The following is a 71,726-nucleotide window of genomic DNA, read 5'->3' as shown; positions in this document are numbered from 1 at the left end:
ATTCCTGAAACTGTAAACAGAAACCTTTTCACATGTGAGTCCTAAAACTGTAAACCAGAACCCTTTCACATGTGATTCCTGAAACTGTAAACAGAAACCTTTTCACATGTGAGCCCTAAAAAAACTATGAACCTAAGATTCTTCCACGTGTAACATCTAAAGTATAAGCCTATATAAAGGCTGAACCTCCCTTTGTTAGGGGAGCTTGGCTGTTGGGCACATATGCCACCAAGCTACCAGCTGCAAATAAATTCCTTCCTCCTGGATTCGGTGTCTGAGAGATCCTTTCCCACGGCTGCTCCTGCTACATAATCACATCCTCAAAGACAGTTTTTCTAATAAGATAACATTGACAAGTTTCAGGAATTAGCACCTGATATCTTTGGGAATCACCACTCAGCTTTCCACAGTCTGCCCTCTGTTTCCCAAAGACTCATATCCAATCACATGTAAAATATATTCGTCTCTTCCCAACAACCCAAAAGCCTCACTTCTTTATAGCATCAACTCCAAAATGTCATCTAAATATCCAAGCTCAAAAGTATTATCGTATTTCCTAAGTAATCTAACTTAGGTACCTGTGAGGCACTGGGCATAAGCCATCCTTTGATAAAATTTCTCTAAGATTCTGGAGCTGTGACAAGTAATATCCAATATAGGTAAAAGGATTGCTTTCTTCCAGTTTCAAATAACATGTTTCCTCATTTCCTTATGAGTCCTCACCAGAAGAACCTTTAATGTTACTTTTCCTACTAACATTCTGTTATGATAATGTAAGTATTCTCCAAACCAATAGAAGTCTTTTCATCCATGCTTCTCAGTTTCCTTGCAGCCCTCATGAGAAGGATTTTAATGTCCATATATCTGCCAATAGTGAATTTAAGGTAGTCTGTGCTTTTCTTATCAATGCACTTCAAAAATCTTCCAATCTCTACCTATTATTCAATTCCAAACCCAATTCTATATTTGTGGGTACTTATTACAGCACACCTCACCTCTACTACCATAACTCTTGGTCTCCTGTAACAAATTACCACAAACGTGGTGATTTAAAATGAGAGCCAGGCACAGTGGTGCGAGTCTGTAGTCCCAGCTACTCTGACAGCTGAAGCGGGAGAACTGTTTGAGTCCAGGAACTTGAGACCAGCTCAGCAACTTAAAGAAGACCCTGTCTATAACACAGAGAAAGAGAGAGAGAGAGAGAGAGAGAGATTAAGAGAGAGAGAGAAAATAAAAATAGAAATTCATTATCTCACTGTTCTGGAGAGCTGAAGTCCAAAATCAACATCCTGGCTGAAACCAAAGTGTCAGCAGGGCTGTGCTCCCTCCACAGCTCTAGGGGAGAATCTATTGCCTGCCTTCCCCAGCCACTGCTGGCTGCCAACATTCCTAGGCTTATGGCTAGGTCTCTCCCATCTTCAAGGCCAGCATCTTCAAATCTTTTTCTGTCTCATCTTTGCATGGCCTTCCCTGTGTGTGTCATATCTCCTACATTTAGAGCTCACCTTGATAATTCAGGATAATCTCCCCATCTTAGTCCTTATTTTCATCACATCACTTCCCAAATAAGATATCCTTTAGAGGTTCTAGACATTTAAACTTGATATCTTTGGAGGTCATCATCTAGCATACTATAATCTTCCTACCGACCCTCAAAGATGGCCACTCCCCATCAAAATGCATTTACCTCATCCCAACATTCCAAAAGCCTCAATTCATTACAGTATCAGCTCAAGTGCAAAATCTCATCTATATATCATAAGCTTAAAACTCTTTTTCATGTTCGTAATGGAATAGTTGATGACATAATGGAGACTGACACATGTCACACGTTACACACATAGGGGTAAGGTTAGTGGTAACAATTTCATTCACAAGAAATGTATGAGTTGGCCATAATGAAATGGTGTGTATTATGCCCACACTCATAGAAATAAAACTTTTAGCAGTAAAGCCCTAATAATAAAAATAAATTGTGTGATTTCTGGAATATAAAGATTATTAAATGACCCTGAAAATAAAGTTGTTTTAGAAGTATTCTTCTTATTCGGATAAGAATAGGCAAACGGTTCTGCTGCATATTTAACATTAAAGCCTGACGCAAATTATGTTTCTCCCTAAGTTAAGTCTACTAGAGCACTCAAGTAGTTTCTTCTAAGCTGAAATAAATCTCCTCATGATAAATGGAGATGATGTAAAAATAATCATGATTGGGTAATTGTAAGCATAGATAGTGTAAAGGACATACTTATTAATATAATGATAGTAAAGTGATTGCTAAACTTACTTCATATGAAATTGTGCTGTTGCTCCTCATGCCCTAATTGAAGAAAATATATTTTGAATTTGAAGCTCATTCACCTCTTAGCATGAAACATATGGCTAGACTTGATACTGATAAAATAAATACTGTCCCTCGGTTTATATTAATTAATGGATATGCCATAGGGAAAAGAATTATATTATTAATGTCAAGGTAAGAGATTGATTGATGCAATGATAAGTAATAATATAGAGGAAGCTGATGGTTATAATAAGGAGTCTTGATTAAACCATTTGAAAGCTTTGGCAATTGGCTGTAGCAGTCTATAGAGAGCAATAACACTAGGTCCTTTTCAAAACTGTGTATGTCTTAAAACCTTTTGGGTAATTCATGTTAAGTTCGACACAAATCCAGACCTTAACAAGTCCTGTTGGGGTTAACTTAATGCTTATTATTTAGTTTAAGACAATGTCGTCTATTTAACATATGGCGACAAGGAAAAGTTTGGCCCTTTTTCTGTTGTCCTTTCTTAGAATAGAGGCTGGTCAGGAATGGTATCTGTGTTACTGAAAGTCTTTCTATATTTAGTTAGAATATCATAAAAGAAAGAGGTTTAAATAGTTCTATTTTCAAAGATATTGCTCATCACCTAAAGTGTGAATAATGAATCCAGAGGACAACAATAATAAAGCTTTAAAGAATGCTCATATAGCCCAAATAGCCAAAGCCACCCTAAACAAAGAAAACAAAATGGAGGTATCGTATTGCCCAGCTTGAAACTATACTTAACAGTTACCAAAACAGCATGCTACTGCTACAAAAGCAGATACATAGACCAAGGGAACAGAATAGAGAACTCAAAAATAAAGCCATGCACCTACAGCCATCTGATCCTCAATAAAGTCAACAAAAATAAGCAATGGGGAAAGGGGTTTTACAATCTTAGCAAGGCTGGTCTTGAACTCTTGACCCCCTGATCCACCCTCCTCGGCCTCCCAAAGTTTTGGGATTACAGGCGTGAGCCACCTCACCCAGCCAGCAATCATTTTTAAATATTAATTTTTGTTCAGTACAGAGTGTACTAAACAAGGTCGTCAGGGCTCCTAAACAGAGTACAAAGTTCTGATTGTATAATAATTTTCTTCATAGGATGAAAGAGAATTCGTAAACATGCTTCTGCTGTGGCTACAGTACTAGACTGAAGTAGGACTAAAATTGCTGTAGGGCCTTCTCTGGTAGAGAAGGTAGACCTATCAAAGGGGAAAAAAAATCAAAACTAACATTATGTATAAATTTTTTTAATTGTCATGTATATGAATTGAGAAAAAAAAAATCATGCCATGGATATAAGACCAGTCTCCCCAATGGAATAAAATAAAGTACTTGAAGTACTACCATGTTAGCATCTGTTTGTCCATATCATCATTCAGTTAGTAGAAAGACATAATTCCCACTCCTCACCCAATATACAAATGAAAGAGGTTTTTATGGTAAATAAAATTAGATTTGCAATAAGACAAGAGTAATTATTCAGGACTTGGTTACGTTAAGTTTAAATGTATATATCATGTTGAGAATTTCCTTTGAACATGCAACAAAAAAATGCTACTGAATGAGCATTATTGCAATGTAGTAAAGCAGAATGCAAATTCCTTGAGGTCAACATTCAAGTCTGTTTTCCTTGCAGTGGTGCCCACACACCTAGCATACTGCCTGGCACACAGTAGATGCTTGTTAAATATTTGTGAGGTACGTGGACAGGGGAATGTGGTAGTGGCAGGGCCACTGCCACTGACAGCTGCTGAAGCTTTTCTCCCACTCTTCCCCTAGGTGGATCATTCAATGTCAACTGACTCTGAACTCTAAAGTTCAAGCTCTGCCCTCCCCCTTCACACTCCCCACAAGTGGGCGGGACAATCCTCCCAGATTTGAGCACTGGTAGACAGGGGTGGTCAGGGACAGGTAGGGCTCCTCAGAGATCCAGAAGGTGCTGCACCATGAGTTTCTCTGTGCTGAGCCCTAGCAGACTCCTGGGTGATGTCTCCAGGATCCTCCAATTGGCCTCCCTGCTCATCCTGCTTCTGCTGCTGATCAAGGTAGCCCAGTTCTACCTGCACAGGCAGTGGCTGCTCAAAGTCCTCCAGGAGTTCCCATGCCCTCCCTCCCACTGGCTCTTCGGACACAACCAGGAGGTAGGGAGGAACTCAGTGGGAGAGTGGGAGGGCAACGAGGGATGGGGCTCTGAGACCCTGATCACAAAGCCCATATAGAAGAGCCTTGTTTTGTAACAAACATGTGCCCTCGAAGGAACACCCAGCCTACCTCTCTGGTCTCAGCTTGTTCCAGTCACGAGGAGCTCACTCCTCCCATAAAGCCCATCTTGCTGGTCCTCAGCTCTATCACCCATTCCCTCCTTCTGCAGATACCAAGTATGTCTTGGCAGCCCTACATGTGGAGGGCAATGCCTGATTGTCTCCAGGCTGATTACCCCATAAATCTTGGCTTTTCTCAAAGAACAAAGCTTCTAGAGGCTGGCTGCCTGCCCAGTCACTCAATGCCATCCTCTCTGGCCCTGAGCTTGCCTGGGAGCACAGATACCCATATCTGAGGAATCCAGGTGGTGAGGAGTTCACAGTCTGTGACAAATGCAGGCAGGAATTTGAGAAGATGTCAGATTGCAGAAAAAGAGCTCACTCTGCTGGGGTGGATGGCTGGGGCTGAGGTCTGCTGGTATAGGGGACCAATTAAGCTAAGTTTCCCCAAGACTCAGGGAATTTCCACAACAGGTGATTTAGGACCAGGAAACCTGACAATTGTGGGTATACACAAGGCAGGTAGCCTGTACACTGTCCTCTAGGTGAGGGGACTGGTGTCTAAGTTGCACATTGAAAAGTATGTGTTGACCTCCTGGCTCTCCTCCCACACACCTGGACTGTGAGCTCCTTGGAGGTGAGCATAGAATCCCCTCCCTGTGTCCCAGAACCCAGCAAAATCCTGGCACACCTTGATGGTCAGCCCAGGTGTGTAGAGTAAGCTTATCCACCCCATGGCTCGTGGGGCTACATGTAGCTCAGGATAGCTTTGAATTGACCCAATACAAATTCATAAACTTTTTATAACATTATGAGATTATTTTGCAATTTTTTAAGCTCATCAACTATCATTAGTGTTAGTGTCCCAAGACAATTCTTTTTCTTCCAATGTGGCCTAGAAAAGCCAAAAGATTGAACACCGCAGGTGTAGAGGGACAGAGGAAGAAGAGAAAGGAACAGCAAGAGGGCTGAGGAGGGTCACAGACCATCCCCTCGCACTGCTATCCCTGCATAGGAATGGGACAAGTAGGAACAGTGCAAGGTAAGGGACTGCATGGAGAGGGGCTCACCAAGGTGCTATGAATTGAACACACTTAAGTGGAGATAGGGGTTTTAGGGAGCTGAGGCCTGTTGTTTCTCGGCAAAGGAGGCAACATAGTTCTCAGCAGAGCAGAACCAATGTGGGGACCTGAAAATGTTCAAGTCCTAGATGGACTGGTCCTGATATCACTCTGCCTTCTTTCCCACTCTCCTCCTTTACCATATGTTACTCACTACCTCACTACCTGCCTATGCATTCCAACCTCTAGGCGTCTGATCACACTGTGCTTGCTACCTGAAATTACCTTCTTACTCATATCTATCTGTGAAGGTCCGGCACCAAGCTGCCTACTCCAAGAAGCCCTCCTGGGTCTCCCAGTGGTAAAGGGCCAACTCTTTGTTCTACGGGCTATCCATCTCAAGAGGACAGAGTAGTTTTAACTTGATTCAGTTATTTTTCTGCAGTGTCATAAATGTGGACTTCTTCTGGGAGAGACTATCTCTGATTTATCTATGTAACCCGATAGTCCCTCAGTAAATGATGACTCAATCAATCAGAGAGAAACGGCTTTCTAATGTTCGGTTCTGAGTTAGGCCCCTCTTCAAAGCTTCCCCAGATGCTTGTCCTTCCTTCCATCTCAATATTGATTATTCCCTACTGCATAACCTCTAATCCTCTTTACCCCACAACTAGACTAAAATTCCACAAAGTGAAGGAACACAGCTGTGTCCTAACACAGTGCCTGAACCACACTTGGCACATGGTGTGTGTGCAGTAAGTGCTGAATGAAGGAACCTGCCCCACAGTACGGCAAGCTGCCTCAGAGCTGGAGAATATGGATGTCAGAAGGAGGTGGGCAGAGATTAGATACTTATGTGGTAGACAGTTGCTTTGAGTTACTAGAAGCAGTTGAAATGAAGAGTTGGCTACATGGACCATCACTAGGAACCAATGTCTGTGAGGATTCCAAATGAGATTAAAGGAAAGCTGAGTCCTGAAAGCTGAGGAGAGGTGGCTGCGCTGTGGCAGAGTGGAAGGGCATTCTGGGTAGAGAACAGAGCACGTGCCAGGCCCAGACAAGTGAGCAGGTGTAGCGGGTGTGCGGATCATCAGCAGTGGTGGCAGCAGCGTTGGAGCTGAAACAAATGGGTGATGGTGGAATTGCCAGCAAGGCTGGAGGCAAGAAAACAGAAGTTGAAGCCAGAAGGCCAAGGGCTTTGTGATCCACACCGAAGCATTTACAAAGATGACTGCAGGAAACAGGGAGCTCAAAATTCATTGATAAGTGAAAATGAGAATAAAAAACCCAACTCTCAAAATTATAGCTCAGCACCAGTGCCATATGCATATACCTAGACTCTGCCCATAAATCTCTATGTATTCAACGTGTAGAATACTAGTATGGACACAAGTTTCTAGTTAATTTTTTTCATTTAGCCATATACATCCCAAATGCTATTTTATTTTTTTATTATTATACTTTAAGTTTGGGGTACATATGTAGAATGTGCAAGTTTGTTACATAGGTATCCACATGCCTTGGTGGTTTGCTGCATCCATCCCCCCATTATCTACATTAGGTATTTCTCCTAATGTTATCCCCCCACAATCTCCCCACCCCCTGCTATCCCTCCCCTAGACCCCCAACCCTCTGACAAGACCCAGTGTGTGATGTTCCCCTTCCTGTCTCCATGTGTTCTCATGGTTCAGCATCCACTTAAGAGTGAGAAAGTGTGGTGTTTGGTTTTCTGTTCTTGTATCACTTTGCTGAGAATGGTGGTTTCCAGATTCATCCATGTTCCTGCAAAGGACATGAACTCATCATTTTTTGTGGCTGCATCGTATTCCATAGTGTATATGTGCCACATTTTCCTTATCCAGTCTATCTTTGATGCGCAATTGGGTTCGTTCCAAGTTTTTGCTATTGTAAACAGTGCCACAATAAACATATGTGTGCATGTGTCTTTATAACAGAATATTTTAAAATTCCTTGCGTATATATCCAGTAATGGGATTGCTGGGTCAAATGGTATTTCTATTTCTAGATCCCTGAGGAATCGCCACACTGTCTTTCACATGGTTGAACTAATTTACACTCCCACCAACAGTGTAAAAGCATTCCTTTTTCTCCACATCCTCTCCAGCATCTGTGGTCTCCTGATTTTTTAACGATTGCCATTCTAACAGGCATGAGATGGTATCTCAGTGTGGTTTTGATTTGCATTTCTCTAATGACCAGTGATGATGAGCTTTTTTTCATATGTGTGTTGGCTGCATAAATGTCCTCTTTGGAAAAGTGTCTGTTCATATCCTTTGCCCACTTTTTGATAAGGTTGGTTGTTTTTTTCTTCTAAATTTGTTTAAGTTCTTTGTAGGTTCTTGTTATTAGCCCTTTGCCAGATGGGTAGATTGCAAAAATTTTTGCCCATTCTGTTGGTTGCCAGTTCACTCTGCTGATTGTTTCTTTTGCTGTGCAGAAGCTCTTAAGTTTATAATTAGATCCCATTTGTCTATTTTGGCTTTTGTTACCATTGATTTTGATATTTTAGTCATGAAGTCCTTGCCTATGCCTATGTCCTGAATGGTATTGCCTAGGTTTTTCTAGGATTTGTATGGTGGTAGCTTCTATGTTTAAATCTTTAATCCATCTGGAGTTAATTTTTGTGTAAGGTGTAAGAAAGGGATTCAGTTTCAGCTTTCTGGATATGGCCAGCCAGTTTTCCCAACACCATTTATTAAATAGGGAATCCTTTCCCCATTGCTTGTTTTTGGCAGGTTTGTCATAGATCAGATGGTGGTAGATGTGTGTCACTATTTCTGAAGCCTCTATTCAGTTCCATTGGTCTAATCTCTGTTTCGGTGCCAGCACCATGCTGTTTTGATTACTTTAGCCTTGTAGTATAGTTTAAAGTCAGGTAGCCTGTTGCCTCCAGCTTTGTTTTGTTTTTTCATTTATTTTTTTGTTTTGTTTTGTTTTTTGGTTTTTTGGTTTTCGGTTTTTGTTTGGTTTGGTTTTTTTGCTTAGGATTGTCTTGGCTATGCAAGCTCTCTTTTGGTTCCATATGAAGTTTAAAGTGGGTTTTTTTTCCAATTCTGTGAAGAAAGTCAGTGGTAGTTTACTGGGGATAGTATTGAATCTATAAATTACCTTGGGCAGTCTGGCAATTTTCACAATATTAATTCTTCCTAATCATGAGCATGGAATGATTTTCCATCTGTTTGTGTCCTCTCTTATTTGCTTGAGCAGTGGTTTCTAGTTCTCCTTGAAGAGGTCCTTCACATCCCTTGTTAGTTGTATTCCTAGGTATTTTATTCTCTTTGTGGCAATTGTGAATGGGAGTTCACTCATGATTTGGCTCTCTGTTTGTCTATTATTGGTGTATAAGAATGCTTGTGATTTTTGCATATTGATTTTGTATCCTGAGACTTTGCTGAAGTTGCTTATCATCTTAAGGAGATTTGGGGCTGAGACGATGGGGTCTTCTAAGTATACAATCCTGTCATCTGCAAATGGAGACAATTTGACTTCTTCCTTTCCTATTTGAATACCCTTTATTTCTTTTTCTTGCCTAATTTCCCTAGCCAGAACTTCCAATACTATGTTGAATTGGAGTGGTGAGAGAGGGCATCCTTGTTTGTGCCAGTTTTCAAGGGTAATGTTTCCAGTTTTTGCCCTTTCAGTATGATATTGGCTGTGGCTTTGTTGTAAATAGCTTTTATTATTTTGAGATACATTCCATTGATACCTAGTTTATTGAGAGCTTTTTTTTATTTGTACTTTTTTATTCCACACATGTATGTGATATACAGTATTGTTTGGCATGTGTTAAAATCTTATATAGCATTTTACTGTATGCATTATTTTCTTTCTTTTTTTTTTAGCATAAAGTGCTGTTGAATTTTGTCAGAGGCCTTCTCTGCATCTATTGAGATAATCATGTGGTTTTTGTCTTTGGTTTATGTGATGGATTATGTTTATAGATTTGCGTATGTTGAAGCAGCCTTGCATCCCTGGAATGAAGCCAACTTGATCGTGATGGATACGATTTTTGATGTGCTATTGCATTTGGTTTGCCAGTATTTTGTTGAAGATTTTCACATCAATGTTCATCATGGATATTAGCCTGAAATTTTCTTTTTTAGCTGTGTCTCTACCAGGTTTTGGTATCTGGATGATGTTGTTCTCATACAATGAGTTAGGGAGGATTTCCTCTTTTTGTATTGTTTGGAATAGTTTCAGAAGGAATGGTACCAGCTCCCCTTTGTAGCTCTGGTAGAATTCAGCTGTGAACCCATCTGGTCCTGGACTTTTTTTGGTTAGTAATCACCCGCAGGGGCTGCAGAGTAGCAAAGATTGCTGCCTGTTCCTTCCTCTGGTAGCTTCGTCCCAGAAGGGTACCCTCTCCAGATGTCAGCCAGAGCTCTCCTGTATGAGGTGTCTCTTAGGATACATGGGGGTCAGGGAGCCACTTGAGCAGGCAGTCTGTCCCTTATCAGAGCTCAAGTGCTGTGCTGGGAGATCCATTGCTCCCTTCAGAGCTGCTGGGCAGGGACGTTTAAGTCTGCTTAAGCAGAACCCACAACCACCTCTTTTCTCAGGTGCTCTGTCCCAGGAAGGTGGGGCTTTATTTATAAGTTTCTGACCAGATGCTGTCCTTTTTCAGAGATGCCCTGCCCAGTAAGATGGGAGTCTAATCACAGTCTGCCTGCAGAGGCCTTGCTGAGCTGCCATGGGCTATGCCAATTGCTGTGTAAACTTCCACGTGACTTTGTTTACACAAGCAAGTTTAGAAGCACCTACCCGAGTCTCAGTAATGGTGGACATCTCTCTTCACTCAGAGCTCAAACATCCCATGTGGAGCTCAGACTGCTGTGCTGGCTGTGAGAATTTCAAGCCAGTGGACTTAGCTTGCTGGTCTTCGTGGGGGTGGGATCTACCGAGCCAGATCGCTTGGCTCCCTGGCTTCAGCCCCCTTTTTCTCAGGGGAATGGTGGTTCTGTCTTGCTGGCATTCCAGGTGCCACTGGGGTATGAGAAAAACAAAAACAAAGACTGCTGTAGCTAAAACAGCTGTCAGTTTTGTGCTGGAAACCTGGGACACTGGTGTTGTCGGCACTGGAGGGAATCTCCTGGTCTGCAGGTTGTGAAGGCAATGGTAAAAGTGCAGTATCTGAGCTGGAGTGCTGGAGTGTCCAGAGAAGTCCCTAATGGCTTCCCTTGACTAGGAGATGGAGTTCTCTGGCTCCTTGAACTTCCTGGGGGAGGTGACAACCCACCCTGCTTTGGTTTTCCCTCCTTAGGCTATACCCACTGACTTATCAGTTCCAGTGAGATGAACCTGGTACCTTGGTTGAAAACTTGGAGGTCACTCACCTTCTGCATTGCTCTCGCTGGAAACTGTGAACCAGAGCTGTTCCTATTCCACCACCTTGCCCAAATGCTATTTTCTCTTAACAAAAATATCTTACCATATATACTGAGATAATATTGAAAATATAACAAGCATGATTTATAAAATTATGTAATTTAAAATGTTTACATTAATTCATTTTATTCTCTAAATATACTAAATTATTATATAAATTTGCTTATCAAGTGATATGAGTTATACCTACTGCCCATGGAAATTATTGTATTTATTACTTCCAGAGGCTTTACACAACATGAAGACAATGGCTGACTTAAATTTCTGCTGGAAGTATTGAGTGAGGGCTCATAGCTCTTGGCCTAAAGTCAAGTTCTGGGGAGAGAGAAAGAATCTGGATCACAGCCCAGGTCATCAGAAGCAGACCTAAATCCCTAACCTCTGCTACCTGGCTCCTGTGATTGCCCTGCCCTTCACTCCTGCTGCAGAGACTAGAACTAAATGAAAGCGTTCATCTGTCTACCTTTATTGACAGTATTCACAGGACCAGGAGCTACAACGGATTCGGAAATGGGTGGAGACATTCCCAAGTGCCTGTCCTCATTGGCTATGGGGAAGCAAAGTTCGTGTGCAGCTCTATGACCCTGATTATATAAAGGTGATTCTGGGGAGATCAGGTAAGATCCAAACCCTCATCCCAACTGCAATGTCTCTTCCCTCTTGACACGTGTCTCTTGGTCTGTAAAATTCCAGAAGAGAGTGGCTGTTCAAACATCGATATCTGAAACCTCTCCCAACCATCCACCAAGCCCACCAAGCCAAGCCCAGGCTGTAGTCAAAAATATGTACTGAGTAATGAATGTTTAAAACAATATGTGGGGCTTAATTTTCAATTCTTTTATCCATTTCTCTATTAAGAAAATTGAGGTTTTCTGAAATGTAAATTGACCCAGATCTGCAAAACAAATTTCATACCCACATTGACTTGGGTTTGGAAGCTCTAATTGTTGCCTGTCCTGGTCAGAAGGTGACTAGGAAATCATCAATGTAGAAAAACTCATGGCTCCGTATTATTCATCATCACTGAAGACCCAGGCCATGTTTCTCTCCAACTCACCTTTCTAGCCCTCTGTGTGTTTTCATGCTGGAACAGAACACTGAGTGTGTCTTCCTAAGCCCATACCGACCTTCAGGACAGAAATGGAAGGGGATGGGAGTCAAGTGGGAGGTGACATGGGTCAAACTGCCACCTGACAGACACTAAGAACTGATAGCTGCCTCTGGGACTGTCTTGCCTAGTATCTCATAGTTTCTCATAAAGTCCTTTCTTACCTTTCAGACCCGAAATCTTATAGTGCTACCAGATTCCTGCCTCCCTTGATTGGTATGTATAGCAAACAAGGACTGCATCCCACTTCCTAGTTAAGTTTATCTCTTTGGCTCACCAAGAACAACAGATTAGGGGCCACCACTATCATGACCCCATCCCCCATTCAAGCCTCATTTCCTTCTTAAAACAAGACTCTCATCCTTTCCTAATGTTGGTGCAAACCTTCCTCAGACTCAGCTTCTTCCATTTCACTTCTCCCTTCTCTCCAGACATCCTTGGCCTCACATTTATTTTATATCTGCCCACAACACTTTTCAACCTTTATCTCACAGCTGTCATAATCACATGGATATAGCAGCTCAATTAGAAAATTCATATGCCTGAAATATACCTCCTTTTCCTGCATTTGCCCATGATGTGGCTTCTTCTGGCTATTTCTTCCCCTAAGAAGCCACCTTTCTCGCTCCCAAATGGTCACCAGTCATCCCTAGGTTTGTGCGGCCTCTGACACACACACAGACACACACTCATGTCTACCTTAGGGTACGGCTTGGTCCTGTTGAATGGCCAGACATGGTTCCAGCATCGACGGATGCTGACTCCAGCCTTCCACTATGATGTCCTGAAGCCCTATGTGGAGTTCATGGCAGACTCTGTGAGAGTGATGCTGGTGAGTCCATGTCTCTCTCCTCTCCCCACACCCACTCACAGCACACACTGTCACCAGTTCCACTCACAACTCTGTGTTCCACAGACAGCCATAGACATAGACACATGTAAAAATACTCTTAGGTCATCGCTGTGAGAGTAAAGTTCCCCAGAGTTGTATAAGGTAGGAGAACACACAGGCATCAGATCGGATCCACACTTTGTTTACCATCATAGGAAAAGAGATTCATGGTGAATACAAGGCTCTTCTCCTCTCACTTTGGAACCTACAGCACAAGGGAATGGAAAAGTATGCAGTCTTGTTGGACAGCAAAACTTCCTATGCTGGTTGGCCTGAGCAATGGCAGCTTCAGTGGCGGCATGGACAGGACAAGATGTCACCCACGCAGGCTCTGGCCTGGGGCCCCAGGTTTCTGCATGGATTTGATCCACCCTTGTGTGGAAACGAACACCTGGTCTGTTCTCAGAGCAATACCTGCCATGGCATCATCTCTGATCTGGACTCTGACTTCTCACCTAACTGTGTCCAGCAAATTTTGATGAACGGAAAAGAACTGAAGTCCCTCTTTTCTCTACAAAGGGTGCCCATATTAGCCTCTTAAGCTATCTTTGGCATCCGAACTTTCTGCCCTAAGGTTGGTGTCCTACTAGTCCCTCAGAACTAGCTCAGCTCTCAGAACACTGAAGGGCCCCCCTGTTATTTATACCAGAACAACAGCAACAACATTTTCACAACTGTGTGTCCTAACTGAATTTCAAAATTCGATATTTAATTCATGCTATGTGAGAGGATCTGTTTAATGTTGTATTAAAGGTGTATGAGAATTAGGCATCAGTTTACCAACAGTAGCTCTACAGTCCCAGTTTCTATGATACATCTGCTCTGTAAAGTGAGGAATCCCAACCAAGATATCTGCAAGCTACAGGAAAAAAAAAAAAGATATCTGCAGATACAGGAAAAAGCCAGGCATTATTAGCAAAGCACTTGTTGGAGATTAAGAAGATCCATGCCCCCTCCCACCACAGGACAAATGGGAAGAGCTCATTGGCCAGGACTCCCCTCTGGAGGTCTTTCAGCATGTCTCCTTGATGACCCTGGACACCATCATGAAGTGTGCCTTCAGCCACCAGGGCAGCATTCAGTTGGACAGGTCAGTGATAACCTTCCAGCTGCAGGGTCCTTGTTCTTATCAAGCGGACGTACATGAGGGACAGGTGGGGCAGCATGAAGGCTCACCTCCACATAAAGGTAGATTCAGTCCCTGACCAAGATCTAATTCCAATCCAGACCAAAGTCTCAGGAACAGATGCTTAATTCTTAGCACAAGTGGACCCTGGTTGTTCATGCCATCTGATAAAGGCCAGAGGACAATAGGGCTGTAAGACAGAAGAAACATTGTCTCAAGGCTCCTTGTCCCAATTACTTGAGGCTGTCTACTATCAAACCCCAATCTACCTCCAAGTAATGGGCCCGTTACTCAGTCTCTTCTTCATACTCTCCCTCAGGGATTCTCAGTCCTACATCCAGGCCATTATGGACATGAACAACCTGTTTTTTTCCCGTGTGAGGAATGCCTTTCACCAGAATGACACCATCTACAGCCTGACCACTGCTGGCCGCTGGTCACACCGCGCCTGCCAGCTCGCCCATCAGCACACAGGTTCTGTCTCCTCCTCTTGTCTCCCAGCCTTTATCAGGCACAGCGAAAAAAACTGCCCTGACTCCTCAGACAGAGAAGTCCCCCTAGTAGCCCTCCAGAAGCAAGAATACACTCAGCCTGGGGAATTCCCTCATCAGGGGCTGGGAACTGAGATATGAGGGGCCAGATTCTGTCCCTTGGTTTGCCTATGTCCCCACATGGAGATAACAGAATGAGACCCTGTCCAAACAGCATTCAAGTGGATGCTCCGTGAGCTGTGCCACTTGGGGGAGACCTGCCCTGCCTCACACAGTACTAGAGTTTCCACCCCTGACCTCTCACCCACACCCACATTCCCGCTGAGATCTACCAGGCACCCACATGGGGGCAGTTGAGCAGCTAGGCCTCCTGGGGGCTGCTGGCGGTCTCAGCTGGGCCTGGTAACCATTGCTCTGGGACAGACCGAGTGATCCAAGAGAGGAAGGCTCGCCTGCAGGAGCAGGGGGAGCTGGAGAAGGTCGAGAACAAGAGGCACTTGGATTTGCTGGATATCCTCCTCTTGGCCAAAGTGAGTATGTTTAGGAGAGGCCTCAGTTTTGCCCAGAAGTAAAGAGCAAGGCACCAGCCCTGTACTTTCACCATGGCCTCCCCAGATGGAGAATGGGAACAGCTTGTCAGACAAGGATCTCCGTGCTGAGGTGAACACGTTCATGTTCGCGGGCCACGACACCACAGCCAGTGGTATCTCCTGGATCCTCTATGCTCTGGCCACACACCCCAAGCATCAGCGGAGGTGCCGGGAGGAGATCCAGGGCCTCTTGGGGGATGGAGCCTCCATCACCTGGTGAGTGAGGAATCAAGAGATGGGGTTCCCTGCCTTCTCTGCAGGGGAAGTCCCTGGTCTGCCCTGGCCTTGCTCATGTTCAGGATGGGCTTGTTTCAGGCACCACCTGGACCAGATGCCCTATACCACCATGTGCATCAAGGAGGCACTTAGACTCTACCCACCAGTGCCAGGCATTAGCAGAGACCTCAGCACTCCCATCACCTTCCCTGATGGGCGCTCCTTGCCCAAAGGTATGAATTCTGCCACCCACTCACATAAGCTCTCCACAGGGACATGTGGAGGGTCAGAAATCCATGTGAGCTTCAGAGTCCTGCACATCTCTGGGTCTCCCTTTTCTTTTAAAAATTTGAAAAGATATTTTGGATTTAGAATAAAGGATTTGAAATGTCTGGCAGAGAGCTTGAACCTACCAAAAGTTTAAGAAATAAAAGTTAATCTGTGAATATAGCCTTCACAGTAAACCTAAAATTCTATTCATTGAGATGTGGAGGGCTGAAAAGAGAATCGGACAAGGGCAAAGAGGGATATGTTTCTTTTCTCATGGGGTCAGCACAAAGGAGGCTGATCAGGAATCTCATTTTATGGGTCAGCTGTTGTTCAGTCTCTGAGGAACCCTCAGGTTGATGGCAGAGAGCAGCTGATGACCAGATCTGGGGCCACGAAGGCTCAACTGCCCAGGTCTGGTCCCAGTCCTATCATAGCCTAGTTGTGTGAACACAGACAAGATAATCAGCCTTTCTGAGACTCAAGTACCTCCCCTGAAAACAGAATAAAAGAATGTCTTTCTTGGAGTGTTGTTGTGAGTATTGAGTGAGTTCATGTATGCTTTCCAATGACCCTTGGATGATATTTGATGAATGTTAAATGCCACTTGACTTACTCCAAAGAGTAATGCTCCCATTCTTTCTTTCTTGTCATTCCTGGATAAATGGTTCTCTATTCATCATCTGAACTCACATGCTTAGTCAAGCCTAACCCACCTGCATAATGGCAGAATCATCCCAGTCAAAGTGACAATTCATGGAAAGTAGGCCTTCTGTGCCTTCTTTTGCCCCTGCTGGCTGAAGGACCAGGCCACCCCATGCGAGTGATCGGTCTTCTCTCTATTTCCAACCTGCACCACAGGTATCAGCGTCATACTTTCCATTTATGGCCTTCACCACAATCCCAAAGTGTGGCCCAACCCAGAGGTATGTGGTCCCTGAGAGGAGGAAATGGGGTGATTCATCAAGACCAACACCTTCTCCTGCTTCCACCTGGAGAGGAGTCCCCATCTGGGAGTCCTGTTCCCTCATGGGTGGCAAGCAGGGGCCGGATCCTGAACTGTCCTGGCTCTGGTGCTCTCTCTGCAGGTGTTTGACCCTTCCCGTTTTACACCGGGTTCTGCTCAACACAGCCATGCTTTCCTACCCTTCTCAGCAGGAGCAAGGTGAGACATCCTGTGTGGTCATTGGAATAGAGAAATCAGGGAAGTCTCTGGTCAAACCTCTGATCTTTGTGAGCCCAATGTTTATATGTGGCATCTTCAGATGTGCCCTTAATTGTTGGTATTTGTGGGAAAGTCAAGCACCTGGTGTGGGTGTCTCCGTGTACAAAAGGAAGATGCATTTCAGAGCACCCTGTGGAGACTTTGCTCCCTCTGCTTCTTCAAATGAGCAGCCTAAATTCAGTGTCAGTGCATGTTCCAAACTTCAGTATATTCACGTATTTTCCTCACTTTAGGGATGTGAATTATCAAAATTAGATATTCTCCAGTAAATTCAACTTCACGTGTTTGCTTTTCTCATTTATCAGGAATAGTAAACAGTAGATTTCTCTCTCCCCACACACCCCAATGCAGCACACTACCTTCCCTATTTAATTCACCGGTCTGCCATAGAGTTGAATCATTGAAACCTTTGCATCTGTTTATAATACAGACGACCTTCAAGTCCTACCTTTCAAGCCATATAAGGTAAAGGTTAATGTAGCCCTTTGAAAAAGTTTTACAACAACATGTGTCATATCATACATTTTTCTGTCTTGCCCAGTGAAATTTTTACTGCATTATATAGTGTTCACATATTTACAACTATTTCCCCATTTGGCAAATTCTACACATGCATTGGGATCTCTATATCATAGTCCAGTAATCCACTTAGCACAATATTGGCAAAAAGCATAAAAATGTGGATGGTACACTGTTTGGGAAAGAAAAGCCCAATAACTATTATGTAATGCACAACATTTGAAGCCTCCTGGTATGTGAAATATAAAACACACCTGAAACAGCTGTTGAGCTGGAGAGGAAAATTCCAGAATGGCTGCTGTGAAAATTATCATTGCTTCAGGAATCACCCTTTGACATACAAACAGTCAAAAATAATATAAATTCTTAGTAGAAATAAGGTTTGTTCAAAGAAATAATCATGTGACTTCTTCAAATAATTATATGACTTCTTCAAATGATGAGACCACTTACACAGAAGAAGTTTTAAGAAAAAGCTTCCTCCTGAAACTCCTTCTCCAGCACTGGTCTATTTCAGCATAAGAAAGTCCTAAACATTGCCTGCAGCTCATGTTGCTGCCACTAGAGAATCAGAGAGCATTCCTAAGCTCCATTTCTAGCTGGGAACTAATATCTACTGTCAGTGTATTCCATTCTATTTTATTCATTTTAAAACTTAAATAACATTATTCAAATATGAAAGTATTTATTAAACCTACCTCTGTGAGGCAAGTCCTGTGCAACGTGATGAGAAAACAGAGACAAAATATACAAAACTGTGTTGTATGGAAATACATCCTGTGCTCTAGTCACGTATCACTCCATCATCCATCCTTTCACCCCTTCACTCACTGAGTGGCTTATTGAGTGCCCCTGTCCCTGGTGCTGTCTGAGGCACTGGACTGTGAGTGTCCGTGGATACATCACAAATACTGCCTGGGGACCTGAGAGGGAAAGGCACAACTGGCAGGGGGTGAGAGGCAGCTGGGCTGTGACCTTAGCCTTGAGAATGTGGCAGGCAGAGGTGAAGGGAGGAAATTCTCAGCCATCTCTACATGATCACGGCTAGGACGTGGGCTGGACAGGTAAAATGTGGGTGAGGCACCAGCCCATGGAGGGCTTGGCTGCCAGCTGGGGTATTGGAACACTGTCCCCACTGTGATGAAGATCATGGGAGGGTCTGAGCTGGGCTGTGGCTTCAGTGTGCACGAAGGGGAAGCAGAAATCCAGAAAGTCCAGCTAAGTAGACTGAGGAAGGGCAAGGAAAAAGGTTTCCGGAGTAGAATTAGAAGGCTACAGGGGCTGGTAGATGGAGGAGTGAGGTTAGACACTGAACCCTGAACCCTGAAGTGGGAGGCAGGCGGGACAACAGCTAGGGCCACCCACCCAGTGCCCCTCCAGGAAGCCACCCACTGCCCTTCTGACTCCTTTCCTCCACGCATTGGGGCCCCCTATGAGGATTCAGGTCCCTGTATGTCCCACTACATGGGAAGCACCTGAGAGTGTGGCCCACCCTCACCCTATAGGACTTGAAGTGGCCTTCACACTGGAGAACAAGAAATGTTTGTGGAGGAGTGAACAAACCATTGATTAACACTTTATCTATTCCTGTGATTAGACTCTGTGCCTTAGAGACCAGGCTCTCTCTTGCTAGAGGGTTTCAGGCCTGCTGAGAGCAGAGATGGGAGGTAGGAGTTAGGAGCTAGCCCAGGAAGATGGCTCTGTCCAAGGCTGGGGAGAGTGTGAAGCTGGGATGAGGTAGAAGTGTGCATGGGCTGTAAGTGTGCAAGGGCTGGACACATAAAGTTGGACACTGAATGCCCAGCTCATGGCTGGGGTCAGGGGCCAAAACCTACTCAGATCAGAATGGGGCCTGAGGTCACTTCTCAATTATTGTCTCTGCCTGGCCCAGGAACTGCATCGGGAAACAATTTGCCATGAACGAGCTGAAGGTGGCCACAGCCCTGACCCTACTCCGCTTTGAGCTGCTGCCTGATCCCACCAGGATCCCCATCCCCACACCAAGAATTGTGTTGAAATCCAGCAGTGGGATCCACCTGCATCTCAAGAGGCTCCCTAAACCCTGTGGAGACAAGGACCAGCTCTGAGAACCTTTACCTGCCATCCTGTCTCCCTGACCCCTGCTTCTGTCCCCTGCGTGTCTGCCTGTATCTTGGTCTCTATCTGTCAACCTGCCATAAAGTTAGCCTGCCTTCCTCTCTCTCACCTTTCTCCAGGCTCCCTACCTGCTTGTCTACCTGTCTTCTATCCACCTGCATCCCTGAATCTCCGCCCAGCTCCCAAGCTCCTGCCTGCCCTCCAGCCTGTCTGCCCATACACTTGTCTTCTTCCTCCTGTCTGCTTGTCTGTTCCTATGTTAGTTTCCTATTGCCGCTGTAATAAACTACCACAACCTCAGTGGTTTTCAATAACAACTTTTTATTCTCTTATAGTTCTGGAGATCAAAGTCAGAAATGGGTTTCACTGGGTATAAAACAAGTTCTTGACAGGGCCAAACCCCTCCAGAAGCTCTCAGGGAGAGAGCCCTGCCCCTTTGCCTTCCAGCTCCAGAGCTTTATTTGTTGCATTCCTTGGTACTGGCCTCCCCTCTCTCTTGAAAGCCAACAGCATCTTTAAATCTCTATTACTGTCTTCACATCTCTTTCCCTCTTATAAAGTTCCTTGTGGTTAGATCAAACTTATTCAAATAATCCAGGAGAATATCACCACCTCAAGATCCATCACTTACATCTTCAAGGTCCATTTTAACACATATGGTCCCATAATCATGGAGCCATGGATTAGGATGTAGACATCGTGGAGACCCATGGTTCAGCCTATCACAGGCCCTACCTGATTGTCACCACATCTGTCCATCTAAATCTCTCCTATTTGGTACCTACCTGTGTGATGTCATTCAGACATTCCCTCTGTCTTCCCTCCTCCCCAGAATAAGGTTCACAAATTTGCATGCTGTGTGTGGCTTTCCATGGAAGCCAATAAAAGAAAGAGAGGAGACGCCAAGGGGGAGCAAACAGAGAGGTGACAAGTCCCTTCTGATTAGGGACAAGAGGCCTGCTCTTTGGTACCAGATCCCAGCAGGGCCAGACCTGACCCACCCCTTACACACAGCCTCACTTCATGTGAACTCTGATGCCCACACTCTCACCAGCTCCTGAGGCTAGCACGGTAGCTGAATTTCAACAAAGGCCTTTTATCTAGGGGATCAGATGAAGAAGCCCACACCTCCTTTAGGGGAAAAATACTAGGCCTCCATTCCAGTAACATTTAGCTTTTCTTATACTAGATGAATCAGAGTAGAACTGAGCTAACAATCTGTCTTGGTGTGTTTTGTGTTTTTTTGCTGTAACAATACCTGAGGTTGGGTAATATATAACAAAAAGAGGTTTCTTTGCCACAAAATTCTGTTGCCTGGAATGCCCACGTTTTGGCAGACTGGTGAAGTTGGCAGTTTGGTAAAGGCCTCAGGCTGCTTCCACTCTTGGCAGAAAGCGAAACGGGAGTGACCACAGGCAGAGATCACATGGAAAAGGAGAAAGCAAGAGAGAGACTGAGGAAGCCCTTCTCTTTGAGAACCTCCCCTCTTGGGAACCTCCTCATTCCACTGATGAGAAGAACTTGTTCATGCTTGCAGGGTAGGATGGGGGCACTAATGTATTCAGGAAAGATCCATCCACACAATCTAAACACCTCCCAGAAACACCCAGCTCCAAACACTGCCACATTGGGAATGAAGTTTCCATCAGGAGTTTGGTCAAAGACACACCACATCTCAGCCGTACCAGGGCTGCAGTGAGCTGATCACGAAAGCCTCACAAACCTGGTCTTGCATGAGGACTTTAGGGATCCGGCTCTTCTCAGCCCAAATGAGATACGAAAAGGAGGTCTGCCTAGCTATGTCACTGGGCACCTGTCGGTCTTCCTCTCACATAGGGCCTGCAGGCTCCTCAGGAAACTCATGGAGTAGGCAATTGTCCAGCAAGGTCTGGGAGGAACCAAGGTAGACAAATGGGTCTAGCTGGTAGGAGAGGATGTCAGACTCCAAGCAGCTCCTCCCCCATGGCACAGCTTCATGGTGGTCACCTGCCTCTCTGGCTGGCCACCTTGATGGAGCAGGAGCATGCTCAACCCTGTCCACACTTGCTGACGGCTTGGATGCTAGTGTTCCTGACCCTGAGCCCTGTTCCAACACCTGGTCCCCATGCACTCCTCCCAATTTCACTGGGCTGGTATCCCTGATTATACCAACCTCTCTCAGCTCAGACCTTGCTTCTTTTCCTGGATCTGATCCCAGGTATTCCTCCCACTTATTGTCCATTCCTAGCCCATAGACAGACTTTCTCTGCCTAAGGTCTAATACCTCATTCTGCTACAATGAAGGGGCTTCTCTTCCATTTGGTGCTTGCAGCCAGCACCTCTCTCAGAGTCCCCTGGACTCTCACATTACTAGAATAATTCAGCCCTCCTCTGAGAAGGGACAGGAAAATCGCAGGCCAGACAGTGAGTGAAAGGGCAGGAGTGGAGGGAAAAGGGAGGATTGGGGCAGGAAAGTGGGCCAAGAATATCCTGGACCTAATGGTCAGCAGAGGTTCCCTGGCATTAGGTGGTACACAAGGGCTCAGGCTGCCCATGCTCAGAGAGCACAGGACAGTGGGCACTCATTCCCATTATGCCTCCTAGTACTTGAGTGAAAAGAGGAAGGTGAATCGTATAAGGGAAAGTCTTATTGCAAAAGGAGAAGTGGAGACCTCAGAGTGACCAAAGAAATAAGGAAGGTGGGTAAGGAGGGGGAACTACATCATATACAAAGTTTAAAAAGTAGATAGAAGGATTGAAAGACAGCCCACAGAGTGGGAGAATATATTCACAAATCAAATGAGAATATATAATGAACTCCAACACTCAATATCAAAATACAAAACCTCATTCAAAAATCACCAAAGGAATTCAATGGACACTTCTGCAAAGAAGATATGCAAAATGTCAGCAAGAACCTGGAAAGATGCTCAACTTCATTAGTCATTAAGAAATGCAAATCAAAACCGCAATGAAATACCACTTCACACCCTTTAGGAAATCTACAATTGTTTTTTAACAGAAAATAACAAAATGCTGGACAGAATATGGGGAAATTAGAAGTCTTATGAATTGCTGGTGAATGTAAATTGGGATAGCCAATTTGAAAAACAGATTAGTGGTTCCTCTAAAAGACAAAAACACAATTACCATAGGATCCAGCAATTCCATTCCTGAGCATATAACCAAAGGACTTGAAAGCCATGACTTGAATAGATACTTGCAAGCTGTGGCAGCGTTATTGGCTATAGTTATAAGGCAGAAAGATAGCAAGGGTCCACCAGCAGATGAATGGGTACACAAAATGTGGTATATACATACAAGGGAATATCATTCCATCATAAAAAGGAATGAATTTCTGATACATGCTACAGCAGGAATGATCACTGTAACAGTATGCTAAGTGAAATTAGCCAGACATAAAAGGAAAAATATTGTATTATTCCACTTACAGGTAGTAGAATATGCAAACATAAAGACAGAAAATAGATTAGAGATTACTTGGTACTGAGGGAAGGCAGGGTAATTTCTTAAAGGTTACAGTGTTCCTCTTAGAATGATGAAAACGTTTTGAAAATAGGTAGTGACGATGGTTGTAAAACATTGTGAATGTAATTAATACCATGGAACTGTACAATTAAAATGTGTTAAAGTGGCCAATTTTATGTTCTGTATGTTTCACTAATTTTTAAAAGTTAATATACACCAGCTGGGGAAAAAAATGGCAAATAGGAGGCAGGAGTAACTTGCAGCTCCTACTCGGACAGATAGAGTAGGACGTGGAGACTCACATCATGAACTTTTGCTCCAAGAACTAGTGCAGGAAAACACCTGGAAAGCTGACAGAATCCCCAGACCCTCTGAAGGCAGCAGATTGCTGCTGCTGGCCCCAGGAAACACTCAAAAAACTGTTTAAGTATCTAAAATGTGAAAGGGGAATCATCTGCCCATGAACACACGCCCTCACTGGGAAAACTGAAAGTCCAGATCATAGGAGTAGGATGTGACCTTACCTGAAGCTCAGATGAATTTAGAGGGCTGAATGAAATACAGGGGTAGAAGAAGCAGTGTGAAGAGCCCCGTGGGCACTGTCAGTTCCCATGGAAGCGATTTCTGACTTTGTCTCACAGGTGTCCCTAGAAAAGGCTGACAGAGGAACTGGGAAAAGACCACAGAAAGAAGGCAATTTCCAGCTGAACTTTGTAATGATTTTGACTGAACGTGAAGTTTCCTGGACAGACCCTGGGAGAGGAGGGAGATCAGGAGTACAGACACAGCACAGAAGCTACAACAGGTGAGGAAGTGTGAAACCTAAAAGCCCTGCTTGCTTTCTCAGCCAGGAGGCTGGTAACCTGGGGCAAGTTCTCAGTCCTGCTCACCTCCTGCCTGGAAATAAACTCAGTGCCGTTGGTGAAGCATAATAGGAATGAGATGGGCCTTTTGGGCTGCATGGGAGCTGAGTGAGGCCTGTAATAGCTTTCCGCCACTTCCTTGGTAAACTATATGACACAGCAGAGGTAGCCATATACCCCTGAGAACATAATTCCATTGGCCTGAGAACCACACTCCCATCCCCCACAGCTGCTGCAGCAAGCCTCACCCAAGGAGAGTCTAAGGTCAGACCTAACGCTGCCCCCACCTGACAGTTTTTCTCTACTCACCTTGGTACCCAAGACAAAGGGCATAATCTCTTGGGAGCTCTACGGCTCCTCCCATCAACTGATCCTCCCTATACTACCACAGATGATGCTCTCTTGAAAGCGCCACCTCCTGGCTGAAGGTCAATCAACACAAAACTATCACAATAAACAAGACTAAAACCCAGGGCCCTCACAGAGTCCACTTCACTCCCTGCCACCTCTACCAGAGCAGATGCTCGTACCCATGGCTGAGAGACCTAAAGACAGTTCACATCACAGCACTCTGTGCAGACACTCTCCAGTACCAGCCCAGAGCCCAATAACTCTGCTGGGTGGCTAGCTCCAGGAGAAAAATAACAATCACTGCAGTTCGGCTCTCAGAAAGCCACATCACTAAGGGAAAGGGGAAAGTATCACATCAAAGAAGCACCCCATGGGACAAAAGAATCTGAACAGCAGTCCTTGAGCCTCAGATCTTCCCTCTGACATAGTCTACCCAAATAAGAAGGAAGCAGAAGAGCGGTTCTTAGAAGATGACAAAACAAGATTCTTTCACATCCCCAGAAGACCACACTAGCTCACTAGCAATGAATCCAAACCAAGAAGAAATCTCTGAATTGCCAGAAAAAGAATTCAGAAGGTTGACTATTAAACTAATCAACGATGCACAATGGTACAGGATATGAATGGAAAAATCAACAGTGAAATAAATAGCATAAATAAAAACCAATCACAACTTCTGGAAATGAAGGACACACTTAGACAAATGCAAAATACACTGGAAAGTCTCAGCAATAGAATTGAATAAGTAGAAGAAAGAAGTTCAGAGCTCAAAGACAAGGCTTTCTAGTTAACTCAATCCAAGACAAAGAAAAAAGGTTTTTTAAATATGAACAAAGCCTCCAAGAAATTTGGAATTATGTTAAACGAACAAACCTAAGAATAATTGGTGTTCCTGAGTAAGAAGAGAAATCTAAATGTTTCAAAAACATATTTCAGGGAATCATCAAGGAAAACTTCCCTGGCCTTGCTAGATATGTAGATTCCACAGCTCTTTCCACTGCTACCTCTCACCATTTAGGTGAAAACTGGATGCTAAGCTCAGCAGGGACAGAGTCTGGGTCCAAAAGTCCCTTCTGGGAGGGAGGCAGGAGCTAGGGAAGGAAAAGAATCATAGAACTAGAGGAAAAGTGGGTGAACTGAGGTGTAAATAGTTGCATGCCCTTTGTTTTAAACAGCACCCAGGATTTAGGTAAGAGAGAACAGAACTCTGGCCCAGTGAGTTGTGTAATGAATTACTTGTCATGAGGCAGGAAAAAGGGAGAATGCTGAGAGTCAGACCTTAAGTGAGTGAAGGAGCAGGTCAGCAAGAAACTTGTGGTTCCTGGTAGAGCTGGCTTCCAAGGAATTCTTCCAGATATATCTGTTGTGTTTTATTTTCTGAATCTGGAATATAGACTGTGAACTTAGAAGAGATAAATCATTTAAAAGTGAGGATGAGGAACATAAACATGTCCCATCCCCTATTCTTTTATGTATGACCTCAATGATGTTCTTGATGCCCATCCCTCTACCTAGAACTCTACCTAGTGAACTATTCTTCTTTCAAGACTTCACTCTCCTTTTTTAGTTTTCTCCTTTCCTTCATGGATATTTCCACTCTCCAGTAAAGCCTTACGATTTTTTTTTATTGTTTATTTTCTGCCTTTGGTTACTGAAGTATGAGCTCAAAAAACATTTCCTTAATGTAATAATGACTTAAATAATAAGTCCTAAGAGTTATTAAAGATAATAGTTATGATCCCACCTTACAACACAAGAAACCGAGGCTCAAAGACTGTAAGTTGCTGGTTACCTATGTGGGAAACCTGAGGCTTGAGCATCCTGAGTCCAAGTCCAGTGCTCCATCCACCTACACCATGACCCTGGACCATGGCTGAAGAGTGGAAGGGCACAAGCTCCAGGGAACGTCAGAGGCAGCTGGGGTAGGTAGTTCTGGAGACTGACAGAGGAGTCTATTTCCACCTTCAACTCTGAATAGCTGTTTTACTCATAACACAAGGTTCTACCTCTCTGTAATCAGTTTCTCATCACTGAAATTAGGGTAATAATAAAACCAGCCACACCTACTGAACATTTGGCAAACTAGACTGTGAATTCCTTGAGGTCACGGTTCATGTCTGTTTTTTCTGAAGCTATGCCCACCTACCTAAAATCCTGCTTGACACACAAAAGGTGCTCATTAGGTATTTGTGAGTTACAAGGACAGGGGAACATGGGTGTGTACGTGGCCATTACCACTGGCATTGAGATCAGACATAAAAGAAGCTTTCATCTCAGTGTTTCCCCAGGTGGATCCTCCACAGTCCATCAATTCTGGGCACGGAGGTCCAAGCTCTGTCCACCCCTTTAACCCTGTCCACAGGTGGGCGGGACAAGCATCCCAGGATGTGGGCAGCAGTGGACAGGAGTAGTCATGAATAGGCAGGAGCTCTTAGAGATCCAGCAGGTGCTGCACCATGAGTGCCTCTGTGCTGAGCCCCAGCAGATCCTGGGTAGCATCTCTGGGATCCTCCAAGCAGCCTCCCTGCTCATCCTGCTTCTGCTGCTGCTCAAGGCAGCCCAGCTCTACCTACACAGGCAGTGGTTGCTCAAAGCTCTCCAGCAGTTCCTGTATCCTCCCTCCCACTGGCTCTATGGGAACAACCAGGAGGTAGGAAGGAGCTGACAGGGGAGTGGGAGGGCAGGGAGGGCCGACACTCTGAGGCCTGTTCAGAAAGTCCATGGGGAAAGGCTTCACAGTGTGCTGAGCATGTGGCCTCCAAGGAACACCCAGCTCGCCTCTCCAATCATGGCTTTTGCCAGTCACTGGGAGCTCACTTCTACCCAAGAAGCCCATCCCACTGGTCCTCAGCTCTGTCACCCACGCCCTCCTTCTGCAGATCTGAAGTGTGTCCTGGCAGCCCTACATGTGGATGGCAACGCCTGGTCGTTCCTGGGTCTCCTCCTCTCCAGGCTGCACAACCCCAGCAGCCTGAGCTGTTCTCAGAGAACAAGGTTCTAAATGCTCCCTGCCCAGTAACTAATTGCTGGCCTAACTCTCTGCCTGGCCTCGAGCTTGTCTGGAAGCACAGGCACCCATCTGAGGAATAACTGCCCTGTGGGGGGTTCCTGGTCTGTAGCGATCATAGGCAGGAATCTCAAGAGGTGTCAGGCTGCAGGAAAAGAGCTCACTCTGCTGGGATGAGTGGCTGAGGTCAGGTGGCTGGGTCTGCTCAATTTGTCCAAGACTGAAGGGAATTTCCAGAAAGGTGACTTCAGGGCTTAAAATCTGACTGTTCTGGGCACACAGGAAGAGGGCTGCCTACACGATGTCCTCCAGATGAGGGGATTGGTGTTTGTGTTTCATCATTGAACAGTGTCTATTGACCTCCCATCCCCTCTCCCACGTACCTAGACTATAAGCCCATTGGAGCCAAACATGTCACCCTCTCCTGGTGCCCCAGCACCCAACAAGAGGTTGGCACAGTGGGATGGTTGGCCCAGGTGTGAGGAGAAACAGAGGAAGGAGGGGAAGCTGAAGCTGAGACCTGAGATGGGGGCACAGGGACAGAATCCACCCTCCCAGCACTGCCATCACTAGGGGCTGTGGGCTGAGCAAGGTAAGGGGCCTCTGGAGAGGGGCTCACTAAGGGGTTGTGAATTGAACACACTTAAGAGGAGATGGCGGTTGCATGGAACTGAGGTTTCTGACATTCATAATTCCTCTAAGGCACTCACACAGCTCTCCCCACAGGGGCACGGAATCCGGCTCAGGTCAAGTCCTCAGGAGACAGCAAGAGCCTGGATCACTGCCTAGATCATCAGAAATACTTCCAAATTCCTAACTTTTGGAAATCACATAAGATTCCCAAATCTTATGTGATCCAGAATGATCTCCCTGCAGTCAACCTCACCTACACTCCACTCCAATGATGAGAACTAAATGAAGGTTTTCATGGATCTGTCTTTCCTTTGGTGACAGTTCCAGAAGGACCAAGAGCTAAAACAAATTCTGAAATCACAGAAAGATTCGCGAGAGCCTGTCTGCAATGGCTATGGGGAGCAGAGTCTGACTCCTCCTTTATTATCCTAACTACATGAAGGTGATTCTGAGGAGATCAGGTGAGAGCAAAACCTCCTGCCAGCTGTAGCAGCTCTTCTGTCTTGGGTACATATGCCTGGATATATAGAATTCCAGAAGAAAATGGCAGTTCAGCCATCAACCCTACACATTCTACCAACCATTGCCACAGGTACAACCCAGCTTATGGTCAACAATATTCACTTAGTATTGGGTGTTTCAAACAGCTGTGCGGGACCAAATATCTTGCCTTTCTTTTTTTACCAAGTTGAGGTGATCTGAGATGAAAATTGTCCCAGATTTGTAATACAAACGTCATGTCCACACTGACTTGGATTTGGAGCATCTATGTATTCCCTGTCCTGGGTCATGGGGTGACTAAGACAACACCAGTGTAGAAAATCCAGAGGCTCTTTTTCATTGACATTGAAGAAATAACCTATGTTTCTCACCAGTTCCCCTTCCTAGCCCTCTGGATGTTTTTCTGCAGGAATACTGAGTCTGAATTCCTAAGCCCACACTGACTTTCAGGATAGAGATGGAAGGGACAGGAGGCAAGTGGGAGGTGACACAGGACAAACTGCCAATTGACAGACACCAAGAATGGCCCCCAGAAGCACAGAACAAGAGACCAACCCTGCACTCTCACCACAGCCTCCCCAAATGGAGAAGGCAAGGACTTCCATGCTGAGGTGGACATGTTCATGTTCGAGGGCCACAGCACCACAGCCAGCAGTATCTCCTGAATTCTCTATTCTCTGGCCACACACCCCAAGCATAAGCAGAGGTGCCCAGAGGAGATCCAAGGCCTCCTGGGGCATGGAACCTCCATCACCTGGTGAGTGAGGGCCCACAAGATTGGGGACCCCTGCCCTCTCTGTAAAGGGATTCACCTGGTCTGCCCAGGCCCTTCTGATGTTCAGGATGGGTTTCTTTCAGGGACCACCTGGACCAGATGCCCCACACCACCATGTGTGTCAAGGAGGCTCTGAGATGCTACCCACCAGTGCCAAGCATTGGCAAAGAGTTTGGCACTCCCATCACCTTCCCTGATGCGCACTCCTTGCCCAAAGGTATAAATTCCCCCACCCACTCAACTAAGTTCTCCACAGGGACGCGTAGAGGGTCAGAAATCTATGTGTGCTTCAGCAGTTCTGAACATATCTGGGTCTCCTTTTTTCACTTTGACCAAGAGGAGGATGTATAGGAAATCCAAGTGCCTCTTCCTCCTGACCTTCTCCAGCTCCCCCTCCTCCTTACTTTGTAGATAGGATGATGTATGTGAAATTCCTAGCACAGAACTGGGCCACAACAAAATTTCAATAAATATTCATTTCTTTTTTGACTCATAAAGTGCATTTTCTAATGTGGAACACTGGCCTAAATGACCTGTTTAAGTTCCTTTCGATTCTGATATTCCAGCAGACTTGTATTCTAAACTTCTATCATTCCAGCTAACAATCGATCACCTCCAGAATCCAAGGTTTATGATGCTATGGTTAATTCAAATGGTAGCAATGACATTCTTTGATTCTAATACTGCGAACTCCAACACTACAGGATCTGGGGCCAATTGTGTCATTCATGTGTCTTCACTGTCACATCTTTTTAACATCCTCCATATTTGATATGTGTGTAACTCCTTTTTGAAAATTGCAAAGCACTACATATACATGTCAGTTAATCAGACGATGACTCAATCTTTGGAATCTTCTCCAATTTATATCATATTTACAGCCTCTGAATGTGACCTCTGGATTTTAGGGCCTGGAGCCCTAAAATTCTATTCCCTGAGATGTGGAGGGCCAAAGAGAGAATCAGACAGGAACAGAGGGGGATACAGCTGTTTCCTGAGGGGTCAAGTCAAATGAGGGAGATCAGGAATCCCATGTCAAAGGTAGGTCAGCTATTGCACCATCTGTGAGGAACCCTGAGGTTGATGGCAGGTAACAGCTGACTGATGACCAGATCTGAGCCCTCTGTCATGACCATTGGTCACCCAATTACTCACTCCTCATTGGGTCTGAATCCTATCCCAGCCACACACTACCTGTGCGATCATAAGCAAGTCTTCTCTGAGCCTCAGGTGCCTTGTCTAACAAATAAGGATATAAGAGTGCCTACCTTGGGCTGGGTGCAGTAACTCACACCTGTAATCCCAACACTTTGGGGGGCCGAGGCAGGCAGATCACTTGAGTCCAGGAGTTCAAGACCAGCCTGGGAAACAAGGCAAAACCCCATCTCTACAAAAACTAGCTGAGCATAACAGTGTGTGCCTGTAGTCCCAGCTACTTGGGAGGCTAAGGTGGAAGGATCACCTGAGCCTGGTAAGCAGAAATTGCACTCCTGCCTGGGTGACAGAGTGAGACCTTGTCTCAAAAAATGATAATAAAAAAATTTAAAAGTGCCTACCTTGGAGGATTGCTGTGAAGACTGAACAAGTTAATGTAAATCCCTCATCCACTCTTGGGAAACACTTCATAAACATGAGTATATGTGAGTTACTCCAAAAAGTAAGCTATGATGCTTTCCCTTTTTTTGGGTTGGAGCATTGCTCTGTCACCGAGGCTGGAGTGCAGTGGCACAATCTCAGCTCACTGTAACCTCCACCTCCCAGTTTCAAGTGATTCTCCTGCCTCAGCCTCCCAAGTAGCTGAGATTACAGGTACCTTCCACCATGCCTGGCTAATTTTTGTATTTTTAGTAGAGACAGGGTTTCACCACGTTGGCCAGGCTGGTCGCAAACTCCTGACCTCAGGTGACGCACCCACCTCGGCCTCCCAAAGTGCTGGGACTACAGGCATGAGTAACCATGCCCAGCCGCTTTCACACTTTCTTGCTTCTGATTCCTGCATTCCTGCCCCTCAGCCCAAGCTCCCATGCTTAGCCAAGCGCAGCCTATCTCTACTGCAACAGAATCTCGCCCTGCTCAAAGCATGATTTATGGCGCCAGGCCTCTTCTGCATGCACTTGCCTCCTGCTAGCTGAGAAACCAGGCCACTCAAGCGTAGAATCAGTCTTCTATCTCCCCACAAATTCAGAGTTACCTTTTCCATTTATGGCCTTCACCACAACCTGAAAGTGTGACCAAACCCAGAGGTAAGGAGGCCCTGGAAGGAGGGGATAGGGTGAGTTCTCGAGATCAACATCTCTGCTCCCGCTCTGGGCAACCTGTTGCCTCACGGGTGAGAAGCAGCAGATGCGCCCCTGCCTGTCCCAGCCCTGGAGCTCGCTCAGCAGACTGAGCGATACTTCTCACCTTGTGCCAGGTTCTGCCCGACACAGCTACACTTTCCTGCCCTTCTTAGGAGGATCGAGGTGAGGCTTCCTGGGTGGTAATGAGGGTGGGGAAAAGGGGGAGGCTTTGGGTACAATTCTCTTTCCCAATAGCCAGCCAGAAATCACTGTCAGTGGGCATCCCAAACTTCAGTGTGTTCTGGTGCTTTCCTTACCTTAGGAGTGTGGCTCTGTGAATTAGATTAAAATGTAAATTAAACTTCGGGTTTTGTGCTTTTCAATTGTCGGGAATCATAAAGAATGGATTTCTCTCTTCCCACCTTTCTCAATCCAGCCTTTCTCCTCAATTCATTCATTCTCAAATTACTAAATGAAATGCTAAGCTTGTATGTTTTTGTTACCAAGATGTCTTGCATGTCCTAGACTTGAAAGGCAACAGTAAACCTTTGAAGAAACTTTTTTTAAGGCTGTTTATTACCATGGTAATGCTTATACTCAACTCTTACCAAATTTCGCTTGATGTATATCAGTATTTTCAGAAGTCAACACACTAAAGTAGAGGTAGAGAGGGTTGAAAGCTCATTTGAAGAAACTTTTAAACCCATATGTGTTGTTTCTATGTTTGCAGTCTATTTAAACACAATTTTCTTGCTACATGTTAATGTTCAGATTCCTATTACAACTGCCCCACTTGTCAAAATGTGACAGGTGAGGTGAGATCTATATACCTGGATATCATACTTAGAGTCCACATAGCACAACTCTGGCAAGAAAGCAGAAAAAAATTGAGGACAATAAACCCTCTGAGAACAAGACCACTATTTGGTATAAGACATGTAGATTTGGACAGTTTCTGCTGTGTAAAATATGCAATCCACTTGAAATAGCTGTTGGGTTAGACAAGTACACCCTATAACTCCTGCTGTGAAAATCCTCAAAGGCTGCAGCAATCGGCCAGGGGAATACAAATCTCCAGAAGCTTTGTGAGGACTGAGTACAAACAAGGTTTTTCTGAGCGCATACTCTTGAAAATTCTTCAAAAGATGACTCACCTTTTACAAAACAGACTGTAAGCAAATTGTTCCTCTAAAAATGTGCTTCTCGGGGTCTGGTTTACCCAGGATGAGTAGGTCCTGCTTGACATTGGCTGCAACCATGTTGCTGCCACTAGAGGACAGGAGAGTCCAGGGCAGCTCTATTACTAGGTCGGCACAAATATTTACTTTCATGAATTCTATTCCCTTTTACTTTAATTTTTTTCCATTGAATTAAGCCTGTTTCTGAGTGCCAGGTGATGGGGAAACAGATAACAGGCCCTGTCCCTGCCTCTAAGAGTTCACAGTCAAGGCCAAAGATTTGTTTTACAGAAACACATCCTGTGCTCCAGATACACGTCCCTCATCCATCCTTTCACTCACTCATTTGCTCACTGAGCGTCCTGGCTCCTTGCACTGTCCGAGGCACTGGACTGTGACTGTCCGTGGATGGAGCACGAATGCTGCTCAGGGGCCTGGGGAGGGAGAGGCACAGCTGGCAGAGGGTGACAGGCAGCTGGGACGTGGCCTTAGCCTTGAGGATGTGGCATGCAGAGGTTGGGTGAGGATGTTCTCGGCCATCTCCACATGATCACGGCTAGGACGGGGGCTAGAAGGTGGGTAAGGCAACAGCCCATGGAAGGCTTGGCTGCCAGCTGAGGCAGTGGGACGCTGTCCCCGCTGTGATGAAGGGTGTGGGAGGGTCTGAGCTGGGCTGTGGCTTCAGTGTGGAGGGAGGGGAAGTAGGAATCCAGAAAGTCCAGGTGAGAAGACTGAAGGATGGTGAAGAAAAGCATTTCTGGAATAGAATTAGACTACAGGCTCTGGTGGATGGAGGAGTGAAGGGAGGCAGGAGCCTGAACCCTAGAGTGGGAGCCTGCCTCCCTAGAGTGGGAGGCAGATGGGGTAATAACTGAGGACCGCCCACCCAGTGCCCCTCCAGGAAGGCTCCCACTGCCCTTCTGTCTCCCCTCTCCCACCCATCTCAGCCCATCTCTGAGGATCCAGGTCCCTGTGTGTTCCCCTACATAAAGAACACCTGAGCATGTGACCCATCCTCACCCTACAGGACCCGATTGGCCTCCACACTGGGCAACCAGAAATGTTTGTGGAGCAGTGAACAAACCATCCAGCCATGTGATTAGACTCTGTGCCTTAGAGCCTGGCCTTGACCTGCCAGAGGATTTCAGGCCTGCTGAGAGCAGAGGTAGGAGTTAGGAGCCAGCCCTGGAAAATAGGCAGGCTCTGTACAATGTCATGGAAAGCAGAGCGCCGAGGCTTGGTAGAGACGTGTGGGCTGAAAGGAAGAAAGGTGGGGGATGGACATATGAGTTGGCCCCTGAATGCCCAGCTCAGGAAAGGAGCTCAGAGACCAAAGCCTGCCCAGCTCAGAATGGAGTCCAAGGCTGCTTCTCAATTATTGTCTCTGCCTGGCCCAGGAACTGCATTGGGAAACAATTTGCCATGAATGAGCTGAAGGTGGCCATGGCCCTGACCCTATTCTGCTTTGAGCTTCTGCCTGATCCCACCAGGATCCCCATCCCCATGCCACTAATTGTATTGAAATCCAAAAATGGAATCCACCTGCATCTCAGGAGGCTCTTTAACCATTATGGGGACAAGGACCAGCTCTGAGGGCCTCCACCTGCCATTCTGTCTTCCTCACCCCTGCTCCTATCTCCTGCCTGTCTGCCCATATTCTGCTTTCTGTCTACCCACCTACCTGCTGTCCTGCCTCCTGTGCCTGCCCTTCTCTCTCTCTCTCTCTCTCATCTTTCTCCAGAGTCCCTACCTGCTTGTCTACCTGTCTCCTATCCACCTGCATCCGTGAATCTCTGCCCACCTCCCAATCTCCTGCCTGCCCTCCAGCTTGTCTGGAGGGCACTAGTCTCCTTCCTGCCTGCTTGTCTGTTCCTGTGTTAGTTTCCTATTGCTGCTGTAATATACCATCACAACTTCAGGGGTTTAAAATAACAGCTTTTTATTCTCTTACAGTTCTGGAAGTCAAAGTCAGAAATGGGTGAAAACAAGTTCTGGACAGGGCCAAACCCCTCCAGAAGGTCTCAGGGAGAGCCCTGCCCCTTGGCCTTTCAGCTCCAGGGTTTTACTTTTTGCATTCCTTGTTACTGGCCTCTCCTCTCACTTGAAAGCAAAGAGCATTACAAAACTCTCTCTCTTACTGCCCTTGTATCTCTTTCCCTCTTATAAAGGCCCTGTGGTACATCAAGCTCATTCAGATAATCCAGAACAATATCACAACCTTAAGATCCATTACTTACTTTCATCTTCAAGGTCCATTTTGAAATAGATGGTCTATTATCATGGGTTCCATGGAATAAGATGTGGACATCACAGTAGGCCATGATTCAGCCTAGCACAGCCCCTACCTGATCTGTCCATCAAAATTTCTCCTATATGGTAACTGACTATGTGACTGTCATTCAAACAGCCCCTCTGCTTTCCCTTTATTCCCTCTCTGGAATAAAGTTCACAAAGTGTATATAGCATCTGGTTTCCCTTGGAAGGAGATAGAAGAAAAAGAAGAGAACAAAGGGGTAGGAAAGACAGAGGAGGCAGGTCTTTTCTGAGTAGGAAAAGGGGAAGGAAGACCTGCCCTTTGGTGCCAGGACTTCAGCCCACCCCCAGGCACAAAGCTTCACACTGTGTGATCCCTCATGCCCACACTGCCAGCTCTTGCGGCTTCAACAGCAGCTGTTTTAATTAAGGGCTCTTCTCTCACAGGGAGAAGCTCATTCCTGTGGGGAAAAGACTCCAGGCCTCTATTCCATTTATCACACTAGATGAGTTACAGCAGGGCTGAACTGAGGGCTTGTGTTGGTGTGTTTTGTGTTACTACAACAGAATACCTGAGGCTGGGTAATTGATCAAGAAAAGAGATGTATTTGGTTCATGATTCTGGTACCTAGAAAGTCCAAGTTTTGGCAACTGAATCTGGTAAAAGACTCAGACTACTTCCACTCAAGGCAGAAAGCAAAAAGGGAGTGGGCATGTGCAGAGATCACATGGTGAGAGAGGAAGCACTAAAGACTGAGGAAGCCATGCTCCCTTCCAAACCCACATTCTCAGGAACCAATCCCTTCCAGCTAGAGCAAAAACTCATATGCCTCTGCAGGGTGATGTTAATCTATTCATGAGAGATCCACCCCCATGACCCAAACGTGACCCATGAGGCCCAGACTCCCAACACTGCCACACTGGGGATCAAGCTACCAACCAGAGTCTGGGCAGTGACACACCACATCCCAACCAGCAGGTCTGTCGTGAGCTGAGCAGGAAAGCCTTATAGGCCTGGTCTGGCATGAGGGCCTCAAGGACCCAGCCTTTCATACCCACAGTGAGACGTGAGAAGGGAGCCCAGCCTGGCCACATCACGAGGCACCTGTTAGCTGCCCTCACACATGAGGTCTGCAGGCTCCTCAGGAGGCTCACAGAGTGGGCAGCTATCCAGCAAAGGCTGGGAGGAGCCAGGATAGACAAATGAGTCTGGCCAGTGGACAGGATGTCAGACCCCAGGTACTTCCTCCCCACAGCACAGCCTTGTGGTGGTTTCCTGCCTGTGGCTGGCCACCCTGAGTGAACAAGGACATGCACAACCCTGTCCACGCTTGGTGACCGCCTGGGGACTATTTCAGCACCCAGCCTCCTACTTCTCACAGCTTCACTGGGCTGGTATCCCTGCTGTGCCAGCCTCTCTCCATCCAGACCTTGCTTCTCTTGCTGGGTCTGAGTACAGGTGTCCCCCATCTGTAGCCCAGAGTCCTGAATGCCACAGAGAGATCTTCCTCTTACTGAGATGTGACTTTTGTTCTGCTTCTCTGGCAGGGCTTCTGCCTCAACTGATGGCTGTAGCCAGAACTTCCTCCCAGTCCCCTGACCTCCCAGACCACTGGGCTACTTCAGCTCTGCTCTGAGAAGAGGCAGGAAAGGGGCAGCCTAGATAGTGCTTGACTGGGGTGAGAGGGAGAGGGTTGGGAGCGCCCTGCACTGTGTGTTCAGCAGGTCCCCCAGCATCAGGTGGTACATGAGGACTCGTGCTGGCCATGCTCAGAGAACAAAGGACAGTGGGAGCTCAGAATTCTGGGTGGTCATCCATGGAGAGGTGCTCTAATCACTGGATCCCACAGGGCATGAAGTGACCAAAAAGTGACCCTGCTCGATCCATGCACTGGGCAAGACTCAGGCTGAGTGCACATCTGTGTGCATGCTCATTCCATGACACCATATAGAGACACTCAGGCACAGCCACACCTGTATGTGCCCACTGCACACTCCACACTCTACCCACACACATGTACACACATGCCCAGGATCACAGGAGGCAGCAGAGTGTGTTTAGAGAATCAGAAGAATTAAAAAGAATCCATCTTTAGTGCCCACCAGTCCCCAGCCTCCTATCTCCCCTCCCACAGGGAGCCTGTCTATGCCTTCTCACACCAGAGCTCTTAGCTCCTTTTCACACTGACACACACTATCAGAGAATGTTGGTACCATTAATGGAGGATGGGTCAAAGAGGACAGAATCAGAGGCCTCAGCTCAAGCTCCTCCCAGATGAGCGTCTTATAGGTTCCTTCGTTCATACAGAAGTGGGTTAATGGCCCCTTCCCATCCAGCTTCCCAGGCCTCCTCAAGGCCCAATTTAAGCTGATTCAAGTGGGGGAGGGGAGATCCTTTCCTCCAGGAAGCCCCCTCTAATGCAACTCAGCCACCTTCCCCAGCTGAACCCTGAATGCCTGGAGCACCACATGACTGTGAGACAGAATCACTGACAATGGCAGGAGTGCCATAGAGACCCATCTCAGGAGGAGCAGAAGACACATCAGTGACACCAGATTCCATATTTCTTGACTTCGGTGGTGGTTGCAAGAGAATTTGCTTCAGAATTCATTATTTTTAGGTCTTGGTTTACACTATTTTTCCTTATGTCTATTATATTCTAAAAACACACACAAGGTTAAACAAAGAAACACATCTCAGTGAAGGGGCAATCCCCTAAGCCAGTCTTCTGTTCAGTGGTGCCAGGTCATAACCATGAATCTCAGGGCAAAACTTTCCTTGTGCTCACTATGAGTCTTTAAGGTTGGAATGTAAGTTTCTGCTACATTTTTAAGTTTGCCAATTATAGGAGATAAATGAAGCTTCTTGAAGCAAATAGGTGCTCACCAAATGTTTGTTGAATAAATAAGTGAGCTGTGGAATACATGCATAATAAACATTTATAGACGCACATTTTTATGTAGCACTGTCCTCTAGGAGTTGTCTGTACTAATGCCTACCCCCCTTCTAAACTACAAGACTCCTGAAGGCAGGGTGCCCCAACTCCTCTACATCCAGCCTAGGGAGGGTGGTGCCCAGGCAGAGGTCACAGCCTGAGCCGTCTGGGCCCCATTCTCATCAGAGCTACTTCCCAGACCCAGGGCTCAGTGGTTTCAGGTGGAGGTGGATGCCATCATTCTTGGAGCGCAGGATAAGCTGGGCCATCTTGATGGGCAACCGTGAGGGATCCAGAGAGAACTCAAAGCGGAGCAAGCACATGGCTGTGACCACCTTCATCTCATTGCTAATATGTTTTGTGAAACAAGGAACAGGTTATATTTGCTAAAGAAAGAGGGGGAAATGCTTAAGAGCTTCTTCTGTGTCCTAGGAGGATGGTCTGAAGACCCCTCTGGGACCAGTCCTCAGGTGGGGGTGGACAATGATATACTCACCTGGGCATCTAGGAGAAAATCCAGGAAGTCCCGGTGCCTCTGTTTCTGGATCTTCTCCCATACCTTCTTATCCTGCAGGGCTGCCTTCCGCTCTCTGATGACCTGCTCTGAACCAGAAGCATAGAGTGTCACTGCCTGGGAAGCCATCTTCTGTCCGAAGGGGAACTGGGGTCCTATAATGGGCGGGAGCATAGAGGGACCAGGAGGAGGAATCCAGGCTTCCTAGAAGTGAAGGAAAAGGTATGGGAAAGGCCCGCCTGTATGGTCATGGGCCACCTGGCAGGCCCGCAGGAAGCGGCAGCCATGTGGAGTGAGCCAGTAGATGAAGTCACCATGATACTGGAAGGTCTCAAGGCGCTGCTGCATCAGCCGAGTAAGATCGCTGACTGCAAGGCAGTAGCTGCTGTCCCTGCACAGCAGAGGGTAGGAGGAAGGACTGGCTTAGACACTGGCCCAGGAGTAGCGTCAGAGCAGCTCCATTCCAGAAATCCAGCCCCAACCACAGAGCATCCTGCCCTTCTTCTCCCTGCCCTTAAGCTTCCTCATAAAAGCCAGATGTGTCTCCCTACCATGAGAAAGTCCTGGCTCCCCCCAAGATAAGACTCCCTGGGACAGGACCCTAACTTTTCTCAGATCAGGGCTGAGGAGCCTGCCAACTCTCCCCTCTAAGCTGGCTTTGGGAGACAGTGTGGTCAGCCCCAAGGTGGCCCCTGACCCGTGGCCCAGGCTGGTGATCTCCTCTTCCAAAGGTACATATCATGAGTGAGTCCAGTGCCATGTGGCCTACATCACTGAAGATGTCAAAGGACTTATCCTTCCGAGCCTTTTATTCCCACTTGTCCTGGAGCCCAGGGATAGGAGGTAATGTGTAGGAGGCAATGTGGGGGCCAGTTGGGCTGACTGCCCCACACTGTTGTCCAACACCCATAGCCTATCCTTTACCACCAAGGCCTCCTTTACACACCCCCAGTCCCTGTCATGCCCTCCATCGTGCTGGAATATCAGCATAGGGTGGGTAGAATTTTGGCAGCCTCTGGGCTTCAGGCTTAGAGGGCAGGGCCAGGAGGCAGATCTTGCACAGCACACAGATATTTTCTCCCAGTCAGGGCAGCCTCTAAGGGAATAGGACAGCTGAGAGGTGGTGAGCTCCCCAGCACTGTGTGTGTGTGTGTGTCTGTGTGTGTGTGTGTGTGTGTGTGTGTGTGTGATCCTGGAGAGGAGTTTCCTGCAAGGGAAAAGACTAGCCTGGATAACCTGGGGATTATCCAGCCCTGAGACTCTCAGCCTGACCTCTGATATTCCTCTTAGAGATGAGTTGTATTGACATAATTTTGGGCAGTTGTGGTAGACAGAGAATGTGGAGGAGACACTTTTTAGGTGTGAAAGCCTTTCCCACTACTCTCAAATATAGATGGTTCTCAAATCTGCTACTCTAGGGGCCTTATTAAGGCCTCACAGAGACCCTTTGGCCTGGGAGGAAGGAGGGCCAGGTAGAGACAAGGACCGGGCTGCCAGGACACTCAGAGATTCTGCACCTACTCAGCGGCAGCATGTGGCACATGTCAGCAGAGCAGGGCTTTGGCACTGCTGTTGCAGGCAGAACAGGCCTTGGGGCTCAGCTCTTCTCCTCACTTCAGAGCACCACCTGCTCTCCCCAGAACAAAACCAGGGTGGAGAGAGGCCAGCCCAGCAGCCAACAGCCTCTAGTACTCTGACACAGGGAGCTCACCAGCATGTTACATGTGGACTCAGCGAACAAGGCCACATAGGGCTTCAGCACATCATAGTGGAAGCCAGGTGTGAGCAGCTTACAGTGCTGGAACCACTTGGGCCCATCAAGAACCAGCAGTCCTTTCCCTGCAGAAGGGATGGGAAAGGGAAGGCTGGTCAGACCAGGAGATAATGTCCCAGCCCTGGCAGGGATGTGGGACTAAGCACATCCCACTGGACTCCATCCCCAAGCCTGGAATCCTCCAAGGGTGGGCCACTAAGCGACCCAGTATTGCCCTCCGTGCCCTCAACCTAGGCTACCAGGACCTCAGGACACAGGCAGCAGCAGTTCTTGGCTGAGTGAGCTCATTCCTTAGGACAGGATGACTCAGTTTCTGCCTCTCAGCTGCACCCACAAAGCCTGGGTCCAGGAACTTGTGTCAGATAACACTGCCAGATGTGAGACAAAGGACATGCATCCCCCTGGGGGCAGCCAAGCAGGAGCAGAGCCTGCTGGGCCTTGACTCTTGGCTGCTGAGACTGTGGCCACAGCTTCAGGACTTGGGGAACAACCAGCTGTGTTCGTGCTTCACGGCCTCAGGTGAGGCCCTTCCTACCCCACCCCAACATACCCACCAATGGAAATGCATTCCTGTCTTCAAAACCACCTCTGTTTTCCTAATCCTTTTCTATTACTTTCTAATTTTATCCTCCCTTTGATAACTGAAAAGAGGGTTACAAGCAAAAAGTCTTCCCAAAGGCACTTGGTGAGTAAATAGGCTTGGGAAAGTGTTCTCCCTCTTGCTTCTGCCCTTTCTCAGCTCCCAAGAAGACACTGAAGACGCCATAGGATCATGAGTAAAAGAGGAGCTTTGGAGAAGCAGGTGGCCTTGGCTAAAGAATACTCCATGGCTTTAACTTGACTACCTCTGTATAGGAAAAAATAAAATAAAATAAAAAAGAACACTCAGTGACTCCCACCTATTCTGAACATCAAATCACCTCCTCATCCTGGCAGCCAAGGCTGCCCTGTCCTCCCTGCCCAGCCTCATCTCCCAGCTGGGCTCTGCCTTGCAGCCACCCCGACAGCCTCACTGCCTCTGGTGACCAGCCATGGTCCTACCACCACACCGTTCCTCAGGCCTTTGCCCTGGCCAGCACCACCTATTTAAATCTGCTTTTGAATCAACTCTAGTGCCACCTCCTTCAGGAAACTGTTCTTCACATTCACACATCTCCAGAGCCTCTGCCCTGTCTAGAGAAGGCAGGCCCTGCCGGAGAACAAGCCTTGGCCCCACATCCGTGGCCAGCTGGGGGCTCTCCTGCTCCTCCCATCTCCTCACTGAGCAGCTGAGCTTAGGATGGGCACCCTGGAACTAGGCCATCTGGGATAACCAATTAAGTGGGCAGGACAGGATCCTGGTCACCCAGCACCATGAGTCTGAGGTGGGTGGGGCAGGGAAAGCAGGCGTTCACGCACCAATCCACTGGATGAAAAAGTCATACACATCGGGGGTCTTAGGGTCTGCAGGAGGAAACAATCAGATCGAGCAGGAACCCAGGGTTCCCAGAGGAGGCTCATTCATGAGTAGGGTGGGAGCCTCAGCTGCCCAGACTTAGTACACAGGCCCAGGCCTCCTCCCTACCTCATGCCCTGAGTCTTTTGTTCCCAGGAAGCCCCACCCTCTCCTGAGAGCCCCATCCTCTCTCTTCACCCCCACGGCTGTACACAGCTTTGGCATAGTCGGGCTCATAGATGTTCAGGAAGCCAATGAACTGTCCGAACCAGAGTTGGTGGGCATAGGGGAACTGGTGAGCCCAGGACACCACTTTGTCCAGGCTCCCTGTCTGCTGGATCTGAAATGATGACAGAAGGCCAAGGCCACTCAGGAACCACTGTCACCAGCCAGGCACCAGGTCCCTGGGAGGGCAGGGGAGAAGAAGAGACTATGCAAGAGACATTATGTGTGCTATGAGAAAAGGCTTAAGTCACAAAAAAAAGCCAGACTCATAGGATCTCAGGATTGGAAGGAGTCTGACTAACCTGGTTCACCTGAGCCCTACCCTCCTCCTTATCAGCCATGCTTGTGCACCTCTGCAGCAATCCCACGAGGGACAGGAGACCCTAGCCTCATACTGACCACATTCACAGCCTGTGCCCTGATCAAGGTCATAGCCAGCTTGCCACTGCCTCCCTATGCCTAGCTTCCTCCTGGCTCTTTAGATTTATTTAAGAAATACATAAAGCTAAAAAAAAAAAGTGTACATGAGCCTAAGCCATGGCCAAGCTTTTAAATAAAGCTAGAGAACTAGGAGCACCTGCCAGGCACCTGCCTTGATTGCCCTGGGAGCCTGGTAAGAGGGAGGACAGCTCCCAGCACCTGGCCCCAGTATTGCAGCTACAGCCCCTCAAGAGGGCTGGGGCATCCTCTCTCTGGGGTACAAGTGACTGCCTGGACAGTTCCTCTGGATTACACAACTGCGTGCCTCACACCCTCAGAATGCCCCGAGCTGGGATACTTACAGGGCTGGGAGGTCTGGGACAGCTTGTTTTTACTCTGGAAGGAAGCAGGGAGAGAGCAAGGCATGAAGATAATAATTCACTGATCCCAGCTCCTTAGCCCCACCTCCCACCCTCACCTTGGCACTCCTTGTTGACCTCACCAGAAATAAACCACAGGGGGGTGCTGAGAAGAGCAAGCATACATCACCACTCTCCTCTCTGCTTCCCAAGAGCCTAAAGGAAGCTTTGCTCCAAGAATCAGATCAGAAAGGGATTTCAACGTTGCCTAGTCGAACCCTGACCTCTCTTTATCGATGGAAACGTGCGGCCCTGACCTCTCTTTATAGGTGGAAACGTGCGGCCCAAAGACCAAAGGGAACTGTCCCCCGTGAATTAAGGCAGACCAGGGATCCTGGCTGAGGCTCTTTCTGCAGCCCTTCCGGCTAGTAAGCCAGCTCAAGCCATCAGCCAGTGGACCCGAAGCTCAGTGGGCCAGTGTCCAAGAAACAAGCTACCCTTGACCAGTGTGCTGCAACCACAGTGCCCCAGGCAGCTGCTTGAGAACAAAGATAAGTCTGCTCACAAGATGGGGATAAGAGTTTCAAAAAACAAAAGGTGACGGGAGGAGAAAGAAGGGGTTTCCTTTTCTGCAGCATGTTGTAGTTCCCTCAAAGTAGATCACGTCGATCTCAGATTCCCAGCATGCAGGCTGTTAGCCCAACACCTTCACCCAGTGAGAATCCCTGCCCACATGCTCACACATCTTTAGTGACAGGAAACTTCTTTTCAAAACACCCCAACCATCTTTGAACAGTCTTAATTCTTCACAAGGCTTCTTAGTCACTAAAGTGAAAGCCACCTGCCCACAGCCTTTCCCATACGTCTCCCTCTGGGACCATACAGGCTCCCACTGCCCAGGAAAGTCCTGCAGGGATTGGGAGCTGGGGGCTGGAACCCCCTAGGTCTGCTCTCCTCCAGGATGGACACCCATAGGTGCCCTTTGGTGCCCTGGTCTCAGTTGTCTCCCCACCATGGGCCCTCTCCACACACCCCAAGGTTATCAGGGCTCCATGTGTGCATGAGTCCAAGCCATTGCCAAGCTTTCAAATAAAGTTAAAAAGCTAGAAGCCAAGAAAAAAAACAACCAAAAAGGAGAAGAGGTAGCATCTCTGAAATAACCATAAAAATCAGCAGGAAAAATGGACTCAATTTACACAGACTCATTGGGGATTTAGCTGTGAGGTTGAGCAGAGCCATGGAGAGCCTGGAAAGGGGATGGAAGGCTAAATGCCCCAGGGAGCAGAGAAGTGACTTCCCCCATGCTGGTGACAAACATGACTTCATCCTCCATCCTCCCTTTCAAAGACAAATAAACCATTACACATGTACATGTGAACAAATAACATTCTGAAAGTATCCCTAACTCAAAGAAGGAGCAAAGGGACTTTGGGTGAAATCAGTGTGGTCACCAGCACTCTCCAGCTACCATGCCTTGACTGGGAAGTGATGATGGACTTTGTTCAAAGTCACACAACTAGCATCGTGCCCCAGTCTTTAGATTCCAGAGCCTGTGCCCTGCCTCCAACATCTCTCCTGTCTTCAGCATCCAAAGGTGAACTCCAGACTCAGGAGCACCCAAACAGGAGAGAGGAGGAATGCAGGAAAACATCCAAACAGCTAGAAAGACAGGAGGGCAGGGACCCAAGAAATGTCTAAGGGTCCAAGGGGATGCAGTCATCTGTCCTCAATCTGTGTGGGTGGCTTTGCTGCCCAGAGTTGGGTCCCCCAGAGATTCATCCACTCTTCCAACACGTGGGCATTAAGCAGCCATACTGTGCCACAGACAGTGCTAGTTTCTAGGGTTATGATGGTGAGCAAGACAAAGCCCTGCCCCACCAGCATACATTCCAAGTAGGGAGAAAGAAAATAAACAAGAATCAAATACACCAAGAACACAATTTCAGGTAGTGATAACTCCAGGAAGAAAAAAAGCAGAGTAAAGGGTAGGGCTGATACTGTGCTTGGGGTGGGCCAGGAAGACCTCTCTAAGGTGACGTTTCAACAAAGATCAGCAGAAATGCCTTCTGGAAAGCCCCATGGCATCAGCCACAATCTGCTTCTCAAAAACTTTTCTTTCAACTTCCCCCTCTACCTCTCTCCTCCTCACTCCCAGCAGATCACACTTGCTCTACTTCCCAAAGAAAATAGAAGATATCAGATAAGAAACCCCTAAAAGTCAGCTGGCAGACCTGAAGAACCGCCCCACCTGGGCCCAGCCTCTGTTTCCTTCTGTTTCAGGAGAGGAGCAGGCAGGGCCTGTCCAAGACCAGTCCCTCTGGATTCCAACCCTCCCTGCAAGGCACCTCACCCGTCAATCAGCCCCTCTCTCCCAAATCACAGACTTCACCCTCTGCAGGCTCCTTCCCATCCTCATTCAAAACTTGTTCAAGTCTCTGCCACTTTTAAAAAGACAAATCTAAACAAAACCTCCTTTGGTTCAGCTTCCTCCTCCAGCTAACACCTCATTTCTTCATCCCTTCATAAAGTAACTTCACTAAACAGCTGTGGGGACGGTGGCTCACGCCTGTAATCCCAGCACTTCGGGAGGCTGAGGCGGGTGGATCACAAGGTCAGGAGTTCAACATCAGCCTGGCCAAGATGGTGAAACTCTGTCTCTACTAAAAATACAAAAATTAGCTGGGTGTGGTGGCAGGCACCTGTAGTCCCAGCTACTCGGGAGGCTGAGGCAGGAGAATTGCTTGAACCTGGGAGGCAGAGGTTGCAGTGAGCTGAGATTGTGCCACTGCACTCCAGCCTGGGCGACAGAGTGAGACTCCATCTTAAAAAAAAAGAACGGTGCCCACTGTTTCCAACTCCTTGTGACAGCGCCACCTCTCCTATGCTGCTCTTGCTAAGGAATCCAGCACTCTCCCTGGCGCTGAGCCCAATGGACTCCCCATGTCTCATGCGCTGTCTCCTGGATGTCCTCCCCTCTCTCCCAGTGGCTGCCCTAGTCAGCTCCTCACCCACTGTTTGTTCCTCCAGATCTAGTCCTTGGCCTCTTCCTTGTGGCACCTTCTCCCTGAAGGCTCTCACCTGCTTCTGTGGTTTCCTGTGCCATCTACCTACCAACAATTTCTCAGTTGACAGCTCTTTCCAGTTTACCTTTCTCCTGAAGTCCAGAATGATAATCAACCCCCAGAATGCTCTGCATGATTCTCTCCAGACCCCTCAGACCCAGCATTTCCAAACCCATGCTCGTACACCTGTTTATACACGTTTGCCCCCAAAATCTGCCTCTCCTGCTGAACTTGGGGATGGAACCACCACCCACTCCAAAACTAGCTGGGAATATGGAATGTTGTTTTCTCCATGGTTTATATCAGTATGAAGAGGGATGTCGCGTGAAGGCAGCCCCTCCCCGCTGCCCACCAAGTATTTACATTGGAATCAGCAAACCAGAACAAAAAGAGCCAGATGTGGCAGGTCATGGGAGGAGACGATGTCACAGAATTCTCCAATTCTAGTTCTCGAGGATTCCACACCCAAACACTGACAGATGCTGCCAGGCACTGAACCTCCTCTTCCTGGGTTTCAGATGCCCACAGTTTAAAATTGAGGCATAGAAATCCATTCCTCCTGTTTACAATCCAGTCTTATGGCTCCCTTTTGGTGACTTTTGCCAGATTCTGCTCTGGTCCAGCTGCATTGATGCCTCTAGTTAACAGAGCTCCCATGGCAATCCTCGTTTCCTTTTCCTGCTACATGGAGGGGCCCTCACTGACCCTCATACCTGGCTATGGTAGAGGTCTCGATGCCTCTCTCTCCTGTGCCCACCATGCCAAGACCTGGCCTGTTCTACCTTCCACTTCCCTCCAGCCCATTGGCTCACTCCCCACCACTAGGTGGAGGCCCGCATCACCTCCACCCTAGTATCCCTGCCTCTTATTTGCCCTCTGTCAATCTGTCCACCACCCTGAAGCCAAAGTGACCTTTCTAAAACATAGATCTGAGCTTATCTCTCCCTTGCTTAAATCCTTTCCATCGTTCGTTTCCCATCATCCTCAGAATAAGGTAAAGCCTTTTGACATGGCTACAGGGATCTGTGCGACTGCCCCATCCACCTCCAGCCTCATTCTCTCCATTCTGTCTCTAGGCCCAAGGATTGGTAACACTTGTGCTGTGTTGTTCATCTCTCCTACAGGCGTAGTTCCTCTAAAGCAAGCTCCTTGTCTTGATGCTTCATCCTCTGGCCTCAGCATAGGACCAGATCCAGAGCTGTTGATCAGGCAACGCTGGTTTCTTAGGAAAAAGGGACCTTATCTGGCTCACAAATAAGGGTTGATTTGAGAGGAAGGAAGGGGATGAAGAAAGCAACTTTCCCAGGTTGTTTTGTAGCAGGACTCCCTCTACGATGATTTAATGATGATTTAACACCTGACGTTTATCTGTCCAGTAGTTCGAAACATAGCTATACTTAATCTCTTTCTATCCCCTTCTAACCCAGCAAGGTAAAAATGATTATCTCCATTTTGTTGACAGGGAAACAGAAGCACAGAGAGGTAAAGCAACTTACCTAACCAGGCATAGCAAAGGCCTATGATCAATGTTTACTGAATGACAATGAGCCACAACCCTATCTTCACTACACGGTACAAGGTCAAGGGCACTGTCACAGCAAAGGGCATGGCTGGGAAAGAGGCCTTTGCAGCCTCAGGGAATCTCATTTCCTTGGTCTGAGAGCTGGCATTCTACACACACACACATCAGATTTGTTGGCTTTTCAAGGGTTCCAACCTCAGGCCAACAATATAGCTGAGCACCTACTATGTGCAAAGTCCTCCCTGGCCCCTAGACTGGAATGAGGAGGACCCTGGAAGAATAGGATATGTCCCCACCTCCAGAAGACACATTCTGAGAATTGAGGAGGATGACAGGTAGATGCTAATGAAACTGGAGCGGCCACGAGAAACAGACCTCTCGGACGCTGAACTGGAAAAGGAAAGGGGAGCAAGGCTTTATGTTTTGTCCAAACGGCCAAGTTCCCCTAACACAGAGAAGCTCTGCGTTTATATAGGCTTACACTCTAGATATTACACATGAAAGGATCTTAGGTTTACAGCCTTAGAAATTACAAGTGAAAGGGTCTTGGGTTTACAGCTTCAGAAATCACATATGAAAGGGACTTGGGTTTACAGTTTTAGGAATCATATGTGAAAGGTTTCTGGTCTCCAGATGGAGGAGTGGGGTGGGGGTTTGATCTTGTTTAAGTAAAAACAGTGTTTTCTGGAGAAACACCACGCCTGCTATCTTATAGGAAGGTGATTTAGGAGGCGCCAGTCAGCCAGCCTTTTATTCTATTGAAATGCAGTGTGGAAGTCAAGGGGGAGGTGATCCCAGATGCCTGGGTCTCCTTCCTCACCACCAAGTCCTCCAGACTGTAATTAGAGACAAAGAAGGAGAAATCCTGATGGACAGCTCTTCCTCGCCCCCAGTCCCTTTACCCACCAGTCTTCCTCCCCTCCCTATTCCCATCATTGCTGGGCCTAATAATTAACTTTGCAGTAACCTTTTATGGACTGACAATGTCATGAATTAAAACGCAGAAGTCCTGGGCCCTTGACCCAACTCCTGAGCCACCAAACAGACACAGACAAATATTTTCCACCCTCTGAATTTCAATGTCCTCATTTTTGCATTCGAGAAAATAATCCCCTCTCTCTACCCTCCCCATTTCTCAAGTTCAGATATGAATCCAAGCAAGAACAGAGGTGCCACGCTGTGGAGGACTGCAGAAGTGTTGTGCTTGCAATGGTTCCCCAGAAAACCTTTGTAGTTCCCACAAGTAGTCACCCCTCCAGCCTTTGTCTGCTCAACTTGGTGCCATGAGAAGGCCCTTCGGATAGCTGTGTTAGAGCCGAGAAGCCAAAGCCAGGCTGTGTTCCAGGCCCTCTGCATATTCTCAAGGTGGAAGTGGGAGCTGTTGCAGGGAAGAAAACAGCCACCCCTGACATGGAGGTCGGGGTAATCAATGTTTACTGAATAACAATGAGCCACTGTCCAAAGAAACAGTGTCCTGGTCCTTCCTTAGGTCCCTGTCCTAAGGAAGCCCTTGGCTGAGGGCAAACACACATTTGACGAAGGCAAGTAGAAGTGGAGAGGGAAGAAGAAGAAAGGGAGAAAGTTCTCCCTAAATGCCTCTCGTACCCCATTAGTGCCGGACCTCATCCTTCCCTTGGTCCTCCTGTGTTCTTAGCAAAGCCTCTCCCAAGCCCTCCTGGTCCCTACACTTTTCTTCTCCATCATGCTTTCTCCTCTGTGGATACTCTCCCTACTCTCCAACACTCACTACTGGTTCATTCAGTGATGCCTATGCTGTGCTAGGCTTTATGCTGGACCCTAAGGGTACAGGGCTGAATCAGATCAGATCTCTATCCTCCAGGGGGCACACTCCAGTGGGGAAGATGAACAGGTAAACAGAAGACAACAACCCAACAGGACAAGTGCTGAGATAAAAAGAATGGGGCTAAGGCAGAATCCTGGGGAGGAAGCTTGCCCAGCTCGGGAGCAAGGCTCTGGAGTCTGTTTTCCCCTCAGACCGTAAGCTCCTTGAAGCCCAGGGCTGGGTCTGATTCATCTCTCTGACCCACCCTTTCCTTTCCTGGATGTCTTCAGGATGCAAGTTACAGGGTTATCTGTTAGGGCAAGAATAAGTCTAGAGGTCAAGCTCATTTCTAGTGTCAGTCAAGGAAGAGAAACAGTGCCCCCCAAAGACTGAGAATGAGGAAAGTGGGTTCCGGAGGTAGGAGAAGAAACTTGTCTCACTCTGAGCCTCAATCTCTGGCATCTCAGCCAAGCACCGTGGCTCACTTCTGTAATCCCATCACTTTGGGAGGCCAGGGCAGGTGGATCATTTGAGGTCATGAGTTTGAGACCAGCCTGGACAACATAGTGAAACCCAATCGCTATTAAAAGTACAGAAATTAGCCAGGTATGGTGGTGCATCCCTGTGGTCCCAGCTATTTGAGAGGCAGAGGCAGGAGAATCACTTGAACCTGGGAGGCAGAGGTTGCAGTGAAACAAGATTGCACCACTGCACTCCAGCCTGGGAGACAAAGCAAGACTCCACCTCAAAAAATATATATATCTCTGGCATCTCTACCTGGTTTCCCCAGGCTGGCTGCAGATCAAAACACTAACACTTGGAGAGGTTTTCAAATGTAAACCCCTAGTTCCAATCTGACAAATTAGAATCTCCAGAGGTTGGAGGCCGAGGAATTTGCTTCTCCCAGTTGATTCCAATTCCCTGCCCTGTGTCCCATTAGAAACTCTGGTCTAGATCCCCATGACAGTAGGAAACTAAGAGGTCTTCCTAAAGCAGGGGCTAAGGTAGTCCCCACCCTGGAGTAACAGGAGTTACTCAGTTCCTGTTAGTTCCTGGAGTAACAGGAAGATGAGAACTATGATCTGAACCTGGGAAGGTGTCACGACTCCTGAGCCACCCACAGGTGTGGCTGGGAAAGCCCTGCCTTTGGGGACACCACCTACCTAGACGCTCTGAGAGGTCTATCATGTGGTGCTACTCCTCTTCACCCTCACCCTCATTTCCTGCCTTACAAATGGAAATCTTTATACTGCACACAACAAAGCAGAAGCTAATTGAGCTTTCAATGGATTGCCTACTTCTAGGGACTACAGAGCTTTGGGATTTCTGTTTTGCCTTTCTGTCATTGCTGAGCCTTTAGCAGAACCTGATCCAAACTTTGGGCCTCAGAATGATGAGAAGTAGTCTGTGGCATGCTTGAGCCCTGACTTGGAAGTGGCACCCACTTCTGAAATCAGCTTGAAAGGCTGGAGTGATGGAGAGATTCCAGTGGGAAAGCTGTATGGAAGCCATGGATCCCAGGACATCATCCCCCTGTCCAAGTTGAAGTCACCCTCCCCAGCCCCCTGGGAATTAGGCCTGATTCTCTGAAAGAAGGGAGGCTATTTTCTTTCTCCCCCCACCCCAACTCCACATACCTCGAGGGCATGTCCAAAGAGCCAGTGGGTGGGAGGCCCTGCAAATTTTTCCATAGCCTTGGCCGGCACCTCTGCCTCTGCAGCAGCAGGCAGATGAGCTTGAGAAAGCCTAAGACCAAGATCAGCCCAGACGCCCACAGGCCCAAGCGGGAGAGGCTCAGGGAGAGGAAGCTGGGAACCATGGTTGGAGTTGCAGCCACCTAGACTTCATTTGACCTGCCTCCAGCTGCTCCTGGGTTCCTTTATACTCTGGACCCATGCACCCTGCCAGCTCCCAGCCTCAGCCACTCCCTGCAGCCAGCAGCAGCCAAACCTGGGCTGACTGCCATAGGGCAGAGACAGCAACCCCAAAGCCATAAACAACAGAAGAGAGAGCCTAACAGCCTTCTCCTAAAATTCAGCTAGAGAGAAACCTAATAGTGGACTCCAAAAAAAACCAGCAATGGGCATTCCACCTTTGTTCCTTAGTAGAACAAACAGATGGCAATTCTTAGTGTAATTATCAGGCACTTTTTACATACTATCTCTTTTAACCCAGACAGCAAGGAGGTCAGAGGCACTCACATTTTATACCCATTTCCCAGATAATGAAGCTGAGGCTCAGCTTGCCTATGCTTTCTCACAAGAAAGCTTCCAGTGTCCCCTTCAATATGAACCCTTGAGAGAGCTGGCACTTAGGCTAGGCTCTCCATGCGTTGAGTTCCTTTTTGTGAGGCACCTTCAGAGACAAGGTTTTAGCCCCAGAAGGGAAATACCAGGGCGAGCTCCACCCCTAAAACCATAGTACCATTTTGACACTTAGGAACACAGAACTTTCCGGGTGATGAGAAGAAGTCATCAAATTAAATCCCTCCTGAATGGATGGAGCCACTTAGGCCCAAAGAGGGTAGGGAAATATCCAAAGTTGCACAGCAAGACAGTGGCAGCTTCCAATGCCACCGCCCAGGCTTCTGTGGAAGAAAAAGTTTGGCTCAGGCCACTACCTTGCCTGGGGAGGTATGCTATTTCCTTCTCCATTATTGAACTATATCAGTCAGAATCCCAGCAGAAAAGATAATCTGCTGCAGATATTTTAGATGAAGAGACTTGGATGCAGAGGGAGACAGACTTAAGAAATCCAACAAGATATGATTCGGCATGCAGAGACTAGAAACAACAAGAAACGCATCAATACCCCAGGACTAAAGGGACAAGGGAAGGAAATCATGCTCCTGTAGCTTGGTGGGAGTTGTATTTATGGGGAACACAGCTAGTGCCAGAGAAGTGATGCTGGAACAGGGAAAGAACATAGCAGAAATGTCCTAAACCCTTTCATCTCCCACCCCCCAAGTCTCTTACTAGTGTCTCAATCAACTAAGCCAATCAGAAGTGAAACAGCAAGGAGCCATAATCAGCTATAAAAATCTCTTCCAAGGGGTCTTATAATCAGCTATAAAACTCTTTCCCAATGGGCTTTTCATGGCAAGGAGCCTGGGGAGTCAGTCTGCAGAAGTCAGCCTCCCAGCAAAGGCAGTCTGGCAGGGAGGTGGCACGAAAAGCCAGCAATTAGGCGGACTTGGAACTCAAATCTCAGAACTCAGATCACAGGTGCTGACTCAAAGAATGATAAGCCATCACCATGGCTTTGTTGTCCCTTCTGGCACCAGAGACCAAGCCTCCTCCTCTGCTGGGGAAACATCATGTACAATCCTACTGATAGGCAGAGAAGGCAAGACGATAGTACAATGAAAGATCTCCAAAAGTGTGTTCTCTATTGGTCTGTCACACCTCCTGATATTTCACATTTGTGCTTCATTTTATTGGATTGGGAAAATGAATGTGCCATTTAAAAGGCAAGTCACTTGAGTCAGAGAATGAAGGGACATGATGAGCTATCAACAGAATTCCATTATTGATGGTGAATTCATTTATCAGCATAGTTTCAGCCTGGTCATATGATGGAGTGTTTCAGTGAGAGCCTCAATGGGTTCCCACCTGATGAAAGAGCCATGGCTCCTAGCAAGGACCACATAGGATTCACCTGGGAAGTGAATAGGGCTAACCTAGAAGATGTTGAGTGGGTAGAGTGGACACTGGTTGAATGACTCCCCAGCATCCATTCCTTGTTTCCCCCTTCCACCCAGTACCATAAATTTACTAGCTTCAGATTGCCCTCACCCTCAACTTCAGTATGTGCTTATATTTATTTAACATAGTCTGCATTCATCTTGCCCACAGTAATTGATTGTTGCAAGAATAGGCACATGACCAGAATCAGCCAATCAGGGCAAATGAAATTCTATTTCCAGTATTTAATTTAAGCTATCTTGAAACAGACTTTAATATTGAATTTGAACCTAAAGCATGTAATCTCAGAAGCCATCAATGTGGGAAGAGGCAGACAAGAATGTACTCAACACCATAGCAACAGAACTGAGAAATATACAGAGAGGAACTAAATATCAGTCACATTGTTTGAACTCCTGGATCAAGCTTCACCTGAATCTAGAATTAGCTTTGACTTTTTATTTTATTTTATTTTTTAGACTCAGGGAGTACATGTGCAGATTTGTTACATGCTATATTGCGTGATGCTGAGGTTTGGGCTTCAATTCACCACCCAAATAGTGAATTCAATTCATCACCCAAATAGTGAACATAGTCCCCAATAGGTAGTTTTCAACCCTTGCCTCTCGTTTCCTCTCCACCTTTGGAGTCCCCAGTGTCTGTTGTTTCCATCTTTATGTTTATTTGTCCCCAGTGTTTAGCTCCCACTTACACGTGAGAACATGCAGTTTTCTGTTTCTGCATTAATTCACTTAGGAAATTGACCTTCAGCTGCATCCATGTTGCTAGAGAGGATATGATTTCATTCTTTGTTATAGCTGTGTAGTATTCCATGGTATATATGTACCACATTTTTCTTATCTGCTCCACTGCTGATGGGCACCTAGGTGGATTCCACATTACTACTGCAGATAGTGCTGCAATAAACTTGCAAGTACAGGTATCTTTTTGGTAGAACAATTTGCTTTCCTTTAGGATTGCTGGGTCAAATGGTAATACTATTTTCAGTATTTTGAGAAACTTCCAAATGCTTTCCACAGCGGCTGAACTAATTTACATTTCCAACAACAGTATCTAAGTGTTCCCTTTTCTCTGCAACCTTGCCAACACCTGTTCATTTGAGAGATTTTACTAATAGCCATTTTGACTGGTATGAGATAGATAGCATCTCATTGTGATTTGATTTGCATTTCTCTGATTATTAGTGATAAGTATTTTTTCATATGCTTCTCAGTTGCTTGTATGTCTTCTTTTGAAAAGTGTCTGTTCATGTCCCTTGCCCACTTTTTGATGGGGTTGTTCATTTCCTGTTGATTTGTATAAGTTCCTTATAAATTCTGTATATTAGTCCTTTCTTGGATGCATACCTTGAAAATATTTTCTCCCATTCTGTAGGTTGTCTGCTTACTCTGTTGATAGTTTCTTTTGCTGTTGCTTAAGTTTAATTAGGTCCCAATAGTCAATTTTTGTTTTTGTTACATTTACTTTCAAGGACTTAGTCATAAATTCTTTGTCTAGGCCAATGCTTTGACTCTTTTAATTACATGAGCCAACAAGTCCCCTTTGTTTAAATTCAATCCAAGTTGGGTTTTCTGCTGCTTGAAACCAAAGTATTCCTATGTGATATACTAGGGAAAACCTGAGAACATGGGAAAGCCTTTGTTAAGTTGGGCTGAAACATATTTGGGGGTTACCTTGGGACAAACTGAATGAAATTAACCTGGGAAAGGACAAGTGGGATTGTCTTGGTACATTTTGAGCAGTGGGGCTTGCTTGGGAAATACTGAGGCGGGTCATAGAGAAGTTCTAAATGGTATTAGCCTGGGCAAAGCTACCATAAGATGGGAGCAAGCAATGATCTGGATATGGTGAAAGAGGGGCATAGTTTAGAGGAGAAGCAGATTATCCGAGACATTATCAAGCAGAAAACACAAAGGAGAGGAACATGTCAGGAAACTGGAGTGTCAAGAGCAGCGTTAGTATGGAGCTTCCATAGAGGGTTAGTATGAAGCCTAAGGAGACTAGGCTTTGTCTTCTAGGCTGCAGGTAGCCATGGAGAGGGTCTTAAGTAGAGGAACAAGGGTGATCAGAGGTGAGGTCCAGGAAGATCACCCCCTCTGTATGTGCGCAATGACTTGGGCTGGTGGGGGTGGGGCATGCAGGAGGCTTGGAGGGGAGAAGAAGCTATCAATGTACTGATCTTTGTGGAAGCTGACAAACCTGGACAGGGAGGTGGCAGAAGGCATGACTCAAAGCTGGAGGGGGAGGAGGAGGGAAGGGCGGTGCCAGGGGGCTGGAGCTCAGCCTGGATTGGCAGGGAGTGAGAAGTCAGAGGAAGGATGAGCGGATGGATGTTGTGTGTGCTTCAGAGGTCCTACATAGCTTCTCCTGCCAAAAATATAGCCCAGGACTCGTGTTCTATTTGTCATACACCCTGCTGTCCACCCCTTGGCTGAAATCTGGCAGCCACCCACATTCATAGGGCAAAAGACAAGTCATCATGTGACCAGAATCAGAGGCTAGTCTTCAGTCAACTCCCAAGTCCTGATCCTACTAGCTACACATCCCTGGCCTTCTTGGCAGTGTGATTAGTGGAAGACAAAGTTCTTAAAAGCTTCTATCTAGTAGTCTTAGTTCTGCTCTCAAGGGACCCATAGAAACTTCAACTGTGAAAAAAAAAAAAGAAAGAATAAAAAAGGCTTGTAGGTGACCCCCAGTCCATTAGTGTGCTGGAACAGGCTGGCACTGGCTCTCAAGAGCAGATTGTGTGCATCACTTCCCAACTCTAGGTTTGGTGTCACATTAGCAGCTTGAAATTGGCCATCATAGGACTATTTAATATTTACATGACAGAAATTGGCAAATGCTACAAATCCCACTTCCCTGAGAAGCCAGTTGTTAAACATTTCCAAAACACCATTGATCCTAACCCCTAGGCTGCAGAGATACTAGAGCAGCTCTCCTTGACCACTGGTAGTTGCCTAAGAGACCACCATTAGACAGGCCTGTAGGGCAAGACTGGAAGGCTCCCTTTCAGACTCCTTGGGAAAAAAATCTTTAGGCCTTCAGCAAAGACTAATTCCCATGTGTCTAAAGAGGTCTGGGGCTATGGGAGCAGGGAAGGGAGGGCACTGAGGAGATGGGCACAATGAGACCACCTCTATCCAGGTTCTTCCTAACTGGTCTCTTCCTCCAAGATGCCACCCTCCACATGCCTCCAATTCAGAAACACCGATTAGGCCAGTCTTCTAAATCTGCCTCCACAGTCTACAACTCTTCTTAGCTGCATACAATTTCAACCTTGTAGCAGTTATTTGTCTTATCCTTGTCATATCCTTATGAAAGGAAAATAAATCTTGGACCCCCCAAATCACTAAGCTAAAGGGAAAAGTCAAGCTGGGAACTACTTAGGGGAAACCTGCCTCCCTTTCTATTTAAAGTCATCCCTCTGCTCACTGAGATAAATGCATATATGACAGCCCCCTTTGGAGGGGCTAATCAGAAACACAAAAGAATGCAACCATTTGTCTCTTATCTACCTATGACGTGGAAGCCCCCTCCCCACTTCAAGTTGTCCTGCGTTTGGCCTTTGCTTCGAGTTGTCCTGCCTTTCCAGACCAATCCAATGTTTATCTTACGTATGTTAATTGATGTCTCATGTCTCCCTAAAATGCATAAAATCAAGCTGTGCCCTGACCACCTCAGGCACACGTCATCAAGACCCCCTGAGGCTGTGTCACAGGCACCTGCCTCAACCTTGGCAAAATAAACTTTGTAAATTAACTGAGACCTGTCTCAGATATTCAGGGTTCACATTTTGGTAACCATGTAGGGATTCTGAGTGGAGGTGCCCCTGACCTTTGACAAATCTCCTATCAGTACTTGGTACCAGCTTGAGTTATCTTTATGGCTCAAACCAACAGAACAATTTGCTGAGGCCTGGAAGCACCCCCTCAGGAAAATCCCTGATCTCCTAAAATTTGGTTGAGATCTAAAGTTTATTTTTCAGTACAATTTTTTTGTTGTTGATTATTTTGAGTTTTACTTGCATCCAACTCAAGGAAGGCAAGTTTTTCTGCTTCCATGATGATGAAAGACAGGTAACTGCTTTATGGAGTTTGAGCTCTCTTCCTTTTCTTTTTTTAGAGACGGGTTCTTGCTATGTTGCCCAGGCTGGAGTGCAGTGGCTATTCGCAGGCACAATCCCACTACTGATCAGCAGGGGAGTTCTGACCTGCTTCATCCCTCCTTAGGCAACCTGGTGGTCCCCCTCTCCCGGAAGGTCACCATATTGATGCCCAGCTTAGTGCAGACACCCGCTCAGCATAGTACATTACAGCCCAAAATTCGTGGGTTCAAGCGATCCTCCCACCTCAGGCTCCGGAGTAGCTGAGACAACAGGCACGCGCCACTGCACCCGGCAGTTTGAGCTCTCTTCTAAGAGAGAAGACAAATTTGAGTTTTTTCCTGCTTCAAGGATGATAGACAGCAGTCTTCTACACAAAGGTGGTGTGGTGGGGGAAGAAAACAGCCGGCAAAAGGGGAAAGAAATGATTTTTATTTTGACTACTTAAGGGTCTTTATTTACATAACAATGTCACATTTTTGTTAGCCAGGCCAAACTGAAATAGCAATGTCTGTCAACTCAAACTGTAGTTGCTTAGCTAAAGTTCTGCCTCCTCTTTTTCCACCACTAAAGCCTGGATTTGTTTCCTAAATCAAGCCCTTTCTGGTTTGATACTTGGTACTTCTGAAATAGCAGCAATTTGTCCTACCAGAAATATGATAATGAGATTTAAAAAGATTTTTTTAAAGGAACTCAGTGGATAAAAGTCAGCTTAATAAGTTAGCTTTTAAGCTAACATCCAAGATGTGTGTCTGTATGTGTGCATGTGTATGTTTGTATTTAAAAGGCTGTCGTATTTTTGTTTTTATGTTTTTTCTCTCCTAGGACCTTGTCTTTTTTTTTTTTTAAGCAAACTTTTTCTTCTCAGTTGACTGAATTCTATTTTCTTCATTTACTTCTGCTGTCTCTCCTTTCTCTTGCACCCTCTGATGCATGAGGGACCTAAAATAATTTATAATAGCCTGGAGTTCCTTAATGAAAATAGAGAAGGCACCAGACTCCCAATGGGGAGAAACCTCTGTTTTTCCTTGTGGACCCCCAAGAGTGTAAACAGACAAGTTTGTCTCAGCTCTTAAACTGCTTGATTTTGTATTGTGTTATCTAATTTTTTTACTAAAATAGTTGTTGCAAGAGAGTGCTACTCTTAGGTTTTTAAGGAAGAGTGTAGCTTATACACTTAGATATGTCACTTCAAAAAAAAAATTAAGTGCACTGTAAAAGCATCACGTGGCCTGATAATAAGTCTCCCCTTTTGGAGACCCAGGATTCAGTGTGGGCTTGCCCAGAGCTCAGAGATCCAGTTAAAAGATAGGTAGTCCCTATCTAAATAAAAATTGGTCTCCTATACAATCCTATGACACATTTCTATAATTTTATGTTTGATTTGGCATCCATCTTTAATTTTTCTCTAGCACCACTAGACTTTTTCTCTCTGTACTTTAACAGGAAAATTTTGCTATCTGATTTTTTTATCTAAGAGTTTTCTCCTTCAATACACAGATTTAGGGCTGTTTAGCTGACCACTGCCAGGGTAATAAAACAGTTTATCAAGAGTTTGCAAGTCTAAGGTAGGAGAAAAAAAAAGGTTTTAGGAATCTACAAGTTGTATTTCTATCAGTATGCCTCATATGATTATGTATTTATATGTTGTGTACACAATGTTTTACTATTGAAAATACATAAAAGAGCTCAAATTAAAGACAATAAAAGCACTTGAATCAAAAGGAAAAAAGAAAAGACTAGTTAAATGCTTTTTCAAGTTTGCATGATTAAGTAAAATCTTTAATAAATAAGCTAGCTTTAAAATTATTGTTAATGCTAGAAATGTCTTAAGAATTGCCAGCATACATTTTTGTTTACATTTATTAATCAAGCAATTTCATACTTATCCCTGCCAAATACTATAAGTTGTCAAAATTTGGCATAGAGTTACAAAACTATAAACCCAGAACAAAACAGAATGATCTTTGCTTGTGTAATTTTAATAAATAAGACATTGATATTGATTTAATGAAAATTATTTAGTAAGATGACCAGAACTGAATCTCATGGCTTTAGGCAGTCTAGTCCACAGGCAGTAAAGAGGTTCATTTTGGGAATCATTTTTGTTTCAAAGCTAAACTGTCAACTAAGTTCCTCCCAAAGTTAGTTCAGCCTATGCCCAGGAATGAACAAGGATAGCCTGGAGGTTAGAAGCAACCTGGAGTCAGTTAGGTCAGATCTTTTTCAGTCTCAGTTATAATTTTGCAATGGTGGTTCCACAAGTTTACTCTAAATGATGACTATCACAGTTTTTATAAGTAATCTAGGTAAATGATTAAAATAAAATAATTAGGTAAATGTAATAGAAAAAAATACTTCTAGACAAACTTGTCATAATTTAGAATTTAAAGTTAAATTAAATAATTGATATTTCATTATTTGGGTATTGTTTAATAAAAATATATTGTAGAAAAAATTCTTTATTTTAAAAAAGTACCCCTTTTAAAAAGGTGAACAAGTTTTGTCTAATTCAAAGCTTATTTAAAGGTTATATATAAAGCAAGGTAAAAAAAAAAACAGGAAATAAGGGAGATGTGAAGAAAGTTATAGAAAAAACAGGTACTTTTTTTTGGTAAGAAAGCTTAAAGAGAAATAATTTTAAATGAAAAAAAAAATTGTATGGCAAATTTAGTCCTAGAATAAAATGACAGATTGTTTAAAAAGGGGATGTTCAGGACAAACCCAAAAATCGATGAAATGTCATGAATGGTCTGTGTGTCACAATAGGAGCATTTTTAAAAAAAAAACAAAAATTTTTCTATGATCAAGTTGTCTATAATTAAAGGGAAATTATAATGGTCTTTCTAGAGATTTGGCTTGAGGTAAGAAAAAAATTATACACTAAATAATTCATTAAAGCAATGAAATTTTTCTAAGAGATTGATTTACTCTTAATATCTAAGAGATTTTAATTTTTTTAACCCAAAGTTCAACCTTTATTGAATCTCACCATTTTCTATTTTCTCTCCCCTTTTAAAGGGCATGAAATACTAATGCTCTCCTTCAACTCAGTCTCAGCTCACAAGTTTTCTTCCTGAGATCTGTTTTTTATGGCCTGATGCTAACAATGCTTTCTTAAAGGTCTAAAGGAAATGTTTTCTTCCAACATAATATTCTGTGTGGTGCAGAAGGTCTTTTCTTTTGCCTTTTGGTAACTGGCCTAACAGATGTTATGGTTTACAGAAACAATTTCTATGCCATTATTATTAAGTTTTGGTCTGCTTAGACAGATTTTTTTTTTATGTTTTTTAATTAAGGTTATTACTACATGCTTTTAAAGTACTTGTGGCATTACAGGGCTTTGATTCCTGGGTCTAAAAAGGACATCAAGTCCTGCTAAATCTTAAACACTGACAGCCATTAAAGCTTCATCTTCAGACCCAGTAGAAGACATCAATCAAAATAAAACGCATTCCCGGGACATGCTGGGAGTAAGACCGGCCCTTCAGTTTGCATAGGAGCTGGGTGAGGCCTGTGACTGCTGGCTTTCCTCCACTTCCTTGAAAACCTGAATGACTTAGCAGAGGCAGCCATAATCCTCCTAGGTATACAACTCCCATGACCTGGGAATCTCACCCCAGCCCCCAAAGCAGCCACAGCAAGATCCACCCAAGGAGAGTCTCGGCTCAGACACACTTAGCCCCGCCCCCACCTAATGGTCCTTCCCTACCCACCCTGGTAGCAGAAGACAAAGAGCATATAATCTTGGGAGTTCTAGGGCCCCTCCCACTGCTGGACCCCCTCCACACTGCTATAGCTGATGCTTTCTGGAAAGCACCACCTCCTGGAAGGAGGCCAACCAGCACAAAGATAGAACATTAAACCACCAAAGCTAAGAACCCCCATGGAGTCCATTGCACCCTCCATCACCTCCACTGGAACAGGCACTGGTATTCATGGCTGAGAGACCTAAAGAAGGTTCATATCACAGGACTATGTGCAGAAACCCCCAGTACCACTCCAGAGCTGGGTAGACTTGCTGAGTAGCTAGATCAAGAAGAGAGATAACAATCACTGCAGTTCGGCTCATAGGAAGTCACAACCACACGAAAAGGAGGAGAGTACTACATGAAGGGTATACCCCATGATACAAAAAAATCTGAACAGCCTTCAGCCCTAGATCTTCCCTCTGATAGAGCCCAACCAAATGGGAAGGGACCAGAAAACCAACCCAGGTAATATGACGAAACAAGTTTCATCAACACCACCCAAAAATCACACTAGTTCACCAGGAATGGATCCAAACCAAGAAGAAGTCCATTATTTACCTGAAAAAGAAATTCAGGAGGTTAGTTATTAAGCTAATCAGGGAGGGAGCATAGAAAGGTGAAGCCTAATGCAAGGAAATCCAAAAAATGATATAAGAAGTGAAGGGACAAGGCCGGGCGCGGTGGCTCAAGCCTGTAATCCCAGCACTTTGGGAGGCCGAGGCGGGTGGATCACGAGGTCAAGAGATCAAGACCATCCTGGTCAACATGGTGAAACCCCGTCTCTACTAAAACTACAAAAAATTAGCTGGGCATGGTGGCGCGTGCCTGTAATCCCAGCTACTCAGGAGGCTGGGGTAAGAGAATTGCCTGAACCCAGGAGGCGGAGGTTGCGGTGAGCCGAGATCGTGCCATTGCACTCCAGCCTGGGTAACAAGAGCGAAACTCCGTCTCAAAAAAAAAAAAAAAAAAAAAAGAAGAAGTGAAGGGACAAGTATCAAAGAAAAAAATTGGCCAAAAAAAAAAAAAAATCAGGCTGGGCATGGTGGCTTATGCCTGTAATCCCAGCACTCTGGGAGGCCAAGACAGGTGGATCACCTGAGGTCAGGAGTTCAAGAACAACCTGGCCAACATGGTGAAACCCTCTCTATTAAAACTAAAAAAATTAGCCAGGCGTGGTGGTGATGGGTGCCTGTAATCCCAGCTACTCAGGAGACTGAGGCAGGAGAATTGCTTGAACACAGAAGGTGAAGGTTGCAGTGAACTGAGATCATGCCACTGTACTCCAACCCTGGTGACAGACTGAGACTATCTCCAAAAACAAAGAAAAGAAAGAAAAGAAAAAACAATCAAAAATTCAGGAAACATTGGACATACTTTTAGAAATGTGAAATGCTGGCCTGGCACGGTGGTTCACACCTGTAATCCCAGCACTTTGGGAGGCTGAGGCAGGCAGATCACGAGGTCAAGAGATCGAGACCATCCTGGCCAACATGGTGAAACCCTGTCTCTACTAAAAAATACAAAAATTAGTTGGGCGTAGTGGCATGTGCCTGTAGTCCCAGCTACTCGGGAGGCTGAGGCAGGAGAATTGCTCGAACCCAGGAGGTGGAGATTGCAGAGAGCCAAGATTGTACCACTGTACTCCAGCCTGGCACCTGGCAACAGAGAAAGACACTGTCTCAAAAAAAAAAAAAAAAAGGAAATGTGAAATGCTCTGGAAAGTTTCAGCAATAGAATTGGAAAAGCAGAAGAAAGAAATTCAGAGCTCAAAGACAGTCTTAAAACTAATCCAATCAACAAAGACAAAGAAAAAAATAAGAAAATATGAACAAAGCCTTCAAGAAGTTTGGAATTGTCTTAAATAGCCAAATCTAAGAATAATCAGTGTTCCTGAGGAAGAAGCCAATTTAAAAGCTTGGCTTTTATATGTTTATATTTGGGGAAATAATCAAGGAAAAGTTCCCCAGCCTTACTAGAGACCTAGACATGCAAACACAAGAAGCACAAAGAACACCTGGAAAATTCATCACAAAAAGATCTTTGCCTAGGCACATTGTCATCAGGTTATCCAAAGTTAAGATGAAGGAAAGAGTCATAACAGCTGTGAGACATAAGCACCAGGTAACCTATAAAGGAAAACCTATCAGATTAACAGCGGATTTCTCAGCAGAAACCCTACAAGCTAGAAGAGATTGCGGCCCTATCTTCAGCCTCCTCAAACAAAACAATCATCAGCCAAGAATTTTGTATCCAGCAAAACTAAGCATCATATATGAAGGACAGATACAGTCCTTTTCGGACAAACAAATGCTGAGAGAATTCACCATTACCAAGCCATCACTACAAGAACTGCTAAAAGGAGCTCTAAATCTTGAAACAAATCCTGGAAACATATCAAAACAGAACCTCATCAAAGCATAAAGCCACAAGACCTATACAACAAAAATACAAGTTAAAAGCAAAAACAAAAAACAAACTAAAGTATGCAGGCAACACACAGCACGATGAATGCAATGGTACCTCACATTTCAATACTAACATTGAATATAAATGCCCTAAATGCTCCACTTAAAAAACACAGAACCACAGAATGGATAAGAACTTACCAACAAACTATCTGCTGCCTTCAGGAGACTTACCTATCACATAAAGGCTCACATAAAGTAAATGAGTAGCAAAAGGCATTTCATGCAAACGGACACCAAAAGCAAGCCAGGGTAGCTATCTTTATATCAGACAAAACAAACTTTAAAGCAACACTGGTTAAAAGAGACAAAGAGAAACATTACATAATGTTAAAAGGTCTTGTCCAACAGGAGAATATCACAATTCTACACATAAATGCACCTACCACTGGAGCTCCCAAATTTATAAACAATTACTAATAGACCTAAGAAATGAGACAGAAGCAACACAATAATAGTGGGGGACTTCAATACTCTACTGACAGCACTAGACAGGTCATCAAGACAGAAAATCAACAAAGCAGCAATGGATTTAAACTATACCTTGGAACAAATAAACCTAACATATATATGAACATTACATTCAACAATTCCAGAATACACATTCTATTCAACATCATATAGAACTTTCTCCAAGATAGACCATATAATAGGCCATAAAATGAGCCTCAATAAATTTAAGAAAACTGAAATTATATCAAGCATTCTCTCAGACCACAGTGGAATAAAACTGAAAAATCAATTCCAAAAAGAACCTTCAAAACCATGCAAATACATAGAAATTAAATAACATGCACCTGAATGAGCATTGGGTCAAGAATAAAATCAAGAAGGAATTTAAAAATTCTTTGAACTGAATGACAATAATCACACAACCTATCAAAACCTCTGGGATACAGCTAAGGCGGTGCTAAGAGGAAAGTTCATAGCCCTAAATGCCTACATAAAAAGTCTGAAAGAGCACAAACAATCTAAGGTGAGTCCTAAAAGTCTTTCCTCTATTCTGATGTCACAATCTCTAAAGTTATCAGAAACCTGCCTGTTAGAGTTTTATGGCTGATTATAAAACTACCTTCTAGAGAAGACCAAAGCAAAACAACAATTGTCTGTGGATGGCAAAAAGTTTTAGGGCAGTCATAGCCAAATATGCAATTGACAAGGAAATTTGTGCCACTGTGGCACACAATACTTTAACATCATAATTATAATTATTACTGGTAATGTCCACTAAGTCATATCAGAATTATAAGAGTTTCCCATAATTTTGGAACACATACTAATATCATATTTATACAAATACAACCCAAAGAAAACTAAACACCATCTCATATTTGACAATTCCTCCTATATATATATCACAATTCTACAGTGATATATATATATATATATATATACACAAATATACATTCTATATATATATATGCGGGAGGAATTGTCAAATATGAAATTGACATATACATATATATATATATACGGGAGGAATTGTCAAATATAAAATTTTGTTTGTTTGGTTGATTGTGAGAGACAGAGTCTTGCCCTGTTACCTAGGTCGGAGTGAGGTGGCATGATCTTGGCTCACCACAACCTCCACCTCCAGGGTTCAAGCAATTCTCCTGCCTTATCCTTCCAAATACCTGGGATTACAGACATGTACCACCACTCCTGGTTAATTTTGTATTTTTAGTAGAGAGGGGGTTTCTCCATGTTGGTCAGGCTGGCCTCGAACTCCTGATCTCAGGTGATCCACCCACCTTGGCCTCCCAAAATGCTAGGATTATAGATGTGAGCTGCCATGCCCAGCCAATTTTTATACCAAATAAGCCAAATTATGTCATTTTTGGACTTTAGGGAACCTAATATCTTAAAGAATTAACTAGGTCAGAAAAATACATAATTTATAACTTGATTTTGGAAAGTTTGTCAACTATTAAACGTTTAAAACACTTGATGTCGCAGGTTATTGTAAAATAAGTTATCCATTTAACCAAAGTGATAACTCAAGGATTTAAAAAAAAAAAGCAAAAACCTTCATTTTTTGGGAGAGGAGACTTAAATTTCTAAACAATAAGCCCTAATAAAATAGCATGAAGCCACTTTTTTTTTGAAATTTTATAAACAATCTACAAAATTTTACTTTTAACTATAACTTCCATAAGCCTTTTATAGCCTTTATAACCTTTATTAAGGAGTCAGTAGTGCTTCAAGAAATTCTTGTTAATCTGACTCAGGGGCCCACATGCTGTTCTTACATCAGTGTGCCTTTGACATTAATGCTTAATTTATAGAGAAGCTGAACATATTTTATCTCTTAAAATTGGCCCTTACAATCTCACATGCCTGCCTCTTTCATTATAGTCCCTGGGACTTAAGGAGTTGAATAGCTTTAATTTCAGCAGATTTAAAGCAGACAGAAAAGAAAATAGAGAAAAAAGGGAACTTAGGAACGCTATAGTTTGCAGGTTGACCTTAGGGCTCTTTTTCCTTAATGTAAATGTGCACAAAGACCATATTATTTCCATTTTACATAAACTCTGACAAGTAGAGGTGCCATAAAACCTACAGAGGGGGGCATGCCAAGATAGCTGAATAAAAGGCAGCTCCAGAAAGCAGCTCCCAGAGAGAGAGCTGCAGAAGCTGAGTGGTCTCCACAATTCCAAACGAGGTACCAGGTTCATTTTGTGGGTCTGGTAGGACAGTGGGTATAAACCAAATAGAGCAAGTTGTGGCAAGGTGGGGGCACTGCCCCACCCAGGAGGAGTGTGCAATCGACCAGAGGACCAGGGGAGCTCCTCCTCTGAGACTTCGGTTCAGATACAGCGCTCTACCCAAGCCCTCTACAACCCACAGAACAGGGTATCCTCGCAGGGCTGAAAAGCCTTTGCGAGCTGCCTGAACAGGGCAAAATAGCAACTTTGGCCCTGAGGCTGTCAGCATAGATCTAGGCAGAAGCACTGGCTGACGTCAAGAAAGACAAAAAGCCGGTGGGACAGAGCTACCCACCCCCCAGTAAGAAGGGGAATGGAACATAGGGAAACAGCCCAAACAGCAGGATGGGTCCCCCTACCACTGCACAAAGCCCAAAAAAACTCACTCCAGAATTAGGCACCCAGAACATCAGTTAGAGAGCGACCAGGAACACTCCAGCTCAGTGGGCAGAAGGGAAGCCACCATTACAGAAACCGGCCTAATTTTCCTGAGTAAATAAAAGACGCAGCAGCGCCACTGAATCTGTGGCAGCCCAGCAGCGCCTCCGCAGGCAGACAAAGGAAAGGCTGCCTCCCCAAGCAGCTACCTGAGATCAAAACTATATAAATCCAACCAGTGCAAGAAGAATGAAACCATCAAAAACCAGAACGTCTTTCCCCCACCACAAGTTCACAACTCCTCACCAGCAAGGGAACAAAGCAGGACAAATAAATTTGACAAATTGACAGGAGAAGGTTTCAGAAGGTGGGTAATAACAAACTTCTCTGAGTTAAAGGAACATGTTCTAACCCAATGCAAAGACACTAAAAACCTTGAAAAAAGGTTAGATGAAATGCTGACTAGAATAACCAGCTTAGAGAAGAACATAAATGATTTGATGGAGCTGAAAAACACAGCACAAGAACTTCATGAAGCATACACAAGTGTCAATAGTCAAATAGATCAAGCAAAAGAAAGGATATCAGAGATTGAAGATCAAATCAATGAAATAAAATGAGAAGATAAGAAAAGAAAACAAAGAGTGAAAAGAAATGAACAAAGCCTTCGAGAAATGTGGGATTATGGGAAAAGACCTAATCTACGCCTGATCGGTGTACCGGAAGATGATGGGGAGAATGAATCCAAGCTGGAAAACATTCTTCGGGATATTATGCAGGAGAAATTCCCCAACCTAGCAAGGCAGGCCAACATTCAAATACAAGAAATTCAGAGAATACCACAACAATACTCCTCTAGAAGAGCAACCTCAAGGCACATAATCGTCAGGTTCACCACGGTTGAAATGAAGGAAAAAATACTAAGGGCAGCCAGAGAGAAAGGTCGGGTCACCCACAAAGAGAAGCACATCAGACTCACAGTGGATCTCTCGGCAGAAACCCTACAAGCTAGAAGAGAGTGGGGCCAATATTCAGCATCCTTAAAGAAAAGAACTTTCAACCTAGAATTTCATATCCAGTCAAACTAAGCTTCATAAGTGAAAGAGAAATGAAATCCTTCATGGACAAGCAATTGCTGAGGGATTTTGTCACTACCAGACCTGCCCTGCAAGAGCTCCTGAAGGAAGCACTAAACACAGAAAGGAAAAACCAGTACCAGCCACTGCAAAAAAGAACCAAATGGCAAAGATCAACCATGCAATGAAGAAATTATGCCAATGATATGTTTATATCAAAACAACCAACCAGTAATAAAATGGTAGGATCAAATTCACACATAATAATATTAACATTAAATTTAAATGGACTAAATGCCCCAATCAAAAGACACAGACTGGCAAATTGGATAAAAAGCCTAGAACCATCAGTGTGCTGTATTCAGGAAACCCATCTCATGTGCAAAGATACACACAGACTCAAATAAAGGAATGGAAGCAGATTTACCAAGCAAATGGAGAGCAAAAAAAAAAGCAGGAATGGCAATCCTAGTCTCTGATAAAACAGACTTTAAACCAACAAAAATCAAGAGACAAAGAAGGGCATTACATAATGGTAAAAGGATCAATGCAACAAGAAGAGCTAACGATCCTAAATATATACGTACCCAATACAGGAGCACCTAGATACATAAGACAAGTCCTTAATGACCTACAAAGAGACTTAGACTCCTGCACAATAATAGTGGGAAGACTTTAACACTCCACTGTCAATATTAGACAGATCAACTAGACAGAAAATCAACAAGGAAATCCAGGACTTGAATGCAGAACTAGACCAAGTGAACTTAATAGACATTTACAGAACTCTTAACTCCAAATCCACAGAATATACATTCTTCTCAGCACCACATCGCACTTGCTCTAAAATCGACAACATAATTGGAAGTAAATCATTCCTCAGCAAATGCAAAAGAACAGAAACCATAACAAACTGTCTCTCGGACTACAGTGCAATCAAATTAGAACTCAGGATTAAGAAACTAACTCAAAACTGCACAACTTCATGGAAAATGAACAACTGGCTCCTGAATATGGTCTGGATAAATAATGAAATAAAGGCAGAAATAAAGATGTTCTTAGAAACCAATGAGAACAAAGATACAACATACCAGAATCTCTGGGACACGTTCAAAGCAGTGTCTAGAGGGAAATTCATAGCAATAAATGCCCACATGAGGAGAAAGAAAAGGTCTAAAATCAATACCCTATCATCAAAATTGAAAGAGTTAGAGGAGCAAGATCAAAAAAACTCAAAAGCTAGCAGAAGACAAGAAATAACTAAGATCAGAACACAATTGAAGGAGATAGAGACACAACTCTTCAAAAAATCAACAAATCCAGTAAAAGATCAACAAAATAGATAGACCACTAGCCAGACTAATAGAAAAGAGAAGAATCAAATAGATGCAATAAAAAATGAAAAAGGGAACATCACCACCAATTCCACAGAAATACAAACTACCATCAGAGATTACTACAAACAACTTTATGCGCACAAACCAGTAAATCTGGAAGAAATGGATAAATTCCTGGACACTTGTACTCTCCCAAGACTAAACCAGGAAGAAGTTGAATCCCTGAATAGACCAATAACAAGGGCTGAAGTTTAGGCAGCAATTAATAGCCTACCAATTAAAAAAGCCCACGTCCAGATGGGTTTACAGCTGAATTCTACCAGACATACTAAAAGGAGCTGCTACCATTCCTCCTGAAATTACTCCAAACAATACAAAAAGAGGGAATTCTCCCCAACTCATTTTATGAGACAAATATCATCCTAATACCAAAACTGGGCAGAGACACAACTAAAAAAGAAAACTTCAGGCCATTGATGATGAACATCAATGCAAAAATCTTCAATAAAATACTGGCAAACAGAATGCAACAGCAAATCAAAAAGCTTGTCCATCACGATTAAGTATGCTTCATCCCTGGGATGCATGGCTGGTTCTACATACATAAGTCTATAAATGGAATTCACTACATAAACAGAACCAAAGACAAAAACTACATGATTATCTCAATAGATGCAGAAAAGGCCTTTGACAAAATTCAACAGCCTTTTATGCTAAAAACCCTCAATAAACTAGACATCAATGGTATGTATCACAAAATAATAAAAGCTATTTACAACAAATCCACAGCCAATATCATACTGAACGGGCAAAAACTGGAAAAATTCCCTTTGAAATCTGCCCTCTCTCACCACTCCTATTCAATATAGTATTGGAAGTTCTAGCCAGAGCAATCAGGCAAGAGAAAGAAATAAAGGATATTCAAATAGGAAGAGAGGAAGTCAAATTGTCGCTATTTGCAGATGACATGATTGTATATTTAGAAGATGACATCATCTCAGCCCAAAATCTCCTGAAACTGATAAGCAACTTCAGCAAAGTCTCAGGATACAAAATCAATGTGCAGAAATCACAAGCATTTCTATATACCAATAACAGACAGCTAAATCAAAAGTGAACTCCCATTCACAATTGCTACAAAGAGAATAAAATACCTAGGAATACAACTAACAAAGGATGTAAAAGACCTCTTCAAGGAGAACTACAAGCTTGCTCAAGGAAATAAGAGAGGACAAAAACAGATGGAAAAACATCCCATGCTCATGATTGGGAAGAATCAATATTGTGAAAATGGCCATACTGCCCAAAGTAATTTATAGATTCAACGCTATCCCCATCAAGCTACCAATGACCTTCTTCACAGAACTGGAAAAACCACTTCAAACTTCATATGGAAACAAAAGAGAGCCTGCATAGCCAAAACAATCCTAAGCAAAAAGAACAAAGCTGGAGGCATCATGCTGCCTGACTTCAAACTATACTACAAGGCCACAGTAATCAAAACAGCATGGTACTGGTACCAAAACAGAGACATAAACCAATGGAACAGAACAGAGGCCTTAAAAACAACACCACACATCTACAATCATCTGATCTTTGACAAACCTGACAAAAACAAGCAATGGGAAAAGGATTCCCTGTTTAATAAATGGTGTTGAGAAAACTGGCTAGCCATGTGCAGAAAGCAGAAACTGGACCCCTTCCTGACAACTTAAACTAAAATTAATTCCAGATGGATTAAAGATCTAAACATAAGGCCTAACACCATAAAAATCCTAGAAGAAAACCTAGGCAATACCATTCAGGACATAGGCATAGGCAAGGACTTCATGGCTAAAACACCAAAAGCAATGTCAACAAAAGCCAAAATAGACAAATGGGATCTAATTAAACTCCAGAGCTTCTGTACAGCAAAGGAAACAATCATTAGAGTGAACCAGCAACCAACAGAATGGGAAAAAATTTTTGCAATCTACCCATCTGACAAAGGGCTAATATCCAGAATCTACAAAGAACTAAAACAGATTTACAAGAAAAACAAACAAACAAACCCATTCAAAAGTGAGCAAAGGATATGAACAGACACTTTACAAAAGAAGACATTGATGAAGCTAACAAACATATGAAAAAATGCTCATCATCACTGGTCATTAGAGAAACGCAAATCAAAACCACATTGAGATACCATCTCACACCAATTCGAATGGCGATCATTAAAATTCTGGAGACAACAGATGCTGGAGAGGATGTGGAGAAATAGGAACACTTTTATACTGTTGGTGGGAGTGTAAATTAGTTCAATCATTGTGGAAGACAGTGTGGTGATTCCTCAAGGACCTAGAAATAGAAATACCATTTGACTCAACAATTCCATTACTGGGTATATACCCAAAGAATTACAAATTGTTCCATTATAAAGGCACATGCACACGTATGTTCATTGCGGCACTGTTTACAATAGCAAAGACCTGGAACCAACCCAAATGTCCATCATCGATAGACTGGATAAAGAAAATGTGACACGTATACACCATGGAATACTACACAGCCATAAAAAACAATGAGTTCATGTCCTTCGTAGGGACATGGATGAATCTGGAAACCATCATTCTCAGCAAACTGACACAAGAACAGAAAACCAAACACCATATGTTATCACTCATAGACGGGTGTTGAACAATTAGAATACGTGGACAGAGGGAAGGGAGCATCACACACTGCAGTCAGTGGGAAGGGCTGGGGAGGGACAGTGGAGGTGGGGAGGGATAATGAGGGGAGAAATACCAGATATAGGTGATGGCCAGATGAAGGTGGCAAACCACCTTGCCATGTATGTACCTATGCAACAATCCTGCATGATCTGCACATGTACCCCAGAACCTAAATTACAATTAAAAAAAAAAACCTACAGAGTACTTACAAGGGTTCATTCTCCTTGTTTCCTCCACATTCTTAGATTATTTGTTTCCCACATGTTTTCTTAAAAGGAAGAACTGAGCTGTGGCCAAGGGTTTTTGTGTGATAGAATGATGTGTGCTGCTTGTGGGTGGGACTCCACAGGGTGTCACCACTGAGTTGTTTCCAACATCTTACCTGTCTCAGTTTCTCCCTCTAGATGTCTGTGACCTCTGAGAGGGTTCAAAACACCAGGTGATCAACCCTTATAAGCATTTCCTGGATGTACAAGGTAATCTCTGATACCCCCAAAGCCAAAGAGGTTAGGTTGTACGGTACAGGAAAACAGAGTTTTAGGCCTAAAGATAATCTGCCCTTGACTCTTGAAACTCTACAAA

The 71,726-nt window shown here is 45.0% G+C and overlaps 2 protein-coding genes and 1 pseudogene across 3 annotated transcripts; 2 read left to right on the top strand and 1 right to left on the bottom strand.

Annotated features, from left to right (window-relative positions):
• The first annotated feature begins 4,185 nt into the window (after positions 1-4,185).
• Positions 4,186-19,873, top strand: LOC116529526 (cytochrome P450 4A11). 2 transcript variants are annotated; one of them, XM_032247491.1, is made up of 12 exons: positions 4,190-4,455; positions 11,518-11,659; positions 12,322-12,366; positions 12,855-12,982; positions 14,008-14,132; positions 14,488-14,642; positions 15,083-15,189; positions 15,275-15,465; positions 15,565-15,698; positions 16,594-16,658; positions 16,821-16,897; positions 19,368-19,873. In XM_032247491.1, exons 1-12 carry the CDS (start codon positions 4,261-4,263, stop codon positions 19,561-19,563), a joined length of 1,560 nt encoding a protein of 519 aa, XP_032103382.1. In that variant the 5' UTR covers positions 4,190-4,260; the 3' UTR covers positions 19,564-19,873. The 2 variants fall into 2 exon arrangements, with proteins under 2 accessions (XP_032103383.1, XP_032103382.1); XM_032247492.1 differs by lacking the exons at positions 14,488-14,642; positions 15,275-15,465 and having other exon boundaries at positions 4,186-4,455; positions 15,510-15,698.
• An 8,759-nt stretch (positions 19,874-28,632) lies between these two features.
• On the top strand, positions 28,633-34,524 carry LOC116529102 (annotated as a pseudogene).
• Positions 34,525-37,803: 3,279 nt separating this feature from the next.
• LOC116529528 (cytochrome P450 4B1) lies at positions 37,804-50,730 on the bottom strand. Its single transcript, XM_032247494.1, is given in 9 exon segments — positions 37,804-38,420; positions 38,571-38,722; positions 39,029-39,045; positions 39,047-39,154; positions 40,043-40,170; positions 41,504-41,548; positions 41,739-41,880; positions 50,549-50,611; positions 50,614-50,730. Coding segments are annotated over 9 exon segments (909 nt in total). The 3' UTR covers positions 37,804-38,283.
• Positions 50,731-71,726: the final 20,996 nt, after the last annotated feature.

Source organism: Sapajus apella, unplaced genomic scaffold (assembly GCF_009761245.1).
Source record: "Sapajus apella isolate SASKATOON/1434 unplaced genomic scaffold, GSC_monkey_1.0 scaffold62, whole genome shotgun sequence".
NCBI classification, from domain to species: domain Eukaryota; kingdom Metazoa; phylum Chordata; class Mammalia; order Primates; family Cebidae; genus Sapajus; species Sapajus apella.
The sequence above is the reverse complement of the archived record's forward strand: the minus strand, read 5'-3'. Positions and strand labels throughout refer to the sequence as shown.

Excerpts from the sequence above, each read along its gene's own strand:
- LOC116529526 (XM_032247491.1), top strand. The coding sequence starts at position 4,261 with ATGAGTTTCTCTGTGCTGAGCCCTAGCAGACTCCTGGGTGATGTCTCC. Across the intron at positions 15,699-16,593 it reads TGGGCGCTCCTTGCCCAAAG|GTATCAGCGTCATACTTTCC; the intron begins GTATGAATTCTG and ends CCTGCACCACAG. Across the intron at positions 16,898-19,367 it reads CCCTTCTCAGCAGGAGCAAG|GAACTGCATCGGGAAACAAT; the intron begins GTGAGACATCCT and ends TGCCTGGCCCAG.